The 72,089-nt window shown below is 32.9% G+C and overlaps 1 protein-coding gene and 1 long non-coding RNA gene across 7 annotated transcripts; one reads left to right on the plus strand and one right to left on the minus strand.

The window, feature by feature from the left end:
* The first annotated feature begins 20,448 nt into the window (after positions 1–20,448).
* On the plus strand, positions 20,449–50,576 carry LOC148597137 (NAD(P)H-hydrate epimerase-like). 5 transcript variants are annotated; one of them, XM_088563224.1, is made up of 6 exons: positions 20,449–20,562; positions 25,364–25,513; positions 40,179–40,287; positions 40,864–40,974; positions 46,674–46,935; positions 48,620–50,576. In XM_088563224.1, exons 2-6 carry the CDS (start codon positions 25,413–25,415, stop codon positions 48,844–48,846), a joined length of 810 nt encoding a protein of 269 aa, XP_088419350.1. In that variant the 5' UTR covers positions 20,449–20,562; positions 25,364–25,412; the 3' UTR covers positions 48,847–50,576. The 5 variants fall into 5 exon arrangements, with proteins under 5 accessions (XP_088419350.1, XP_088419351.1, XP_088419352.1 ...); XM_088563225.1 differs by lacking the exons at positions 20,449–20,562; positions 25,364–25,513 and adding an exon at positions 32,804–32,987; XM_088563226.1 differs by lacking the exons at positions 20,449–20,562; positions 25,364–25,513 and adding an exon at positions 35,617–35,663.
* Positions 34,807–37,293, minus strand: LOC148597138 (uncharacterized). 2 transcript variants are annotated; one of them, XR_015918984.1, is made up of 3 exons: positions 37,155–37,293; positions 35,481–35,710; positions 34,807–35,297 (listed from the first exon to the last, which is right to left on the minus strand). It is a non-coding gene; the product is annotated as an uncharacterized LOC148597138 (long non-coding RNA). The 2 variants fall into 2 exon arrangements; XR_015918985.1 differs by having other exon boundaries at positions 37,119–37,257.
* Positions 50,577–72,089: the final 21,513 nt, after the last annotated feature.

Consider the following 72,089-nt stretch of genomic DNA (forward strand, 5'->3'; position numbering starts at 1 on the left):
CTACAAAAATCCTTCAAAATATGCATTTTTTTAAGTTATAGGTCCAAATTATGGAAAATTAGTCTTTTTGGCTGATTTTTATGTCCTATCTTGTAAAAAGTGTAGAAAATTTAGTAAAAATATCAAATATTAAACTTTGAGGGCTATATTTACCTAAATATGGTAGTAATAAGCACTTGAAATCAAGTTTTGTGTAGATTTGAGCAAAAATTAGGTTAGAAATGAGGAAAAACTCACTTTCATTACTGCGGTTAAGGCCATATAAGCATTCCCCTATGGCAACATGGAAAATCCATTATTGAGCACTTTTTTTGCTTTAGGTGCCCTTTACTGGTCATGTTTTAATGTGAAAACACTGTATTTACAAACTTAAAGCCAAATATATCACCTTTTGTGAAAATTTAAAGATTTAGGATTTTTGACATGTGATCAAGAAAAAGGGGGAGGCATGTCAGAAATAAATTTTAAAAAATAGACCAATTTCTCAGAAAATGATTACTTTTAAAACTATTTATTCATTAATATTGTTAAAAAACAAGTTGTGATTGATATTTTTTATTTGAAAAGTCAGAAAAAGTTCTTTGCAAATATTTAATGCATTTCAGTATGGTAGAATATTTTCACTTTTTTGCTGGCACAACTTGGTTACCCTATATTTAAAAATCAAATATTTAAAAAAGTGCTTGTCACATTTCACTGAAACTTTGCAAATGCATTCAGTATGTTTGTAGGAAGATACCTGTATAGTTATTTATTTTTTCTAAGACAAAAAGTGACTGTTTAGGTTACAGACCACCAATTCAAACAATGAGCATTTGGAACGTACGCAAAAATAGTCCTACGCAGAAATTACCCCTGTTCCTCATAGTGCTGTGAAAAAAGTTCTCATTTCATTTAAAAAATTTAAACAGTTTCTGAAAGGAAAAACATTTCTGTACATTTTATAGGTGCATTTTGCTTCTTGTGATGTGAAGCCTAATCTCCATAATGATTTTTAAATGTACCCCTATCTTGTGAAAACACTGGGATTTCCCATGCTATTTATAGACCCTTCACTTCCGGTGACCAGTACTGCACTGCAAGTCTGCTAACCCCACATGCCATTCTGAGGATTGTGAGCTGACATATGTAGAATCATGCTGATATATAGTCATCTGCAGGTTAAAGTTAAGGTAAAGTCCAGAGAAGCCATTGAATATTGTGAAATTAGCATAGAAGCCTATGGGAAGTGGAATTAGTGGTTTTTAGCCTTAAGTTGAAGCCATGGCAAAATGAAAAGTTTCTTGAAATAGCTTTAAACTACTTGAAGATCTTGTTAACTTTGCCATGAGAGGAATACACTACAAAAATCCTTCAAAATATGCATTTTTTTAAGTTATAGGTCCAAATTATGGAAAATTAGTCTTTTTGGCTGATTTTTATGTCCTATCTTGTAAAAAGTGTAGAAAATTTAGTAAAAATATCAAATATTAAACTTTGAGGGCTATATTTACCTAAATATGGTAGTAATAAGCACTTGAAATCAAGTTTTGTGTAGATTTGAGCAAAAATTAGGTTAGAAATGAGGAAAAACTCACTTTCATTACTGCGGTTAAGGCCATATAAGCATTCCCCTATGGCAACATGGAAAATCCATTATTGAGCACTTTTTTTGCTTTAGGTGCCCTTTACTGGTCATGTTTTAATGTGAAAACACTGTATTTACAAACTTAAAGCCAAATATATCACCTTTTGTGAAAATTTAAAGATTTAGGATTTTTGACATGTGATCAAGAAAAAGGGGGAGGCATGTCAGAAATAAATTTTAAAAAATAGACCAATTTCTCAGAAAATGATTACTTTTAAAACTATTTATTCATTAATATTGTTAAAAAACAAGTTGTGATTGATATTTTTTATTTGAAAAGTCAGAAAAAGTTCTTTGCAAATATTTAATGCATTTCAGTATGGTAGAATATTTTCACTTTTTTGCTGGCACAACTTGGTTACCCTATATTTAAAAATCAAATATTTAAAAAAGTGCTTGTCACATTTCACTGAAACTTTGCAAATGCATTCAGTATGTTTGTAGGAAGATACCTGTATAGTTATTTATTTTTTCTAAGACAAAAAGTGACTGTTTAGGTTACAGACCACCAATTCAAACAATGAGCATTTGGAACGTACGCAAAAATAGTCCTACGCAGAAATTACCCCTGTTCCTCATAGTGCTGTGAAAAAAGTTCTCATTTCATTTAAAAAATTTAAACAGTTTCTGAAAGGAAAAACATTTCTGTACATTTTATAGGTGCATTTTGCTTCTTGTGATGTGAAGCCTAATCTCCATAATGATTTTTAAATGTACCCCTATCTTGTGAAAACACTGGGATTTCCCATGCTATTTATAGACCCTTCACTTCCGGTGACCAGTACTGCACTGCAAGTCTGCTAACCCCACATGCCATTCTGAGGATTGTGAGCTGACATATGTAGAATCATGCTGATATATAGTCATCTGCAGGTTAAAGTTAAGGTAAAGTCCAGAGAAGCCATTGAATATTGTGAAATTAGCATAGAAGCCTATGGGAAGTGGAATTAGTGGTTTTTAGCCTTAAGTTGAAGCCATGGCAAAATGAAAAGTTTCTTGAAATAGCTTTAAACTACTTGAAGATCTTGTTAACTTTGCCATGAGAGGAATACACTACAAAAATCCTTCAAAATATGCATTTTTTTAAGTTATAGGTCCAAATTATGGAAAATTAGTCTTTTTGGCTGATTTTTATGTCCTATCTTGTAAAAAGTGTAGAAAATTTAGTAAAAATATCAAATATTAAACTTTGAGGGCTATATTTACCTAAATATGGTAGTAATAAGCACTTGAAATCAAGTTTTGTGTAGATTTGAGCAAAAATTAGGTTAGAAATGAGGAAAAACTCACTTTCATTACTGCGGTTAAGGCCATATAAGCATTCCCCTATGGCAACATGGAAAATCCATTATTGAGCACTTTTTTTGCTTTAGGTGCCCTTTACTGGTCATGTTTTAATGTGAAAACACTGTATTTACAAACTTAAAGCCAAATATATCACCTTTTGTGAAAATTTAAAGATTTAGGATTTTTGACATGTGATCAAGAAAAAGGGGGAGGCATGTCAGAAATAAATTTTAAAAAATAGACCAATTTCTCAGAAAATGATTACTTTTAAAACTATTTATTCATTAATATTGTTAAAAAACAAGTTGTGATTGATATTTTTTATTTGAAAAGTCAGAAAAAGTTCTTTGCAAATATTTAATGCATTTCAGTATGGTAGAATATTTTCACTTTTTTGCTGGCACAACTTGGTTACCCTATATTTAAAAATCAAATATTTAAAAAAGTGCTTGTCACATTTCACTGAAACTTTGCAAATGCATTCAGTATGTTTGTAGGAAGATACCTGTATAGTTATTTATTTTTTCTAAGACAAAAAGTGACTGTTTAGGTTACAGACCACCAATTCAAACAATGAGCATTTGGAACGTACGCAAAAATAGTCCTACGCAGAAATTACCCCTGTTCCTCATAGTGCTGTGAAAAAAGTTCTCATTTCATTTAAAAAATTTAAACAGTTTCTGAAAGGAAAAACATTTCTGTACATTTTATAGGTGCATTTTGCTTCTTGTGATGTGAAGCCTAATCTCCATAATGATTTTTAAATGTACCCCTATCTTGTGAAAACACTGGGATTTCCCATGCTATTTATAGACCCTTCACTTCCGGTGACCAGTACTGCACTGCAAGTCTGCTAACCCCACATGCCATTCTGAGGATTGTGAGCTGACATATGTAGAATCATGCTGATATATAGTCATCTGCAGGTTAAAGTTAAGGTAAAGTCCAGAGAAGCCATTGAATATTGTGAAATTAGCATAGAAGCCTATGGGAAGTGGAATTAGTGGTTTTTAGCCTTAAGTTGAAGCCATGGCAAAATGAAAAGTTTCTTGAAATAGCTTTAAACTACTTGAAGATCTTGTTAACTTTGCCATGAGAGGAATACACTACAAAAATCCTTCAAAATATGCATTTTTTTAAGTTATAGGTCCAAATTATGGAAAATTAGTCTTTTTGGCTGATTTTTATGTCCTATCTTGTAAAAAGTGTAGAAAATTTAGTAAAAATATCAAATATTAAACTTTGAGGGCTATATTTACCTAAATATGGTAGTAATAAGCACTTGAAATCAAGTTTTGTGTAGATTTGAGCAAAAATTAGGTTAGAAATGAGGAAAAACTCACTTTCATTACTGCGGTTAAGGCCATATAAGCATTCCCCTATGGCAACATGGAAAATCCATTATTGAGCACTTTTTTTGCTTTAGGTGCCCTTTACTGGTCATGTTTTAATGTGAAAACACTGTATTTACAAACTTAAAGCCAAATATATCACCTTTTGTGAAAATTTAAAGATTTAGGATTTTTGACATGTGATCAAGAAAAAGGGGGAGGCATGTCAGAAATAAATTTTAAAAAATAGACCAATTTCTCAGAAAATGATTACTTTTAAAACTATTTATTCATTAATATTGTTAAAAAACAAGTTGTGATTGATATTTTTTATTTGAAAAGTCAGAAAAAGTTCTTTGCAAATATTTAATGCATTTCAGTATGGTAGAATATTTTCACTTTTTTGCTGGCACAACTTGGTTACCCTATATTTAAAAATCAAATATTTAAAAAAGTGCTTGTCACATTTCACTGAAACTTTGCAAATGCATTCAGTATGTTTGTAGGAAGATACCTGTATAGTTATTTATTTTTTCTAAGACAAAAAGTGACTGTTTAGTTGAAGCCATGGCAAAATGAAAAGTTTCTTGAAATAGCTTTAAACTACTTGAAGATCTTGTTAACTTTGCCATGAGAGGAATACACTACAAAAATCCTTCAAAATATGCATTTTTTTAAGTTATAGGTCCAAATTATGGAAAATTAGTCTTTTTGGCTGATTTTTATGTCCTATCTTGTAAAAAGTGTAGAAAATTTAGTAAAAATATCAAATATTAAACTTTGAGGGCTATATTTACCTAAATATGGTAGTAATAAGCACTTGAAATCAAGTTTTGTGTAGATTTGAGCAAAAATTAGGTTAGAAATGAGGAAAAACTCACTTTCATTACTGCGGTTAAGGCCATATAAGCATTCCCCTATGGCAACATGGAAAATCCATTATTGAGCACTTTTTTTGCTTTAGGTGCCCTTTACTGGTCATGTTTTAATGTGAAAACACTGTATTTACAAACTTAAAGCCAAATATATCACCTTTTGTGAAAATTTAAAGATTTAGGATTTTTGACATGTGATCAAGAAAAAGGGGGAGGCATGTCAGAAATAAATTTTAAAAAATAGACCAATTTCTCAGAAAATGATTACTTTTAAAACTATTTATTCATTAATATTGTTAAAAAACAAGTTGTGATTGATATTTTTTATTTGAAAAGTCAGAAAAAGTTCTTTGCAAATATTTAATGCATTTCAGTATGGTAGAATATTTTCACTTTTTTGCTGGCACAACTTGGTTACCCTATATTTAAAAATCAAATATTTAAAAAAGTGCTTGTCACATTTCACTGAAACTTTGCAAATGCATTCAGTATGTTTGTAGGAAGATACCTGTATAGTTATTTATTTTTTCTAAGACAAAAAGTGACTGTTTAGGTTACAGACCACCAATTCAAACAATGAGCATTTGGAACGTACGCAAAAATAGTCCTACGCAGAAATTACCCCTGTTCCTCATAGTGCTGTGAAAAAAGTTCTCATTTCATTTAAAAAATTTAAACAGTTTCTGAAAGGAAAAACATTTCTGTACATTTTATAGGTGCATTTTGCTTCTTGTGATGTGAAGCCTAATCTCCATAATGATTTTTAAATGTACCCCTATCTTGTGAAAACACTGGGATTTCCCATGCTATTTATAGACCCTTCACTTCCGGTGACCAGTACTGCACTGCAAGTCTGCTAACCCCACATGCCATTCTGAGGATTGTGAGCTGACATATGTAGAATCATGCTGATATATAGTCATCTGCAGGTTAAAGTTAAGGTAAAGTCCAGAGAAGCCATTGAATATTGTGAAATTAGCATAGAAGCCTATGGGAAGTGGAATTAGTGGTTTTTAGCCTTAAGTTGAAGCCATGGCAAAATGAAAAGTTTCTTGAAATAGCTTTAAACTACTTGAAGATCTTGTTAACTTTGCCATGAGAGGAATACACTACAAAAATCCTTCAAAATATGCATTTTTTTAAGTTATAGGTCCAAATTATGGAAAATTAGTCTTTTTGGCTGATTTTTATGTCCTATCTTGTAAAAAGTGTAGAAAATTTAGTAAAAATATCAAATATTAAACTTTGAGGGCTATATTTACCTAAATATGGTAGTAATAAGCACTTGAAATCAAGTTTTGTGTAGATTTGAGCAAAAATTAGGTTAGAAATGAGGAAAAACTCACTTTCATTACTGCGGTTAAGGCCATATAAGCATTCCCCTATGGCAACATGGAAAATCCATTATTGAGCACTTTTTTTGCTTTAGGTGCCCTTTACTGGTCATGTTTTAATGTGAAAACACTGTATTTACAAACTTAAAGCCAAATATATCACCTTTTGTGAAAATTTAAAGATTTAGGATTTTTGACATGTGATCAAGAAAAAGGGGGAGGCATGTCAGAAATAAATTTTAAAAAATAGACCAATTTCTCAGAAAATGATTACTTTTAAAACTATTTATTCATTAATATTGTTAAAAAACAAGTTGTGATTGATATTTTTTATTTGAAAAGTCAGAAAAAGTTCTTTGCAAATATTTAATGCATTTCAGTATGGTAGAATATTTTCACTTTTTTGCTGGCACAACTTGGTTACCCTATATTTAAAAATCAAATATTTAAAAAAGTGCTTGTCACATTTCACTGAAACTTTGCAAATGCATTCAGTATGTTTGTAGGAAGATACCTGTATAGTTATTTATTTTTTCTAAGACAAAAAGTGACTGTTTAGGTTACAGACCACCAATTCAAACAATGAGCATTTGGAACGTACGCAAAAATAGTCCTACGCAGAAATTACCCCTGTTCCTCATAGTGCTGTGAAAAAAGTTCTCATTTCATTTAAAAAATTTAAACAGTTTCTGAAAGGAAAAACATTTCTGTACATTTTATAGGTGCATTTTGCTTCTTGTGATGTGAAGCCTAATCTCCATAATGATTTTTAAATGTACCCCTATCTTGTGAAAACACTGGGATTTCCCATGCTATTTATAGACCCTTCACTTCCGGTGACCAGTACTGCACTGCAAGTCTGCTAACCCCACATGCCATTCTGAGGATTGTGAGCTGACATATGTAGAATCATGCTGATATATAGTCATCTGCAGGTTAAAGTTAAGGTAAAGTCCAGAGAAGCCATTGAATATTGTGAAATTAGCATAGAAGCCTATGGGAAGTGGAATTAGTGGTTTTTAGCCTTAAGTTGAAGCCATGGCAAAATGAAAAGTTTCTTGAAATAGCTTTAAACTACTTGAAGATCTTGTTAACTTTGCCATGAGAGGAATACACTACAAAAATCCTTCAAAATATGCATTTTTTTAAGTTATAGGTCCAAATTATGGAAAATTAGTCTTTTTGGCTGATTTTTATGTCCTATCTTGTAAAAAGTGTAGAAAATTTAGTAAAAATATCAAATATTAAACTTTGAGGGCTATATTTACCTAAATATGGTAGTAATAAGCACTTGAAATCAAGTTTTGTGTAGATTTGAGCAAAAATTAGGTTAGAAATGAGGAAAAACTCACTTTCATTACTGCGGTTAAGGCCATATAAGCATTCCCCTATGGCAACATGGAAAATCCATTATTGAGCACTTTTTTTGCTTTAGGTGCCCTTTACTGGTCATGTTTTAATGTGAAAACACTGTATTTACAAACTTAAAGCCAAATATATCACCTTTTGTGAAAATTTAAAGATTTAGGATTTTTGACATGTGATCAAGAAAAAGGGGGAGGCATGTCAGAAATAAATTTTAAAAAATAGACCAATTTCTCAGAAAATGATTACTTTTAAAACTATTTATTCATTAATATTGTTAAAAAACAAGTTGTGATTGATATTTTTTATTTGAAAAGTCAGAAAAAGTTCTTTGCAAATATTTAATGCATTTCAGTATGGTAGAATATTTTCACTTTTTTGCTGGCACAACTTGGTTACCCTATATTTAAAAATCAAATATTTAAAAAAGTGCTTGTCACATTTCACTGAAACTTTGCAAATGCATTCAGTATGTTTGTAGGAAGATACCTGTATAGTTATTTATTTTTTCTAAGACAAAAAGTGACTGTTTAGTTGAAGCCATGGCAAAATGAAAAGTTTCTTGAAATAGCTTTAAACTACTTGAAGATCTTGTTAACTTTGCCATGAGAGGAATACACTACAAAAATCCTTCAAAATATGCATTTTTTTAAGTTATAGGTCCAAATTATGGAAAATTAGTCTTTTTGGCTGATTTTTATGTCCTATCTTGTAAAAAGTGTAGAAAATTTAGTAAAAATATCAAATATTAAACTTTGAGGGCTATATTTACCTAAATATGGTAGTAATAAGCACTTGAAATCAAGTTTTGTGTAGATTTGAGCAAAAATTAGGTTAGAAATGAGGAAAAACTCACTTTCATTACTGCGGTTAAGGCCATATAAGCATTCCCCTATGGCAACATGGAAAATCCATTATTGAGCACTTTTTTTGCTTTAGGTGCCCTTTACTGGTCATGTTTTAATGTGAAAACACTGTATTTACAAACTTAAAGCCAAATATATCACCTTTTGTGAAAATTTAAAGATTTAGGATTTTTGACATGTGATCAAGAAAAAGGGGGAGGCATGTCAGAAATAAATTTTAAAAAATAGACCAATTTCTCAGAAAATGATTACTTTTAAAACTATTTATTCATTAATATTGTTAAAAAACAAGTTGTGATTGATATTTTTTATTTGAAAAGTCAGAAAAAGTTCTTTGCAAATATTTAATGCATTTCAGTATGGTAGAATATTTTCACTTTTTTGCTGGCACAACTTGGTTACCCTATATTTAAAAATCAAATATTTAAAAAAGTGCTTGTCACATTTCACTGAAACTTTGCAAATGCATTCAGTATGTTTGTAGGAAGATACCTGTATAGTTATTTATTTTTTCTAAGACAAAAAGTGACTGTTTAGGTTACAGACCACCAATTCAAACAATGAGCATTTGGAACGTACGCAAAAATAGTCCTACGCAGAAATTACCCCTGTTCCTCATAGTGCTGTGAAAAAAGTTCTCATTTCATTTAAAAAATTTAAACAGTTTCTGAAAGGAAAAACATTTCTGTACATTTTATAGGTGCATTTTGCTTCTTGTGATGTGAAGCCTAATCTCCATAATGATTTTTAAATGTACCCCTATCTTGTGAAAACACTGGGATTTCCCATGCTATTTATAGACCCTTCACTTCCGGTGACCAGTACTGCACTGCAAGTCTGCTAACCCCACATGCCATTCTGAGGATTGTGAGCTGACATATGTAGAATCATGCTGATATATAGTCATCTGCAGGTTAAAGTTAAGGTAAAGTCCAGAGAAGCCATTGAATATTGTGAAATTAGCATAGAAGCCTATGGGAAGTGGAATTAGTGGTTTTTAGCCTTAAGTTGAAGCCATGGCAAAATGAAAAGTTTCTTGAAATAGCTTTAAACTACTTGAAGATCTTGTTAACTTTGCCATGAGAGGAATACACTACAAAAATCCTTCAAAATATGCATTTTTTTAAGTTATAGGTCCAAATTATGGAAAATTAGTCTTTTTGGCTGATTTTTATGTCCTATCTTGTAAAAAGTGTAGAAAATTTAGTAAAAATATCAAATATTAAACTTTGAGGGCTATATTTACCTAAATATGGTAGTAATAAGCACTTGAAATCAAGTTTTGTGTAGATTTGAGCAAAAATTAGGTTAGAAATGAGGAAAAACTCACTTTCATTACTGCGGTTAAGGCCATATAAGCATTCCCCTATGGCAACATGGAAAATCCATTATTGAGCACTTTTTTTGCTTTAGGTGCCCTTTACTGGTCATGTTTTAATGTGAAAACACTGTATTTACAAACTTAAAGCCAAATATATCACCTTTTGTGAAAATTTAAAGATTTAGGATTTTTGACATGTGATCAAGAAAAAGGGGGAGGCATGTCAGAAATAAATTTTAAAAAATAGACCAATTTCTCAGAAAATGATTACTTTTAAAACTATTTATTCATTAATATTGTTAAAAAACAAGTTGTGATTGATATTTTTTATTTGAAAAGTCAGAAAAAGTTCTTTGCAAATATTTAATGCATTTCAGTATGGTAGAATATTTTCACTTTTTTGCTGGCACAACTTGGTTACCCTATATTTAAAAATCAAATATTTAAAAAAGTGCTTGTCACATTTCACTGAAACTTTGCAAATGCATTCAGTATGTTTGTAGGAAGATACCTGTATAGTTATTTATTTTTTCTAAGACAAAAAGTGACTGTTTAGGTTACAGACCACCAATTCAAACAATGAGCATTTGGAACGTACGCAAAAATAGTCCTACGCAGAAATTACCCCTGTTCCTCATAGTGCTGTGAAAAAAGTTCTCATTTCATTTAAAAAATTTAAACAGTTTCTGAAAGGAAAAACATTTCTGTACATTTTATAGGTGCATTTTGCTTCTTGTGATGTGAAGCCTAATCTCCATAATGATTTTTAAATGTACCCCTATCTTGTGAAAACACTGGGATTTCCCATGCTATTTATAGACCCTTCACTTCCGGTGACCAGTACTGCACTGCAAGTCTGCTAACCCCACATGCCATTCTGAGGATTGTGAGCTGACATATGTAGAATCATGCTGATATATAGTCATCTGCAGGTTAAAGTTAAGGTAAAGTCCAGAGAAGCCATTGAATATTGTGAAATTAGCATAGAAGCCTATGGGAAGTGGAATTAGTGGTTTTTAGCCTTAAGTTGAAGCCATGGCAAAATGAAAAGTTTCTTGAAATAGCTTTAAACTACTTGAAGATCTTGTTAACTTTGCCATGAGAGGAATACACTACAAAAATCCTTCAAAATATGCATTTTTTTAAGTTATAGGTCCAAATTATGGAAAATTAGTCTTTTTGGCTGATTTTTATGTCCTATCTTGTAAAAAGTGTAGAAAATTTAGTAAAAATATCAAATATTAAACTTTGAGGGCTATATTTACCTAAATATGGTAGTAATAAGCACTTGAAATCAAGTTTTGTGTAGATTTGAGCAAAAATTAGGTTAGAAATGAGGAAAAACTCACTTTCATTACTGCGGTTAAGGCCATATAAGCATTCCCCTATGGCAACATGGAAAATCCATTATTGAGCACTTTTTTTGCTTTAGGTGCCCTTTACTGGTCATGTTTTAATGTGAAAACACTGTATTTACAAACTTAAAGCCAAATATATCACCTTTTGTGAAAATTTAAAGATTTAGGATTTTTGACATGTGATCAAGAAAAAGGGGGAGGCATGTCAGAAATAAATTTTAAAAAATAGACCAATTTCTCAGAAAATGATTACTTTTAAAACTATTTATTCATTAATATTGTTAAAAAACAAGTTGTGATTGATATTTTTCATTTGAAAAGTCAGAAAAAGTTCTTTGCAAATATTTAATGCATTTCAGTATGGTAGAATATTTTCACTTTTTTGCTGGCACAACTTGGTTACCCTATATTTAAAAATCAAATATTTAAAAAAGTGCTTGTCACATTTCACTGAAACTTTGCAAATGCATTCAGTATGTTTGTAGGAAGATACCTGTATAGTTATTTATTTTTTCTAAGACAAAAAGTGACTGTTTAGGTTACAGACCACCAATTCAAACAATGAGCATTTGGAACGTACGCAAAAATAGTCCTACGCAGAAATTACCCCTGTTCCTCATAGTGCTGTGAAAAAAGTTCTCATTTCATTTAAAAAATTTAAACAGTTTCTGAAAGGAAAAACATTTCTGTACATTTTATAGGTGCATTTTGCTTCTTGTGATGTGAAGCCTAATCTCCATAATGATTTTTAAATGTACCCCTATCTTGTGAAAACACTGGGATTTCCCATGCTATTTATAGACCCTTCACTTCCGGTGACCAGTACTGCACTGCAAGTCTGCTAACCCCACATGCCATTCTGAGGATTGTGAGCTGACATATGTAGAATCATGCTGATATATAGTCATCTGCAGGTTAAAGTTAAGGTAAAGTCCAGAGAAGCCATTGAATATTGTGAAATTAGCATAGAAGCCTATGGGAAGTGGAATTAGTGGTTTTTAGCCTTAAGTTGAAGCCATGGCAAAATGAAAAGTTTCTTGAAATAGCTTTAAACTACTTGAAGATCTTGTTAACTTTGCCATGAGAGGAATACACTACAAAAATCCTTCAAAATATGCATTTTTTTAAGTTATAGGTCCAAATTATGGAAAATTAGTCTTTTTGGCTGATTTTTATGTCCTATCTTGTAAAAAGTGTAGAAAATTTAGTAAAAATATCAAATATTAAACTTTGAGGGCTATATTTACCTAAATATGGTAGTAATAAGCACTTGAAATCAAGTTTTGTGTAGATTTGAGCAAAAATTAGGTTAGAAATGAGGAAAAACTCACTTTCATTACTGCGGTTAAGGCCATATAAGCATTCCCCTATGGCAACATGGAAAATCCATTATTGAGCACTTTTTTTGCTTTAGGTGCCCTTTACTGGTCATGTTTTAATGTGAAAACACTGTATTTACAAACTTAAAGCCAAATATATCACCTTTTGTGAAAATTTAAAGATTTAGGATTTTTGACATGTGATCAAGAAAAAGGGGGAGGCATGTCAGAAATAAATTTTAAAAAATAGACCAATTTCTCAGAAAATGATTACTTTTAAAACTATTTATTCATTAATATTGTTAAAAAACAAGTTGTGATTGATATTTTTTATTTGAAAAGTCAGAAAAAGTTCTTTGCAAATATTTAATGCATTTCAGTATGGTAGAATATTTTCACTTTTTTGCTGGCACAACTTGGTTACCCTATATTTAAAAATCAAATATTTAAAAAAGTGCTTGTCACATTTCACTGAAACTTTGCAAATGCATTCAGTATGTTTGTAGGAAGATACCTGTATAGTTATTTATTTTTTCTAAGACAAAAAGTGACTGTTTAGTTGAAGCCATGGCAAAATGAAAAGTTTCTTGAAATAGCTTTAAACTACTTGAAGATCTTGTTAACTTTGCCATGAGAGGAATACACTACAAAAATCCTTCAAAATATGCATTTTTTTAAGTTATAGGTCCAAATTATGGAAAATTAGTCTTTTTGGCTGATTTTTATGTCCTATCTTGTAAAAAGTGTAGGAAATTTAGTAAAAATATCAAATATTAAACTTTGAGGGCTATATTTACCTAAATATGGTAGTAATAAGCACTTGAAATCAAGTTTTGTGTAGATTTGAGCAAAAATTAGGTTAGAAATGAGGAAAAACTCACTTTCATTACTGCGGTTAAGGCCATATAAGCATTCCCCTATGGCAACATGGAAAATCCATTATTGAGCACTTTTTTTGCTTTAGGTGCCCTTTACTGGTCATGTTTTAATGTGAAAACACTGTATTTACAAACTTAAAGCCAAATATATCACCTTTTGTGAAAATTTAAAGATTTAGGATTTTTGACATGTGATCAAGAAAAAGGGGGAGGCATGTCAGAAATAAATTTTAAAAAATAGACCAATTTCTCAGAAAATGATTACTTTTAAAACTATTTATTCATTAATATTGTTAAAAAACAAGTTGTGATTGATATTTTGTATTTGAAAAGTCAGAAAAAGTTCTTTGCAAATATTTAATGCATTTCAGTATGGTAGAATATTTTCACTTTTTTGCTGGCACAACTTGGTTACCCTATATTTAAAAATCAAATATTTAAAAAAGTGCTTGTCACATTTCACTGAAACTTTGCAAATGCATTCAGTATGTTTGTAGGAAGATACCTGTATAGTTATATATTTTTTCTAAGACAAAAAGTGACTGTTTAGGTTACAGACCACCAATTCAAACAATGAGCATTTGGAACGTACGCAAAAATAGTCCTACGCAGAAATTACCCCTGTTCCTCATAGTGCTGTGAAAAAAGTTCTCATTTCATTTAAAAAATTTAAACAGTTTCTGAAAGGAAAAACATTTCTGTACATTTTATAGGTGCATTTTGCTTCTTGTGATGTGAAGCCTAATCTCCATAATGATTTTTAAATGTACCCCTATCTTGTGAAAACACTGGGATTTCCCATGCTATTTATAGACCCTTCACTTCCGGTGACCAGTACTGCACTGCAAGTCTGCTAACCCCACATGCCATTCTGAGGATTGTGAGCTGACATATGTAGAATCATGCTGATATATAGTCATCTGCAGGTTAAAGTTAAGGTAAAGTCCAGAGAAGCCATTGAATATTGTGAAATTAGCATAGAAGCCTATGGGAAGTGGAATTAGTGGTTTTTAGCCTTAAGTTGAAGCCATGGCAAAATGAAAAGTTTCTTGAAATAGCTTTAAACTACTTGAAGATCTTGTTAACTTTGCCATGAGAGGAATACACTACAAAAATCCTTCAAAATATGCATTTTTTTAAGTTATAGGTCCAAATTATGGAAAATTAGTCTTTTTGGCTGATTTTTATGTCCTATCTTGTAAAAAGTGTAGAAAATTTAGTAAAAATATCAAATATTAAACTTTGAGGGCTATATTTACCTAAATATGGTAGTAATAAGCACTTGAAATCAAGTTTTGTGTAGATTTGAGCAAAAATTAGGTTAGAAATGAGGAAAAACTCACTTTCATTACTGCGGTTAAGGCCATATAAGCATTCCCCTATGGCAACATGGAAAATCCATTATTGAGCACTTTTTTTGCTTTAGGTGCCCTTTACTGGTCATGTTTTAATGTGAAAACACTGTATTTACAAACTTAAAGCCAAATATATCACCTTTTGTGAAAATTTAAAGATTTAGGATTTTTGACATGTGATCAAGAAAAAGGGGGAGGCATGTCAGAAATAAATTTTAAAAAATAGACCAATTTCTCAGAAAATGATTACTTTTAAAACTATTTATTCATTAATATTGTTAAAAAACAAGTTGTGATTGATATTTTTTATTTGAAAAGTCAGAAAAAGTTCTTTGCAAATATTTAATGCATTTCAGTATGGTAGAATATTTTCACTTTTTTGCTGGCACAACTTGGTTACCCTATATTTAAAAATCAAATATTTAAAAAAGTGCTTGTCACATTTCACTGAAACTTTGCAAATGCATTCAGTATGTTTGTAGGAAGATACCTGTATAGTTATTTATTTTTTCTAAGACAAAAAGTGACTGTTTAGTTGAAGCCATGGCAAAATGAAAAGTTTCTTGAAATAGCTTTAAACTACTTGAAGATCTTGTTAACTTTGCCATGAGAGGAATACACTACAAAAATCCTTCAAAATATGCATTTTTTTAAGTTATAGGTCCAAATTATGGAAAATTAGTCTTTTTGGCTGATTTTTATGTCCTATCTTGTAAAAAGTGTAGAAAATTTAGTAAAAATATCAAATATTAAACTTTGAGGGCTATATTTACCTAAATATGGTAGTAATAAGCACTTGAAATCAAGTTTTGTGTAGATTTGAGCAAAAATTAGGTTAGAAATGAGGAAAAACTCACTTTCATTACTGCGGTTAAGGCCATATAAGCATTCCCCTATGGCAACATGGAAAATCCATTATTGAGCACTTTTTTTGCTTTAGGTGCCCTTTACTGGTCATGTTTTAATGTGAAAACACTGTATTTACAAACTTAAAGCCAAATATATCACCTTTTGTGAAAATTTAAAGATTTAGGATTTTTGACATGTGATCAAGAAAAAGGGGGAGGCATGTCAGAAATAAATTTTAAAAAATAGACCAATTTCTCAGAAAATGATTACTTTTAAAACTATTTATTCATTAATATTGTTAAAAAACAAGTTGTGATTGATATTTTTCATTTGAAAAGTCAGAAAAAGTTCTTTGCAAATATTTAATGCATTTCAGTATGGTAGAATATTTTCACTTTTTTGCTGGCACAACTTGGTTACCCTATATTTAAAAATCAAATATTTAAAAAAGTGCTTGTCACATTTCACTGAAACTTTGCAAATGCATTCAGTATGTTTGTAGGAAGATACCTGTATAGTTATTTATTTTTTCTAAGACAAAAAGTGACTGTTTAGGTTACAGACCACCAATTCAAACAATGAGCATTTGGAACGTACGCAAAAATAGTCCTACGCAGAAATTACCCCTGTTCCTCATAGTGCTGTGAAAAAAGTTCTCATTTCATTTAAAAAATTTAAACAGTTTCTGAAAGGAAAAACATTTCTGTACATTTTATAGGTGCATTTTGCTTCTTGTGATGTGAAGCCTAATCTCCATAATGATTTTTAAATGTACCCCTATCTTGTGAAAACACTGGGATTTCCCATGCTATTTATAGACCCTTCACTTCCGGTGACCAGTACTGCACTGCAAGTCTGCTAACCCCACATGCCATTCTGAGGATTGTGAGCTGACATATGTAGAATCATGCTGATATATAGTCATCTGCAGGTTAAAGTTAAGGTAAAGTCCAGAGAAGCCATTGAATATTGTGAAATTAGCATAGAAGCCTATGGGAAGTGGAATTAGTGGTTTTTAGCCTTAAGTTGAAGCCATGGCAAAATGAAAAGTTTCTTGAAATAGCTTTAAACTACTTGAAGATCTTGTTAACTTTGCCATGAGAGGAATACACTACAAAAATCCTTCAAAATATGCATTTTTTTAAGTTATAGGTCCAAATTATGGAAAATTAGTCTTTTTGGCTGATTTTTATGTCCTATCTTGTAAAAAGTGTAGAAAATTTAGTAAAAATATCAAATATTAAACTTTGAGGGCTATATTTACCTAAATATGGTAGTAATAAGCACTTGAAATCAAGTTTTGTGTAGATTTGAGCAAAAATTAGGTTAGAAATGAGGAAAAACTCACTTTCATTACTGCGGTTAAGGCCATATAAGCATTCCCCTATGGCAACATGGAAAATCCATTATTGAGCACTTTTTTTGCTTTAGGTGCCCTTTACTGGTCATGTTTTAATGTGAAAACACTGTATTTACAAACTTAAAGCCAAATATATCACCTTTTGTGAAAATTTAAAGATTTAGGATTTTTGACATGTGATCAAGAAAAAGGGGGAGGCATGTCAGAAATAAATTTTAAAAAATAGACCAATTTCTCAGAAAATGATTACTTTTAAAACTATTTATTCATTAATATTGTTAAAAAACAAGTTGTGATTGATATTTTTTATTTGAAAAGTCAGAAAAAGTTCTTTGCAAATATTTAATGCATTTCAGTATGGTAGAATATTTTCACTTTTTTGCTGGCACAACTTGGTTACCCTATATTTAAAAATCAAATATTTAAAAAAGTGCTTGTCACATTTCACTGAAACTTTGCAAATGCATTCAGTATGTTTGTAGGAAGATACCTGTATAGTTATTTATTTTTTCTAAGACAAAAAGTGACTGTTTAGTTGAAGCCATGGCAAAATGAAAAGTTTCTTGAAATAGCTTTAAACTACTTGAAGATCTTGTTAACTTTGCCATGAGAGGAATACACTACAAAAATCCTTCAAAATATGCATTTTTTTAAGTTATAGGTCCAAATTATGGAAAATTAGTCTTTTTGGCTGATTTTTATGTCCTATCTTGTAAAAAGTGTAGGAAATTTAGTAAAAATATCAAATATTAAACTTTGAGGGCTATATTTACCTAAATATGGTAGTAATAAGCACTTGAAATCAAGTTTTGTGTAGATTTGAGCAAAAATTAGGTTAGAAATGAGGAAAAACTCACTTTCATTACTGCGGTTAAGGCCATATAAGCATTCCCCTATGGCAACATGGAAAATCCATTATTGAGCACTTTTTTTGCTTTAGGTGCCCTTTACTGGTCATGTTTTAATGTGAAAACACTGTATTTACAAACTTAAAGCCAAATATATCACCTTTTGTGAAAATTTAAAGATTTAGGATTTTTGACATGTGATCAAGAAAAAGGGGGAGGCATGTCAGAAATAAATTTTAAAAAATAGACCAATTTCTCAGAAAATGATTACTTTTAAAACTATTTATTCATTAATATTGTTAAAAAACAAGTTGTGATTGATATTTTTTATTTGAAAAGTCAGAAAAAGTTCTTTGCAAATATTTAATGCATTTCAGTATGGTAGAATATTTTCACTTTTTTGCTGGCACAACTTGGTTACCCTATATTTAAAAATCAAATATTTAAAAAAGTGCTTGTCACATTTCACTGAAACTTTGCAAATGCATTCAGTATGTTTGTAGGAAGATACCTGTATAGTTATTTATTTTTTCTAAGACAAAAAGTGACTGTTTAGGTTACAGACCACCAATTCAAACAATGAGCATTTGGAACGTACGCAAAAATAGTCCTACGCAGAAATTACCCCTGTTCCTCATAGTGCTGTGAAAAAAGTTCTCATTTCATTTAAAAAATTTAAACAGTTTCTGAAAGGAAAAACATTTCTGTACATTTTATAGGTGCATTTTGCTTCTTGTGATGTGAAGCCTAATCTCCATAATGATTTTTAAATGTACCCCTATCTTGTGAAAACACTGGGATTTCCCATGCTATTTATAGACCCTTCACTTCCGGTGACCAGTACTGCACTGCAAGTCTGCTAACCCCACATGCCATTCTGAGGATTGTGAGCTGACATATGTAGAATCATGCTGATATATAGTCATCTGCAGGTTAAAGTTAAGGTAAAGTCCAGAGAAGCCATTGAATATTGTGAAATTAGCATAGAAGCCTATGGGAAGTGGAATTAGTGGTTTTTAGCCTTAAGTTGAAGCCATGGCAAAATGAAAAGTTTCTTGAAATAGCTTTAAACTACTTGAAGATCTTGTTAACTTTGCCATGAGAGGAATACACTACAAAAATCCTTCAAAATATGCATTTTTTTAAGTTATAGGTCCAAATTATGGAAAATTAGTCTTTTTGGCTGATTTTTATGTCCTATCTTGTAAAAAGTGTAGAAAATTTAGTAAAAATATCAAATATTAAACTTTGAGGGCTATATTTACCTAAATATGGTAGTAATAAGCACTTGAAATCAAGTTTTGTGTAGATTTGAGCAAAAATTAGGTTAGAAATGAGGAAAAACTCACTTTCATTACTGCGGTTAAGGCCATATAAGCATTCCCCTATGGCAACATGGAAAATCCATTATTGAGCACTTTTTTTGCTTTAGGTGCCCTTTACTGGTCATGTTTTAATGTGAAAACACTGTATTTACAAACTTAAAGCCAAATATATCACCTTTTGTGAAAATTTAAAGATTTAGGATTTTTGACATGTGATCAAGAAAAAGGGGGAGGCATGTCAGAAATAAATTTTAAAAAATAGACCAATTTCTCAGAAAATGATTACTTTTAAAACTATTTATTCATTAATATTGTTAAAAAACAAGTTGTGATTGATATTTTTTATTTGAAAAGTCAGAAAAAGTTCTTTGCAAATATTTAATGCATTTCAGTATGGTAGAATATTTTCACTTTTTTGCTGGCACAACTTGGTTACCCTATATTTAAAAATCAAATATTTAAAAAAGTGCTTGTCACATTTCACTGAAACTTTGCAAATGCATTCAGTATGTTTGTAGGAAGATACCTGTATAGTTATTTATTTTTTCTAAGACAAAAAGTGACTGTTTAGGTTACAGACCACCAATTCAAACAATGAGCATTTGGAACGTACACAAAAATAGTCCTACGCAGAAATTACCCCTGTTCCTCATAGTGCTGTGAAAAAAGTTCTCATTTCATTTAAAAAATTTAAACAGTTTCTGAAAGGAAAAACATTTCTGTACATTTTATAGGTGCATTTTGCTTCTTGTGATGTGAAGCCTAATCTCCATAATGATTTTTAAATGTACCCCTATCTTGTGAAAACACTGGGATTTCCCATGCTATTTATAGACCCTTCACTTCCGGTGACCAGTACTGCACTGCAAGTCTGCTAACCCCACATGCCATTCTGAGGATTGTGAGCTGACATATGTAGAATCATGCTGATATATAGTCATCTGCAGGTTAAAGTTAAGGTAAAGTCCAGAGAAGCCATTGAATATTGTGAAAATAGCATAGAAGCCTATGGGAAGTGGAATTAGTGGTTTTTAGCCTAAACGAAACAAAAAAAAAAAAAAACAACAACTCAATGTGTGCAAATTCTGACAATCGATGTAAATACTCAGTGCATGAGTGCTTTCATTCTTTAAGATCGACCCGTACAAACAATCGTAGTTCGTCCGAAATTGAACTGCATTTATCATCGCCTTTCTTCAAAACAAAAAAATCGAGAAGGTGGCATTCTTCTCAGAAAAGCCGGTCGTTTCTAATGACAACATAGGTATTTAAATTATACCTCCATAAATATTTGGAGATTTTTAGCTATTTATTCACGTACTTTAACATTTCTGGAGTGGCAAGATAATATGACAACACAAAAACTGAAAAAGGCAGTGTTAATAACACGCTGATCTATCATCTTGCAGTCTTGTAAATCATAATTCTAAAGGCAGTAGGAGAATTCGGTATTTGATTTTACATGTACACACCCCAAAGATGGCAGAGGCTCGAAGGCATCATATTATACAATGTAGATCTAGTGGTGATACTGATATACATGATTTATAAAGTATTTGATATAGGGAAAACAGTGTAAGAGTTTGACAATCACTTCTAATGCACTTACAAAAATAGTATGTTTTAATTTATAACTATATGGTACAGTGGAACTTCACTTGCTTGAACTCGGATGGTTCGAACACCCTGGATTTCTCTAATACAATTCAAAGTACAATAATTTTCCCCTATATAATCATTATAAATACAAATGTAACCTTGTATTTCTTGAACTTCGATTTCTGGAACACTGTAACGGACTAGTTGGTCCATTTGGTTATAAATCTTAGATAATTGCCCTCACTAATTCGAACTCGTATGCAATTTTGGCAGCTTGGGTAATAAAAGGTGTGAAAAACTGAAACCCAATCATTAATCAATGTCATTTTAGTAAATTACAGGTAAAATTTATGTCATCACTAATTAGATAGTTTTGATCTTAACTAGTACTGATTGAAGTTCGAGAATGTTATGAAGTTGGCATGATGAAAGCATCAAAGAAAATCCAATGAAAACAAATTATTGACTAAGGAACTTGAACTCTGAACAATTTGATAAGCAAACACAGCATTTTTAAAGTCCACAAGTCAACATAATCTTCCGAAATCGAATGAAAACAAAACTTCGTAGGAAGTAAGCAAGTTATATAACGATAAAGTCAAACTTGGACCACCAACCAAAAAAAATCTGGAATTCTAAGAACTTAAATTTCTTGAACTTCCAATAACTTGAACACTTTTCAGTGATCCCTTGGAGTTTGAGCTACTGAGGTTTGACTCTTACAAATCATTGGAGTGTTTGTATTCACCATTTTACATTAATGTCATATAAGCATCAAAGTATCTTGGATTGATATTCTGTTTCAAATGAAAGCTTGATAGGCTTTTGTGAAATGGAATATGATACAAACACCGATTTCAAGAGTTATGTCCCTTGCCCTAGGTTCACCTCCTTAATATGTGTCATAAAAATTTCATATGTATTGAGTTACAGATTACACAAAGTTTGTGCAGTCTTAACATCATAAAGTTCAATTTCAAATAAATTTATTTCCATTCAAAGAAATTGCAATAATTGTGAATTGGCAAAACTAAGCACACCCACCGACAAAACTTAATGTGGGAAAAAGAAATGGAAATGTGTATTATATACCAAAAAAAAACATACTTTATTTATTTTGGAACACACAGCTATTATTCAATGTGCTGTAATTCTTAGCACTGTTATTTGAAACTTATGTTTAGTTAGAATGCTAAATTTAAGCAAAAAAGATCAAATAATAGCTTGGGTTTTTTTTTATGAAGCAAGGCCTAGGACCACCTTTTTTCTGTAACCCTTTTTCTAAAATCTGTGAATTTACAACTAGAAAAAATCCTTCTCAAAGTTATCATGTTAAAGTTCACAAAAAGGCCTACTGATGGTTCAAATGTGGTCAAGGTATCATGAGAAGAAATGAGGAAAGGTTGTGAGATAAAAAAAAAAAAAAATTTTCATTGTAATATACATACATTAATATTGTATATACAAACATTTACAGTCAGAGCAAACTAAATTTCTAAACCCTGATCTGAGATTTTAGTGTTTTAAAACACCTGTCCTCTGTAAAAAGGAAAATATATTTTATTTTGGGGAAAGATAAGAAATTGGAATTGCATTTATAACGGTTAATCAGTGTAGTTTTGAGCAGAAAATATTGCATAGTTCGTATAGAAAAATGGATAAATGTATGTTATTGAATACATTAAAATTTTCTGTATACAGTCGAAAGCCCTTTAAATATCTTTTATTGTTCTTTGGGAAACTATTGATCTTTTTAGCAAACTTAAGGAAACTTTCATAACAGGCAACAGTCTGATTTTCAACTTTATTTTAGACAAAAAAAATGATTTTGAGTTTTATGTATCAAAAAATGGCTGATTTTACTCTCTTAAATATTGTAAAGTTGGAGTAACTTGAGTTGTCTCTCTTTGGATGTCAAAAAATGTATTAATGTAGCAGGCTCGAACAAGTGCCCTTTTAGGAGATACATACATTTTGTTATAGATAAATAATGTTGCAGTGTAACTGCATAGGTGGATCCATATTGAGCGGAGGGCCCAGCCTCCTTATCAATATTCACAATTTATGAAAATAAGCATTTTTTTTGTGTGTAGTGCATGCTTTATAATGTGTTTTTCAGGAATTTTTTTGAGTATAGCATTAGTGAGCATTGCATAATTCTATAGACTGATTTTCAATGGTCCTTTGCCTTGTTGTTTTTGGTCAGGCTCTTTATCTTTTACATGGCAGAGTCCATCTAAGGGCTGTACATGTCCAGTTGTACATACATGAGGTAAGGTGTACATCACAGTTATTAGAAACCTGTCTGAAGTAATCCTTTTGGGAAAAAATTGTTAAGTTGACAGGAAGGTACAAAATTAAAATCAAGGGTCCATGATTGCAGGTGTGGTTGGGGGGTGGGGGGGGGGTTAAATAGTATTAAAGGCAAGGTGAGAACAGGGAGGCAAAAAAAATTGAGGGACTTTGTAGAATTTTTAGAGTGGGGGCATATACCCTGCTCACCTTTCCTACATTTTGTAAATGGATCTGTACCTAAAAACATTGAACTGATATGGTTTCATTGATGTTTCTGAAAATGTGTAAGAAGTAGCACTCCAGAACTATCAGAATCATATGATTCATGGCTGGAAAGCCTACATATTTTTATTTTTGATAATTTGTTTAAAATGATATAGTAAACAGAAATTATCATCTGGTTTTCCATATAACCCTTGTTCTTAGAAGATAAAAAATTGTTTAGAATATATTATAGAATTCAAAATTAAGGGGGTAACTCTGTAAATGACACAAAAATACAATAGAATCTATTGAATTTTCGATGTGAATAATCTCCTGAGAGCAGAAAGATTGGATTGAATATTTATACATTCCATCAATAGACTTGTTAAGCAACTTAATAACAAAAAGATTGCCTTTTTTTAAGGTTTATCACATTTTATAGAATTTGCATGATTCTTACAAAGACTGATACTTAATTCTGTGGAGGAACTATTCCAATTACATTGTACATATACTGCTGTAAATTATCAAAATCTACGAATCTATAAAATTCTGGATTTTGTACAAAAACAAGAGTACCCCCTTTTGTATGCATAAAGTTCTTTTTGGTAGGGTGAAGGTTATCAAAGTGTGAACTTACTAACAAACAGACAACAGTATACCATATTAAATATTACCTAAATGTAAATTGAATGAAAACTGCATTTGATTGATAAAATCCAGAAAAGTAGATTTCAAAGATTAAACAAAATTTGACACACCATGAAAACTGATTTCCACAAAAGCCATACAGTTGCAGTTTTGAAAGTTTTTGTTTTTTTTAGAGTTCAGATTGGTTTCTATATGCACATTGTCTATGCAATTCAACATTGGAATACAATTAGACCATCAAAAGTACTTTATCTAATAGTTACAGGTTTAAATTCTTCTCTGTCTAAGAATCAGACCAAATTGAGAAAAATGATGTGCCATCTATTGCCTAATTATTACACAGAATGGTACTTATATAATTTTTTTCGGTTTTGATAGAAAGGTGTTAGATTAAAATAGGCTCAAATTTTATTTTATTAAGACAGTTAGGTGCTGGAAATAATATTATTTAACTAATATAAAGTGTCTACTTTAAGTGTTTGGTGTAGACAATATTCTGGTTTATTCAGTGTTCTGTTTAGACAGGGATCACTTTATGCAAATGGACATTAAACAACAATCAATCAATCTATAAATTGCTGCATCGACTTAACTCTGATTGATCATTTCTAATAGGGATGTTATAGTTAGGTGATCAATCAATCAGGATTGATGGTAAAAATAAGATGAAGATTATTTCAGATATTGAGAATGCAAATTTTTGTCGTCCCATGTTATTGGTGGTTTGCAAGACTTCCACAAAAAAATAAGCATGTAGGTTAATACCAGTTCCTGGATCAATCATTTTTTTTTATTTGGGACTTAAAAGCTTACTTTTAAACTTGTTGTACTCCTTGTTGAAAGCTAGAGAATGCAAATTTCTTAATTTTTATTGATACATGTACATGTATATGACTTATGTGTGGTTGTCCTCTGGACAATTGCTCACATCTGTGCTTACATGTAGTTATTATCAAGCACAAATTCGGGGAATCTACCAGTGTAACTCATTGAAATCCTGACTCAACATGTTTGACTAAAATTTAAAGCAGGGTCTTTTCTATCAATTAACTCTCATCCTGATATGCATGATGTGTCTGCTATAGCATAATAGGAGGGACATGCAGTGCTCCCCTTTTGCCACTAGCTTGAAGCCCGATGCTAGTAAAAATTGATTCGGACTAGTGAAATGATGTATACATTTCTTGTTTTGGGGTAGTTCTATATTGTCCTCTATTATTCAGGCTAGTCATTGAGAATTTTGAAGGAAAAGGCTGTCTATGTAACACCAGGAATAATCTACCAGTCTTAGTATTTTCACAATATTTTATTTTCAGTTTCAGGGACTGGATGAAAGTAGAAGCATAAAAGTTGTATTAAACCTGAATGAGAGGATCCATCACATTATTAAAACGCAGCGTGACTGTGTTGAAACGTATTGTGTATAGAACCATGTCAACACAAATAGGCAATCTAAAATTCTTGGGGTAAGTTGTTAATTAGGCCAAAAAAATATTTGTCTGTTTCCTGCTACCCCACTTACTCTAGCTATTATGCTTACCCTAAACATTTTGGCTCAAACACTTTTAAAGTCTAGATTGTTTGTCCATTAACTTAAAGTGAAGTGTTTTGGCAAAAATAAAATAATTAACCTGCCTGTCTTCCTGATTTTTTTCCTTCTGGTATCAGGGAACAAGAATATAATTTTTTTCCCTTAATAGTCAGGCTAACACATTTTATCCAACTGATTTTTGCCCCCTCCCCATCTTAAATAGGAATAAGGGGAATTAAAGGGATCTTTATTGTGCTAGCTCTCAGAAGCAGCAACCCACAGGTATGCATGTCACCCCATTTATATTTTAGAGTCATATTTTTCTGACTCTGAGCCAACCAGTTGTCACTCTATCCCCTACACTGTGTGCTTTGTGGAGAAGCAGTCAGTACCAATTTTAAAGAAGCAGCTGAAGATCAAAACAATGACCCCCTGCTCTTGAGGCAAGAATGCTACCCTGAGATCACGGAGGTGGTAGGAATAAGGGGAAAATGTAAATACAGTTAAACCTGTCTAAACTGAACAGTGAATAATCCATCCAAATTTCATTATAAAGCACACACTTTTTAGAATTCCATTATATCAGTTGAAATGCACTACTGTCAACCAATTTTAATTTCTCCATTCTTCTCAGTTGAGTCACTCTTGTCATCCACTGTGACACCACCGAAGTAAAAACTAGGATAAATTTACTCCTTTTCTTGACTTTCTAATACTTTTTTCTTTCATAACTGAGAAATGTTCAAACTGCTAGAATGATTAAATATATACTTGGTATAAAGACAGGAGTAGTAAACTAGAATTTTGGACGCCACTCATAATATCTCCACTGTGAAGAGTGGAGGAATTAAGATTTCTGTTGACAGTAGTTTTTGTGTTTTGAACCTTGTTATACAAACCACCTGCCTAAACCAAACCATCTTTAAAAGTTCAGAACAGGTTCTGTTTAGACAAGTTACACAATATAGGAAACTATGATACAAAGGGAGATAATTTAATTTCACCATGAATAGGATTTTATGTTAACAATTTTTTTTAAAAATAAAGGCCCACTGTCAGGAAAAATGCAGGCACTCTACATAATCAATCCGTCTGTCCATTGCTACGTCTGTCTATCAATTTATCTTTAACATAGCTTGTCTAGGCTCTTATGGTATAGGCTTGGCATAAGGGGAGATAAGCTCAAGATAATGTGTGTCACATACCATGGTAAGCGATATTTGATCTTGAAGTTTGACCTCAAGGTCAAATTAATGATTATGCATGACAGATTTATGTCTGGGTTATAACAATTGTGTATTAATTGGTAGGATTTTGATATTTGGAATGAGAGTAATTCAACTAAAGATAATATCTTGTGTACCATAGTTTGTGACTTTTTACCTTGAAGTTTGACTTCCATGTCAAATTTGTGATTTTATGTGTGGGTAATTTGCAACATTTTTACCTTAGGAGACCAACAAAGATCGATTCCATCTCAATGATATTTGGTTATTTTAGGTTATGTCCCAGAGAGGGACTAATATCATATAAAATAGTTTTATGCTGAAATTTAAAATTGTCCAAGCTGCAATTTGTAAAGTAGCACTCCAGCTAAGAATCATGCAAAATGTGATAAATGGTAGGAAAGACTAAATATTTTTATTTTTGGTATTTTGTTTAAAATATTGTAGTTAATAGAAATGAATCTGTGGCTTTTCATACATGTATAACCCCTGTTCTAGGAGATAACAATTATATAGAATGTACTGTAGAATTTATAATTAAGGGAGATAACTCCGTAAATAACACTAAAATACAAAAAAATATTGGATTTTCAATGTGAATAACTCTTAAGTAAGAGCAGACAGATTGGAATGAATAATTATGTATTTCATCATAAAGATCTATAAAGTAACTCTTTAACAAAAAGAAAAATGTGTAGCCTTTTTTGGGGTTTATCACATTTTTCAGAATTGCTTGATTCTCACAAAGATTGCTACATAATTCGTAATGCTTTGAATGTTATGAATTGTAGGATCTAATTATCTTCTCTTGTACTTCAAGGACTATTTATATATTTTTTATACAACCGAAGTTTATATATGAGAACTTAAGTAAAACTTATCTGATCTTTTTGAAAATTTAACACATTAATTCTATGGTGGAGGGCCCTATAGTTTTTTTTTAAGTTGTTGCCTCACCTCTTTTGGAAATAAGAGGCTAAAAGGAGGGAAATGGGTGTTATCATTAGAATCGATAAGAAAACCTTATTGATGATCTAATACTAAGCTCACCTGGCCACAGACCATGTGAGCTATTGTCATCACTTGGCCTCTATTGTCATCGTTAAAAATCTCCTCTGAAAATACAGGGCCAGAAAGAACCAAACTTGGTATGAATATTCCTTTGGGAATTCTGCCTAGAACTGATGGGGGGATTTTTGATCCATCGAAAAACATGGCCACCATATTTAAAAATAGAACATTAGGGTCAGGCAGAATTTGTTCGCATATATCTTCAAAACCATTAGGTTTAGCCAAATTTTGAAGAAGTAAAAATGTTGAGCATAATGAGATCTGTCTGTGATCAAATTTTCGCTTTGATCTATTAAGCCATGTAGGAGTTATTGCCCTTTTTCAACACTTTGCTGTTCTTAAAGTTATTTCTGTCTTTAAAAAAAATCTTATGCTCTGACACTACTAACCAATTAGAGCCAAACTTGTTATGAATGTTCCTTAAGGTATTCTGCAGAAAATTGATTTGTTGATTTTTTATCTGCCAGAAAACATGGCCTCTATTACCAAAAATGGAATGTGAGGTCAGACAGAAGTTTTTCTCATATATCTCCACAATTATTAGGTTTAGCCAAAGTGTTTCAATTGCTGAAATGATCTTTATGATAAGGCCTACTAAAGTGTACATTGAATCAAGGATAAACATGATATTATGAATTGACTGGCAGTATTGATTTTTTAGGCAACCATTTTCAAATGGCTAGATTTTGTGACCATTTTCAGCAGTTGTGCAAATTCCAATAATTTTTTGGTTTCTAAAGGAAAAATATGTTTTACCAAGTTGATTGGTGATGACAAAAGTTAGTTTCAAAATGGCTGCCATTTCCCACTTATTTTAGATTTGCTTTTGTTTCTACAATATTTAGTAAATATGGTCTCTTTGAGTTGAATGGTGATGATTACATTGTTGTACAGCCCTGATTTTACTTCATTTTATGTCCTTTTTCAGTAAATGTATATTGGACAAATGCCCCCTCAGACCAAGTGGAATAACAGGGTATGGGGAACCCTTCCCAATTTTTCCCTGAGGTTCCAAGAACACTGTGAAGGCATTTCCAACATTTTGCAGTGTCTTACATTCTCAATTAGACCATAGGAGCAAATTGCTGAATATTGCAAATACACATTTAACTTGGAAGGTGTAAAATATGGTTTTTGCAGTTTTCAGCCAATATCTTGAAAACTATAATAAATTGGAAAAAAACGTTTTATTGCTGAAAAGATCCTTACAATAAGGCCTACAAAAGTCGTCATTGTTCAGTTATCGGACAACTCTTTCTTAGATTTATTGCCCATGAAAGGTGAAAAATGACAGTATTTGCAGTTTTCAGCAAATATCTTTATTGAAAACACGTAAGGAAAGAACTTTTACTTGATGAAATGATCTTTATGATAAGGCCTACAAAAGTCCACTTTTTATGATAAGGTCTATACAAGTCTGTTTTGGGTCAAAATTGTTGAACTTGTTACATGTAGTGTTATTGCCCTTGAAAAGTGAACAAAATGACATTTTTTTGCAGTTTTCAATCAATATCTTGAAAAACTATAATAGATAGAAATAAAAAACAAACTTTAAATTGATGAAATGATCCTTATAAGGCCTACAAAAGTTTCCATTACATCAAAATTTTTTGACGACTTTTTGTTAGAGTTATAGCCCTTGAAAGGTGAAGAATTACAGTTTTACCATTTTTAGCCAATATCTTGAAAACTATAGTAGGTGAGACAAAAATACAATTGATGAAGTGATCCTTATGATAAGGCCTACACCAATATCCATTAGTCTAAGGCTGTCAGACAAAAATTAGTGCTTGATAGGGTCATTGCCCTAGAATGGTGAAAAATGATAGTTTTTGCAGTTTTCAGCTGATATCTGGAAAACTATAATAGATAGAAAAAAACTTTCACTTGATGATAAAGTCTACAAAATTTTGGTCGCAGTTGTCTCATGACATCTTGTTAGAATTATTTACCTTGAAATGTGAAAAATGGCAGTTTTTTGCCAATTCATGTATATTGGAAACTTCTATGATAAGGCATACTTAAATCCAATATGTCATCAAAGTTGTAGGATGATCCTTTCCTAGAGTATTGCCCTTGAAGTGCAGCCTTGAACCAGGTGAGCAATTCAGGCTTCTCTGAGCCTCTTGTTTACATTTATATAGCAGTATTTTATTTTTTAATAATTCAAAACAACATTGCCTTTTGTAGAGGGGCATACATGTATGTGGGAAGTAGTAATACTAACTATTGACTTTGTTTCTTATCAGATCTATATGATAATGAACATGTTTAATACAATTCAGAAAATAACAGAATGCTGTGTCATATTATACTTATCAAAATCCAAAATAAGAGATGTGTAACTGTCATTGTGTCAAATGGAATAATGTGTATTATGTGAAACACTTGAAAAACAGTGGAAATGCTATGCCTTGATATATCTTGAGGGATCTTTTTTAAACTGCATAGTTATTATCACCATATACAGATCAAATCCGGATTTCAGTTATATCTGATTATTTACACTATAGTTATGGCTGTTTTAATTTATTTTGTACCCCCTTTTTGTATTTAGTTTTGTATTTTGTTTTTGCAACGTGGCGGGGGTATCATTTAATGGCACATTAAATGAGATAACACTATGTTAACCTTCCAGAATACTGATTTTTTTTTTATTAACTTGCGCGCATTATATGACATGAAAAACGAAAGCGTAGTGGTGTGATGTGAAAACGGTTTACACTTATTTTGTAAAAACTACAAATTGCATATACATGTACACGGCGTAATGCGTGCATTACAATTATAAAGGGTCAAGAATCATAACCCGGCAACAATTACTGAAGATAATTCAGTAGACACGTTTGCAAAGTGAAGAGAAAGATTTAAAAAAATAAGTCGATACAAGTGCAGTTAATATATATATATATATATATAAATACAATAACCCATGATTCAATATACTAGAAAAAATACAAATTCATCAACGTTATACATGTACATGTATACAATGTACCCAGCTCTAAAGGAAAAACTGTTTAACTTATGTGCCCGTCCGTCCGTCCGTCCGTTTGTAAGTAAATTTCAGTGACCTTTACTATGCAGGTATAGACCACAGTTAATTGCTGTTTTAGTTACAGAGGTCTATACATGTATAGGTATTTAATATCTTGTAATAAGATTTTGAAATCTATCAACATAGGCATGAGTACTATATATCCCCTGCTCTGCTTGGAAAGTGGAAGATGTTAAGGAATCATGCTATCCGTCCGTCAGTCCAAACTCTAATTCACAAATTATTTGGAAAAGCTGAATGGAAATTTGTGACACTTGAATTCTGTAGCACATGATGCCATTGTACAGCTCATATTTTTGTTCTTTTTTTTCTTCGTCTGAATGACTTTTAAGCTCACCTGGCCGAAGGCCGTGTGAGCTATTGCCATCACTTGGTGTCCGTCGTCGTCCGTCCTCGTCGTCGTTATCAATTTTTCAAAACTCTTCTCCCTTGAAACTACTTGACCAATTGGAACCAAACCAATCGAAAAATCTGGCCGCCATTACTAAAAATAGGACATAAGGATCAGACAGTAGTTTTTTGCATATATCTCCTAAACGATTAGATTTAGCCCATTTTGAAAGGGGTAAAAGTGTTCAGATCTATCTGCGGTCAAATTTTCATTTTAATCTATTAAGCCATGTTTGAGTTATTGCCCTTTTTCAAAGTTTTTTTTGCTATTTTTAATGTTATTTCTTTAAAAAATCTTCTCCTCTGACACTATTTTACCAATTGAAACAAAACTCGGTATAAGTGTTCCTTGGGGTATACTGCATAGAATTGAAGTGTGGTTTTTGATCCGTTGAAAAACATGGCCACTGTTACTAAAAATAGAACATAGAGGTCATATATCTCCAAAACTGTTAGGTGTAGCCAAATTCTTTCAATTGCTGAAATGATCCTTATTTTTAGGACTACAAAAGTCTTCAGGCATAAAATTTGTCAGACACCTTCTTATAAGAGTTATTGCCCTTGACAGGGGAAAATAACAGGTTTTTTTTTAGTTTTCAGCCAATGTCTTGAAAACTATGATAGATTTAGACTTTCATTTACTGAAATGATCCTTATGATAAGTCCTATCAATGTTTTCTTGAGTCAGAATTGTTGGACAACTTCTTGTTTAATTATTGCCCTTGAAGGCAAAATTCAACCAGGTGAGCGATTCAGGCTCCCGGGAGCCTCTTGTTGGGTTTACTATCAATACAAAACATGGACTTTGTCATTTGTTCTTCTAATCCGCAACTCCTTTGAAACCGCTGAATGAAATAGATGAATTAAATTTTCACAAATTCTTTATCACATGATTTCACCATGTGACTTATGCTCAAAGTTTTCTACTTTTGGCGAGTTTCACTTAGTCTACCGACCATGGTTCACTGTACATTTGTGTATTTTGCTCCTATCAAATTAAACAACTGTAGTTAAAGTAATAATTACATGTATTGCGTTGATCATCTAAACGTTCTTTCATATTCTGACATGTAGAAATTATGTTCATGGTGTTGTCATGATAAAGTGACAGCCATTGACTAGCCATACCTGTACATTTAGCACATCAAAGCTAATGATGTTGATACATAAATCATGTCTAGAATAAAAGAAACCGTACAATTGATGACTTGCTAATGAAGCCCGTTTACAATTCTCTTTCAAATCACAGATCATTCGATAAAAAATTCATCAGCTGACGAGAAAGTTACTCTACAGGGAAATCAAAATTTTCAAACCTATCCAGTTCAGTAATGTACGCCCTGAAAATCTAGTTGTGTAAATAAAATCTTGACTATTATATAAGCCCGGATCTCTGGAGGCATTTTGAATTATAATTTTGTGAGAGACATGTGTGTTTAATACTGTAAAAGACAGTTTTTTTTTTCTATTATTGACAAGCTTATACAAGTAGAAGCACGAGTTTTATTTGCAAGAAGCTAAGCTTATTCAGATTTCTCGACTTGTGATTCAATAGTTACAAGCTCATCACACAAGCAGATGAAGAAAGTATTCGGGAGAAATAAGTACTCCTTGGAAAGAGAGGATACTAAAACATGTTCGCTGACTGTTGAACGGTATATAAGGTGGGTTCGGGGACATTTTCACTGTCTGATGTAAATTACAAGAGGTAAAAAATATTGGTTAAATATTTTTGCAAAGGGGTGATGTCAACACATGTTGGCGACCTAAGATTGGTATACATGTACATAGTATGTTGTAAGTTCTGTATTCATTTTCTGCTTGTGTAGCGGTATCTTAGGTACATGTAGGTTCTAAATTACCTAAGAAAGGATGATATAAAACATGTTCGTTGCTAAGGGAGCGGTATATAAAGTAGGTTCAAGATCATGTTTGCTGCCACTGTGGTCTCAGGCTAGATTGCTGTCACATCGAGTGTGGAAGATCGAGGGTTCGATCCCGGACCGAGTCCGAGTGTGGAAGGTCGTGGGTTCGATCCCGGACCGAGTCCGAGTGCGGAAGGCCGTGAGTTGGATCCCATACCGAGTCCCACAAGACACTGATTTTGGTAGTCACTGCTTCTCTCAAGCTCCGAACAGCGTGTGACGTTCGAAATTCACTCTAAACACTGCAGCCAATCCTTTAAGAAAATACAAGAACCTTGCAAAGTCTGAAAAATTAAATGATTTTACACGAAGTCATTCGATTGTCTATCGACGTTTGATTTGAATTACGCCCGAGAATTTTGAAAGGCCTGTCTGCAGCGGTTAGTAAGATAGGAAACGGACGTCTACGTGGAGCTATGCTTCTTCGTCAAGCGTGCGGCATTTCAGTTGTTGGAGTGACGACTGTTTGGCTCGGAGTCTGAATATTGTGTCCGAGTGAGTGGCTTGCCTATCTATGGACCGCTACTTTAGTGAGCGAGCAGAATACAAATCCGGCTCAGCGTTTAGGACTAGTACATTTGCAAAGCAGGGTCTGGTCTTCCTGAAATGTATGAAATATCTGCCTTAGAAATGATCTATGGATGTTTTCGGAACCTTGATGGTTTTATAACAGATTATTTTACCGTAGCTGAGTTGTGACGTGAATAGATGTCTACATGTATATTCCTTAAAATTGGATTTTAACGGGTGATTGTTCGATGAAGCGTGGAGATCGCTAAATGTATTAAAACATTCTAGAGGATTTTTTTTATCAAATCCATGTCATTTAATATTGTGTCTTGAATTATACAATACGGGGTTGCTTTTGTAGAGCTTGTATTCATAACAAATTGACTGCATTAAGGACAGTCGTTGATAATGCATAGAGCCGTAGGCACAAGCATTACCAGCTTTTCCAGAGTGCTGTCAGTTTATTGATACCGGTAATGTCCTTTGCGTAAACGCTTTACTGTATGATTATGCTCAGGCATTCATGTAGTATTTTAACTCTCATTAATGAAACCTAAGAACCACACTACCATGTTAATCAATAGGATTAGCTCTTTCTTTCCTACTATGAAATTATTTTAAATAAAAGTTGCTCAATTATATACGTCATACATGTAAGTCAATTCGTATATAGCTAAAACTAATGGGGAATCCTGAATGTCTGTATATACGTCATCAGGTTCAACGCAGTGGCAGTCGTTCATTTTCTCCCTTACCTACCGGTGCAGCCAGGCCTTTTGAAATTCATTGATTTTATTCAAATCAAACAACGTTTGACAATTGGATAAGGTCACGTAAATTCCTGACTTTGCAAGGTACTTTCATTTGCTAGTAAGGCTGGATGCAGCGTTTGAGTGAATTTGGACTGTCAAGCGCTGTTCGGAGCTTGATGCGGCGTAATCACCAAGACGTTAATATACATGTACATGTACCATTCAAGTTGACGCTAAAGTTTGTTGATAGGTATCATATACTACTCTCTCAAGAATAAAGAACTGCCAAAGCACTGTACACTTGCATTGTAAATTTAATTTAAAATCAATTCGAAACTCCATTAGAACCACAATTACATTAGGTAGGGACTGTCTGTTATATTTATTCGATTTCCTCAGCGATCACCTTTAATGTATCTTATGCTTCAGTGTGTTCTGATATGATGGCAGCTTCGTTTGCAATCCAATTAACATCTGATTGTCGCCCAGCGGTAACAGGCAGAGCGAAAGAAAGACACTTTCTGTTGCTGACACTTGTACTACAACAATAAACACCATTTAATATAGCCACGTCCTAATCAGGTATCTTTCTTTGGCAATTGATATTGTATAATGACAGTAGCGTGTCGAACTCTGAATGAAATGTGTCTTTGGTAATCAGCGAACATCGGGCATGTCCGTTCCAAATCGTTCATGAGCGTACGGAATCGGCGAACATCGGGTGAGGTCGTTCCAAATCGTTCATGATAGTACGGAATCGACCGACGTAGTTTGATGCGGGTGTAACCTGTAAGAGGACGTAAAATTGAATATATTGATTTTTATCATGGAATTATTATTACATCAACTAGGATTTTTTCATACTTAAATAATTTAGCCAATTAAAATTTTATTAAACATTTAAACTGAACTAAACAGTTTATTTAAAGATACGAAACCACGTGTAGTAAATCGTCGTAATCCATATTACCTGGTGTATTTATACTTTGTCATCTGTTAACTTCCTGCCATACTGAATTAGGGTTTTCAGGGCTTCTAAGGTAATTTGCATTGATTACCATAACATATATGAGTACTTTCCTGGATAAAAGGTTTAAATAGCATTGACCGTCCTCTGTTGTATGTACTTGTACGGGTCTTACTTCTTCGCCAGGTTTGTTTTACTTTTTGTTTATGATTTGAGGCTTTTGTACGTGTAACCTGTAAGAGGAAGAAGTTAAAATAAGTATAGATATATTAAATAAAAACAACCTTTGTCTCTATTTTCCACTCTTAGTAGTCACCGTTATGGGCGATAATTAGTGAGACCGGTATTACTGAGCGTTCGTACTTCCAAATTAAATTCTAGCACTACTCTTACGAAAAACGTTTGAATTCTGCAATTAAATAATTTTTGAAGGTCATATAATAAATCTTTTATAGTGAAGAAAATACGCAAAATACTGATCTCAGAAATACAGGTTCTCAGTGCTCCCAAGCTATGACTAATTTCGTATTACGGAGGTAGACATAGGGTTAGGGACATAACTCTTGAAATCAGTGATATATTTGTACATGTATCACTCAATTTCACCATAGCCTTTCAAGCTTTTCTTTGAAACCGAACAAAATCAGTCCAAATAACTTTGATTCTTACATGAGATTGATGTAAAATGGTGAATTCAAACGTTCCAGTGATTTGTAAGAGTTGTGTCCCTTAACCTAAGTCTACCTCCTTAAATACCGTTATTTGGACTTCGTCTTCTATTAAAGAAAACAGCTTAGGTTATTTTGGTACAGTTGCAGGCTGAAATTCTTAAAATGAACTGCGCATGCGGACATACCAAAAGTTATATTTATTTGTGTCTGTGCCAAGCAAATTATGTTCGTTTTGATTGGGTGTTAAGTTCAGATTAATGGTGGACTTTTGAAAGTGTGCAGACGGAATATTAAAAACTTTCTCGTTTCAAATATCGTACGTGTACATGTAACACAGACGCTGAGTGCAGTGACATGTACATGTATTAGCAATTGCATTACGTTTAATTTTATAGAGAATTCAATTTTAGATGGGAAAATTTATCCCGTAATTTAGATTCTAGAACACTTTTATTTACACAAAATTATGAATGTAGACTGTCAATGTAAGGGGCGGATCTAGACACAAAAAAGATGCCAGCCGGGATCCCTCAGAAAAAAGCGGGTGTCAGGACATTATTTGCCATTTTTTTGTCAATTTTACCCATGAAAATGACAGGGTGCCCCCTTTTGGATCCGCCACTGAATTATTAATGAACTCTTTAATTTGCGCACTCGGTGATCTCCTTTCATTTATTATTTTGAGGAAAATTCGGAAACCGTTGTAACACACCTTACTGCATATAAAATTTGAATTAATAACAACCAATATCAAGCAGTAGGAAACTTGAAAAGGGAATCCATGCAGCTATAATATTTCACTGTCCAATCATATTTATTGTTATACATTTTTGTAAGCCGTACGCTAGTGGAAAACCAGAATAGTCGGACAATAAATTTTGTAACAGATAAGGACTTTTAGGGCTGAATGATACACATAACATAGCATTCTCTTTGTGGCAATTACGCAAGACTGTGGCTAAATTAATACCAGAACTGTAAAATTAATGGCCAACACGCAAATTACAATGGTGAATTAAAAAGAAAGGCAACATTGTCCCACTAGGGAGTCAACATTGTGCGTCGGAACATCCAATCAAACCATTTGTTGCCCCGTATATAAGGATAGAAATTGCAATCCTATTGAATATTGTTGTATGTTTAGAGGCAATCGACTACAGCTTCCTGAATAGCAACACGGAAAGAGCTAGTTCTTCCGTTGTTTGATGAAAAGAGAGATTTGATTTGGTTTGATGAATGGAACGATTTTATTCAATTTGTTACCAGAATACAAGTTATGATAGACATAAAACTGATGAATTCGTTGGGCTCCAGGTGCAATAAAATGCGTCAGATTTTATATGTATAGAAGTGTTAATTCAGTACATTAGAGACGTATCAAATAAACTTTTTTGAAAAAATAGGATGTACATGTATAGATGAAATTGCACGTTCATGTAGTTGACATCGTCTCGTGAGTTTTTACGAGATTTAGGCAGAGAACGGAAGGATGAGATTGTTTTAACTTTATATTTATACGAATCAATTCCAGTAGGAAACTTGAAGACGCTCGAAGTCTCGAAAAAGCCAAGCTATAGAATTAATACACGTTTGAATCAATGTTTAAATGAAACACAATTATTTCCAGTTCGATTGTCGTTGACTTTAGAAAGAGATATTATTGCTTAAAGCTTGTGTGAAGTTGTTTATATTATGAAATGATCTTGATACTGTACTAGCGATGGATAGAATCAGTGTGAATAGATTCTCATTTCGTAGGAAAGGAAGTCACAAGAAAAAAGAAGAGACGAAGGAGGCGACGTTCGATTTTGATAAAATAACGTTTTTAAGGTAAAAAAAAAAACAACCTGTAAATAATACTTAAAACTTTATTTTGTTTTCGTGTATCTTGGACGTTTCTGTTTGGTTTCGGTTTCCATTTTTGAAATGGCTGCTAGTTTGGAAAATATCTTAGCTTAATTTGACAATAAGTGGATGTCAATCGGGGTTATTTTATTTTCAGAAACAATGCGCAAGTGCAATTATGGAAGCATTTTCTAAATTAAAGAGTCTCGGTACCCATGATCATAAGGTTGATCAGGATTTTTTTGAACCCCCATTACACATGATTAAATAGAATGATGGAAATGCATAAGTTAAGAAGGGGGACTCTTTCACCTTATAGAAGGGGGGATCTTTCATGTTGACTCCCTCCTTGTGGAATATTACACGGAGAGGCGTATTGGACACCCCTATATTTTAATTGTATGTGAGATTGGAAAAGACCTCGAAATAAAAGAAAGAATTGTATGCCTCTTATTTCCTTATTTGTTCTAAAAAATACTGCGTGTTCTATGATATAATTAGAATGTTATTAAATGGTACTCATACTCGACTAATTCAATATATGTAGTATATAATCATTGTTAATTATTATAATGACAACGTTCCTATCTCTCAATTACTCCTGTAATGGGCAGACGACCGTAATACGTGTAATTTGTGAACATGTTTAAAATGGCGAAAATACTGCAAAATTACTAAAATGACACTGTACTATATAGAAAGCTGTATGTACTGTTTTTGGTTTTCTCTAGTAAAAGATTGCTCTCATAATGAGCTGACGATCGTGATACTTGTAATTTCAGAGCATGTGTAAAAATGGCTATCAAAACGCGAAATGACTCAAGTGACACTTTATTATATAAATATAGTGTATTTAATCCCCAGCAAATATAATACTGTTAGTCCCATAGTGTATTATAAATGGACAAGCAATTTCGCCTTTCTGTGTCTCTAAATTCCTTTCGACGGAAGGCCACCAGCAAAGAGAGGAAAGTTAGTACAGTTGTCTGTGGATTAAAGTATATCGGGTAAACTCACGTATATTTGCAGTCATTTACAGGCATTTGATTATTTTTTGTTTCTTCAATCGGATGTGCGCTTACCATCCACTAATTCTACTACCGGTAACGCCAAAAACCTTAGTTTATTTGTTCATAACCACCTGTGTGCGAAAATATACGCAGTTGTGTTATTTCTGTACAGGTAGTTAAGGATTGTATGTACACGAAAATAATGGTGCAGTCAACATGAAGGCGATTACCGTCCCTGTAAACTTGTTGTACTCAGTTCTGTACAAAACGAAACATGCATTGACAAGTTCTGTATGAAACTAATTCTGCGTTGACAAAATCATATCGCTCAGTTCTGTATGAAATGAATTCTGCGTTGCCAAAGTGTGTACATTGTACATGTTTTATGTCTTCCAATGAAACGTGTTGACAAAGTTATCTTGCTCAGTTCTGTATGAAATAAAATCTCTCGATTTATAATGTATAAATTTCAGGCATCAACAAATTGTGAACAGTTCTAACGAGCTCAGCGTGTCATTTTGACTGATCTGATAATTGTAGAGTGCGATTTAAGTTAGAATGTAATTTATTTTATTTATTGCATTAGGAAGTGACGCAACCGGAGTTGAAATATTGGAATTTATATCAACTGGAAGTTTTTAATCAGAGAAATAACCATAGCTGTTTAAGTTCACTTTTTAAATTCTATTTCAAACGATTTGAACAGATACAATGTAGGAAGTGGATCTTTCATGATAACAATTCTATTCTTTATTTTTGTCAGTTAAATTTAGTAAAAAATGTTCAATCTCTGTTTTAAGATAATATTTGATGTCTTTACTATTGTACACATATGATTAAACTCACCATTTCGGAACTCTTGAGTAAAGTCATGGTCTTTTTTCGCGAACTCCCTCCACAAGTTGTTTTCCTTCAAAGCATTAGATATTAACTCTTAGTAACGTATGACATTTCGACTTTTGGAAGTTGACTTTAAGGAAATCAGTAATATGTTTGTATCATATTCAATTTCACCAAAGCTTATCAAACTTTCATCTGAAGCAGAATAAAATGAATCCAAGTTATGCTTACATAAGCTTGATGTAAAATGCTGAATACAAACGTTCCAATGATTTTTAAGAGTTGTGTCCCTTACTCTAGGTTTACCTCTTAACATATACGATTTTTGATTCTAGTCAAGAAGAAGCACAAAAGATTGATGAAGAATTATTTACAGAGTACGCTTTTAGTGTGGATCAGTTGATGGAACTGGCAGGATATAGCTGTGCAGTGGCAATAGCGAAGGTATGTAAGCTGTCCTAATATATTCAACGTCTAAAAACAAAATTTCCCTTTATCTCTTTTTTGTCATACCCTCTATGAAAGCGGAAGGTATATGTATATTGTAATCTTGGTGTCCTTCCGTTCATTCGTTTACACATTTTTTTCGATACGGTTTTCTTGTCAACTTTTTATATAAAAAAATAACACACCAGTGAATTATTGGTTTACCTGAATAGACACTTTTCAGCCACTTGTCTCGATTATGCATCTTGAATTGTAGCGGTTACCCCCTACAAGGGATTTTGTTTAACAATTTAGAGTTTGTACGAGCAGTTATCATCATGTCCGACCGTCTGTTATTTGCCCAACCGAAACAGTTTTGGTTTCCAGATGATAATGAAAGAATCACTCAACCAAATCTTTTAAAACTTTAACAAAATGCTTTGAGTCATAAAATGATGTAAAATATGATCGTGGTGTGTATCGGTATGTCCAGAAATTATTGCCCTTTGCTTTTTCGGAAAATTTTATTGCTTTAAACCCTGTTATTTCCCTGTCATGGAAATAACTACTACTATAGATTTGCTATAATTTCAGACATATCCATTGGATAAAATGACGAAAGATTCTGGTGCTTTATTGGTATGTTGCGGTCCTGGTAATAATGGAGGAGACGGATTGGTAGCGGCCAGACATCTTAAATTATTCGTACGTATATCGAAAGTAGATTATATACGGTGCAATACGGTGTATACGTATATATGTAACAAGGGTGTAAAGTTTCATTAAAAGCAGCCAATTCCCGTCGAAAGCCCTGGTATCGATGTTTTCTCTTCCTTTTTAAACGACAGAAAAATAGCAACTATAAAAATCAATATTAGCTGAAGGGGACAAAAACTATTTCTATGTTCGTTTGTCAATGATGTAAGAGGCAATGTAGAAAAGTGCATGGCGAAATTCAAGAGGTTGACATAATTTTCGTTTGCAATTGATACCTTTGGTTGTTCTTTTGTGTTGTATTGTTTTATTATGTTTTGTTTGTTTCTGTCTTGTGGTTTTCCTATTTTGTATTTTATATACATTTGAGCAACTTCGATCTACACGTACAGTAGTTAGCAGTGAAGCCTTTAATACTAAAAACTATTGGAAAAAAGATTTATCTCACGCAGTAACAGATGAAAGTGATGCTTCTTTTTTTTTTGGATTTTGTTTTGTCATAAATTACTATGTAAGGGTTTCAAATGTCAATTTACTACCGTTGCACACATGCTGCAATGTTAATGCAGATCCTGTGTTTCACCTGGCATGACTCTCCTTGTTTTTCATATTAATGGTCATATCACTGAATGACAGAACAGATCAAAGAAATAGTGAGAAAACTAATTTGATTGTCAGTCTCTGTAAGAATCGTGCAGTGGGTGACAGTAGTATTGTTTGCCTAAAGGAGGTAGACTTAGAGTAAGAGACACTACTCTTACAAATCATTTGAACGTTTGTATTCACTGCTTAAATCAATTTCATGTAAGCATCAAAATAATTTAGGCTGATTTCATTCTGATTGAAATGAAAGCTTGATAGGCTTTGGTTAAATTGAATATGATATAAACATATCACTGATTTCAAGAGTTATGTCCCTTACCCTCAGTCTACTTCCTTAAATTATCTCCGAAATAACAGTTTCCCCTGATGAATGTTTCCTAATTTGTCAAAATAATGGCTAAAATTATCTCAAATAAGATAAACTATTTTCCTGTTGGTAATAGTCGTTTTTCATATTTGCCGAATGCAAACCATTTTAGCAAGTTTTTTTAAAGGGACGTAACCCACCAACACCCGACAACCTGGTTGCCGGTCTCATTGGGCATTTTCTTTGAAACTTAAATGAATTGCACTTCAGTAAGTAGCTAAATGTAAATTATTTAAAAGTCTCAAACTACTTACTGCAGCTCCAGTGTGTTTATTATTTTAATTTGAAGTGTTCTGCCGTCCATTGCACCAATCGGACAGTAAACCGGTCTGTCAGGTTGGCGAGTTACTTCCCTTTGCACAAAATTTTATCGAAGGAAGTCAAAGTTTGTTATATAAAAAAGGTCTGATGAAGAGTAGAAAATGTGTTTGTTCGCAAAATTACACTATTGAAGTGTCGATGACTTGTCTTTTTACTAAAATTGCGATCGGTCATCGATCACCGATCAGTTTCAGATCAACCTTCGATCCGTCAAACCGGTCCATGAAACCGGTGATTGTATCACATCACAGAGCTGTCACTGTATTTTGCATTTTCAGTTGTTTTCTTTGTTAATTTTAGACATATTTACATAATGCAATAAATTTAAACACCAATTTATACTTTTATTTCACATTTCTTTTATTTTAAACAGATCATTCGTCATTTTACATAACAAAACTGCGATCAGATCGGTCACCGGTCATCGATTCGTCAGCGATCAATCAGTCAGCGGTCATCGATCCGTCACATCGTTGCGCGGATCGGTTCAAGGACTGTACGTACGAATCTAAAGTTTGTACGATTATTTCAAATTACCCAATTAAAAATATGCATTTTTTCTCCAATAAAAAGATGAGGTAGTTTAACAACGTCACTGAGTGAAACATGTATGAAATTACCCAGACACTAAATTGACGATATATTTAACGTTTTGTACCATTAGGATCATGGTAAAATTCTCCATATCATTTTGCCTAAAATGTATAGTAAATGCTCTGAAGATGGTCAATTCCGAAGCAGATAACTTTGGTAAAATCTTAATTGTTAAACATGCCAGTAAAGGAATCCATATTGAGTGATGCAAAGAACAAATTCTGGTCATTTAAAATAGTGAAGGCTTTAGAATGAAAGTGTATTGTCAGATCGGTCGACTTCAGCATGCATGTTTCTGAAGAGTCCCAATTTTGCCTGAATTTTATACATGCTTGTACTTAATCCATTAATGTAATGCTCTGAAGTTCCAACGTTACTACTGAAGCATGCCTGGGTCTTTTGACATTTTAAACTGATCTTTTGTTATTGGAATCTTTTATATGCAAATCAATTCTTCTGAGGCTTAGTTTCATGGTTTTAAATCCTACTTTGCGATGTTTCATGACTTTTATACAAAATACAAAAGAATTTTTTGTTCTCGATTCCTGAATAATTCAGCGTGAAATTTTATATATACTGGCTTTGTTTTATGAGTCAGTATTGATAGAATATAAGTGTATTATCTGATCAGCTGCTAGGAAATATGTTATTGATCTGTTTCATTTTACCAGAGTAATACACTACAGTCCAAATGTACGTGTCGCTTCCACTTGTCATGGTGAATATAGGCTGCTGTACATGTAGCAATAAGATTGAAAACGTTTTCTTATAACCTTAGTTAATGTAATTTTGCATCATGCATAGCATTTCTCCTCGGTTTACATATGAACATCCGGACATCTGTTTCTAGTGCTGAATTTCCCGGAGTGTAAAAAGATTTATATTTGTTTTGGTTGATATCTGCTAAAATGGAAATTTGAAATTAATTTTTGATTTAAAAGTGTCTGACAAGAGAGTAAGTCAATACATGTACCATTTTATCAGATTTGAAACATATGATTTCACATTTGTTTAATGTTGTACTACTTACCATAACGAATGGTCTAGAGCTGGTTATTTGGTCTTGTTTCAAACATTAAGCCGAAAAATTAAGCCTACATCCATATTTGAAGGGCTTCGCTAGAATAGATGTTTTGTTTTTAAAATCTGTCCTTAGTTGGCGAATGCAAAACTTTTTCACATACGCAAGCTGTCTTGACATTTTTCATCATTATGGACGCTTAGTACATAGGTAAATTTTCAAACATTGGGTCAATACACGCAACCCCACTTAGTTTCTTTTATAACATGGTTCATATCTTCGTTCCGAGTTATCATATAGACCCGTGCAGGTCCGGGTGTCAAAAGAATAGGCCTGCAGCAGCGCTAGGCTTGTCGTAAAAGGCAACTAAATAGTGCTCAAAACCTTAGCCAGGGGCTAGGGTGCTCTGCCTACAGAGCAACTGGGTTGTGTGCCCCAGGTGGTGGAATGGGATACCCCTGGTGTTTTACATGCTGGGGTTGTCAGGCTATATTACGGAAAACCTGACCGCAAACCATAGTGGTGCATCGTGTTGGGAAAGGTGCCACGTTCCTCGCACGTTACAAAACCCTACTGTGGTATTCTCCCGGAGTAGGAACTGTAAGGCTACGCCACAGGAGGCTAAATTGCCCGACCCTACCCATCTCTCCCCATTTCCAGTGGCAATCAAAATTTGTCGACCACATTATCCTTGTGTCCCATCCCATTTTTCATTTCATCATCATTTCATGTTCATTTTATCATCCACTTCATGTTCATCGCCTGAATATAGCTGAAGTATTGCTGCTCGGGCGTTAAACCCCAACAAACAAACAAACAAACCGTTATCATATCAGATAGCGAAATGATCCAGGTCCAGTTTTGGAATATTTATTTCATCTAACAGTTGCACGTACATTGCCTTATCTTATACTTCAGAATTCTTGCTTATGTGTTCCATACCTCATCACCTTCATACATATCGAAAAAATGTTCGTGATCTAGAGGACAAACTTTATTCTAAGATATTTACGGACTACCATTTAAAACATTCACATTCTAGAATACCCGATTTCTTCCAGTTTTTTAAGTTCGTGCCTTTCATTTTTGTACCTCACCAGACGTAGTAGCGTTTTTCAGAGGGATTAATGATTTTTATACGCCTGTTAAAGACGGGACGTATTATGGTATACCGTTGTCCGTCCGTCCGTTGTCCACACTTCGGACAATAACTCAAAAGCACTTTTACCAACTTTTATGAAACTTTGGTGAATTGTTCATATCTATTGACAAAAGTTCCCTTTCGATTTTGATTAATTTCAGATTTTTCGTTTCCGTGTTATGATTTTTTTTTACTTGAAAAAAGTTTTTTTTTCAAGTTTTCGGACAATAACTCAAAAACACTTTCACCAACTTAAATGAAACTTTGGTGAATTGTACATATCTATTGACGTAAACTCTTTCGATTTGTTTTAATGTCAAATTTTACGTTTCCGTGTCATTAAGTTTTACTCTTTAAAAAAGGCCGGAAACGGCCACGGAAATTTTATTCGTTGAAAAATCGTTTAAACAGACCATTTTTTATGATGATCGACTAACAAATATAAAAGGTACTTGGTAAACTTGTCAGAAAAGTGTGTTTTAAACAAGATAGAAATGTATGGGTGAAAAATCAAGACAACAAACTTAGTTAAAATTGAGATAGCCGTGATAGTGCCTATTTTTTGTGCCTTTTTTATTTACTTTTTTATTTTTTTTTTGGGGGGAAGGGTATTCACAGTATTTCTAGTTGATCATATAATTTTGTTAAAAGCATAAGGACAGATTAAAGGGGCAACGGGCGTATCGTGCGCTTAAAGCACAGCTGTTTATTTTTTTATAACTTTGCACAGTTGTTTAATACCATAAAATGCATGTCAAGTTCAATTTTGAGAACCAAAATGTAGTTTTCGAGATCATTTTAAGCATTGTGCCACCACTTTTTCACCATAACATGGCGGGTATCATTTCATGTTCCACTAAGTTTCTATTGTTTTGTGCGTGCTTTTTTTGTTTCTTTGTGTTGTACGTTTTGTTTAATGTAAATTTTTGTGTTCCCGTTTTTACCTCATTCAATGATTTCCCCCTTGTATCAGTTGTGTCTTTGGTATTATTACTAAACCGTTCTATGTGGTCAGGTGAAAAATGCAATATTCATAAAGGTTGTGCTGTAGAAATGCTAACTGGATATACACCCTATATTGATTGGATAAATCCGATAAAATGATTTATCGTACTGTCTTGTATCGTCCATGGGGTCAAAACCTTTATTCAGAGCCTATATAATGGCGATAAATATGGACAATCTATCTCCATAATCATTTTCGTTGCTTAATGAGTGGCACTTTCCATTGAACAATCATCCAGACTCAGTAAATTGTGCATAGTGGAAGATGTATAGTGATCTTACTGTCCGTTTGTATTTCCGTTCCCTGTTCAGTTTTAAAGAGTCGTCATGTTAAAATTGTTTTGAGGTCTTGATGATATTTATTGTGAGTTTATTTTAATTTTCCAAGTTAGGACTATTTTCGGTTTAAGGAGGGTTAGGTGCATTACTCTTGTAATCAGTGATATGTTTGTATCATAATTATTGAATTGCACCAAAGCCTTTCAAGCGTTCATTTGAAAAAAGAAATCAGTCCAAGTACCTTTGATGCTTACATCATATTGACGTAAAATGCTGTATACAAACGTTCCATTGATTTATGAGAGTTGTGTCTCTTACGTAAGGTATACCTCCTTAAGATTTGATATTATTTTTTCCAGGGTTACAAACCATCAATATTCTATCCCAAGCGCCCTAATAAACCACTGTTCAACAATCTTGTAAAACAATGCGAGGGTATGGATATGCCGTTTCTCTCATTCCTGCCATCGGAAGCTAGCTTGGTGAATGACTCCTACAACCTTGTCGTTGACGCGCTGTTTGGCTTTAGTTTTAAAGGTCCTCCTAGACCAGACTTCGCCACTATTCTAGAAACTTTGAAGAATGTTGAGGTGCCTCTAGCAAGTATCGATGTTCCTTCAGGTATGTTTGTAATGAGAAAAAAATAGTGGAAGGACGAATTAAAGGTAGAAAAAACACTACAATTTTATGTATGAAAGTTATAAAAGGCCATATAAAGGTATAATTTAATAGCCGTGCATGTCAGAAGTATATTCCAGCCTCTTTACTTTTATTAAAAATTCGACTCCGTCACAAATGTGCAACGACAATAATAAACACACATACAAGTCGTCGTAATGTTATACGAGTTGAGGCATAGCCTACAACCGAAAGGGGTGAAATATGAAACGTAAACGGTTGTCCATTTTTTAAAAATAATTCTGCGTACCGAATTTTGATACTATAAATAATTTTTTACTTTAAATTTGTTTTTGAATTGCTTATTTTGATTGAAATCAATTTAAAGGATACTTTCTCTCTAAATTCACTTCTCTAAACCATTACTGCGGGCCTGTGTGATACCTATTTCGGCTTGACAGAACGTCTATCGTTAGCGTCGCATGCGATGCTCGGTTTAAATAATGCGGGATGAACAAAACAAGGATTACAATACAAGTGCTGCAGAATGTTAGTGTCTCAGGATATTGGTTAGATAACAGAAAAAAATAAGATATTAGATTCGTATCAAGGTATTTTATTTAAACATTTGTTTTTTTTTTATAACTAGTATGAATTACGGCCATTATAAATGTATCTTTTTAAGACAATTAAAAGTCCAGGTCACTGTGGTACAAAATGTAATATTACAAGGATTGGAATCATCTTTGGTTTAATTTCTTTAAAAAAACCTTTATTTCTGTCTGTTTTTAAGGTCACCGATATAAAGTCAATGTTGCATTCAATATTTTTTTTCACAATCAGGGACATTGGAAAGTGCAAAGATAAATGTACCATTGTCTGTACTGTAGTGTAGGGGTCCTTTAACCCAGTTAATTATCCTTTAGCCCTAGGTTGTTCTTTTGGTTCGTTACATTAATTTCCTTATCATAGCTGAATAAAAGGAAAAACGTTATATTCTGTTAATAACACTGTCATCAGGCTTTTAGTTAACTCATTAAAATGAAGACTATGGAAGATTTATTATTCTATTGACTTTTTATGCAGTGAAGTATTATGAGACCCGTTATCGAAGCTTGCTCCAAAATCCCTTGAGAAACTTAATATAGTGTAAGAGTAATCAAGGGAACCAAGGTTATAGCGGTAATCAAAAGAATGTAATCCAGGGACAAAGACCAGACATGGGAAACAGACATACATAACAAAGAACATAAAGTAAATAAATCATACATACAAAGTAACAAAAGCAAATAAGCAACTTGGACTCCACTAAAAACTGGGAGCATGGACCAGATGCTCCGGTAGTTAACTTCCGTTCGAGTCAGAAGGACAACAATAACTTCCACGGGCATGATATTTTTTTTTAAAGTGTCAGATTTGATCAGAACTCCAGTATCGGTATTAACTACCTAGCCTAGAACCAAAATGTTCGGGAAATCATCACACGTTATCAAGTTGTCCTTTAACTCTTCGGAAATAAATTATTCCATGAAACCGTTGGCTTGTAAATTTCATATGAAATGTATTGACCTTTCTCTGTAAAATGAATGTTCGAGTTGCATCTGAACCATGTGGTTTTGGTAAAAAATCATGAACATCTGCACCTTTCGAAATACGTATCTTAATATAGATTTTGTTTTATTTTCAGGATGGGATGTAGAGAAAGGTTGCGAAGATGGGCTGAAACCCGAGTTACTTATTTCATTAACTGCACCAAAACAGTGTGCGAAACATTTCACTGGAAAGACTCATTATCTTGGAGGAAGATTTATACCAAAAACATTGGCTCAAAAATACGAGCTAAACCTACCCTCTTACCCCGGAACTGATTGTGTCGTGGAACTGAAACCTACATCTGACTCTAACGGAAGTTAACTACATGTACGCGATATGTTAATATTGTGTTATCTGTTTTTCCCTTTTATCATGCCCGTGGAAGTTATTTTTGTCCTTAGTTTTATTTTAATAAAGGGTTTTGGTCTGTTTGCACGTAAAATAAACATGTTAGCTCTCCAGTTAAGAATCATGCAAAATGTGGTACATGGTAAGAAAGCCTACATATTTTTATTTTTTGATATTTAATTTAAAATATATATTTAACAGAAATAAACATGTGTTTTTCATATAACCCATGCTCTTGGTTCCCTTGATTACTCTTGAGAGATAAAATTTATATAAAAATATACTGTAGAAATCAAAATTAAGAGAGATTACTCTGCAGATGACACTAAAATACAATAGAAACTGTTGGGTTTTCAATGTGGATTATCTTCTAAGAGCAGACATATTGGAATGAATAATTATACATTTCATCATATAGACCTAAAAAAGCAACTTAATAACAGAAATAAAAATGTGTAGCCTTTTTTGAGGTGTATCACATTTCATATAATTTGCATGATTCTTACAAAGACTTCTACTTAATATTTTTTAACCCAAGCTAGCAACCATGTTTCGATGTATAGTGGATTCGATCAAAGATTTGCATGATAAGAAATGAAAAAATTGAATAAATAAGATTTTTTGGCATAATATTATTAATTTCTTTTAAAATTTAAATTGACAATCATAAGACTTAATTTTTTGTAACTAAAATAAATTATGGTCTACATGTGGCTGGTACTTTTGGAAGGCATAAGATGCAGTTTCAAGTTACATGTTTTTGAAGGTGTCATACATGTACATATTTGTATCTCAAACATTACTAAAACTGTTAGTATATGTTCCTATCAAAAAATTGAGTAACATGTGCTTATTTAGTTTGGTACAATTTTTAATGTATGTAAACTGTTCGCTGAAAGACGTACCTGTAGTACATGTACATGGTTACTGTAAAGCTTTTCATTGCGGTACATGAAATCGGGGATTTCAGACGAGTTAAGTGGAGAAATCGGTTGTTAATATCCATGGAATCAAAATCTATTTAGAATAGTTTAGTACCATTCTGTGTAACCACCAGGCAGTGGATGGCACGTCATTTTCCCCAATGTAGTTATTTTTGCCCCAGATATATTCAGTACATCTAGAAAACATCTAAACAGCTATTTAAGTTTATCCCGAAGCAACTGTGACGTAGATTTTTTTGGACTGCTTATATAGGGAAAGAGTGCATGGAAATTTTGCCGACATTTTACCGTAGTACATTTTAACTAAATTTGACCTATCATTGTCTTAAACAAGCAACTTTTATAAACACTTTAATGGTTATTTCTGGTGGTTATCAAGTATAATTAAGTGGGTAATGCGATAAAATCTCGGTGTTTTTTCCTTCATGTGCCTCATCTTATACACTTTTTGTCCGATTCGTAGACGGAGTAGTACTTATATACAATAGATTAAAAGTTACAGAACAGTAATCCATAAAATACAATATGGATTCAATAGGGCATAGGAATGTAGAAATTGGGAATGTTACACATATGTGGTGTAAAGAGAGGTTTATATAATTCAAAGCATATTATATATTGTATGCACTAAAATGATTGGGTTTGCAAAGGTGTTTAATGCTGGAAAAGTAATAACCTACATATATATATTTTGCTACCTATATTTGTAAACCTTTTGCCTTGTGTCAAGTTTTTAACCAGTAAAATGTTCTTGCTTGCTTTCGTTTTTAATGTGATTGATTGAGCTAGAATTACTTCTTCAATGGTGCTTCTCGCGCGAAGTTCTAAGACAATTATTCTAGAGGAAAATAGTTTTCGGAACCTCTTGGACCTCTTCGATTACAGTGACACATACAATGAGTCAGTTTGTATTCCTCTTAATTTTTAACATGGCCTCGAATCAGAATAGATGATAGATCTTGCAAGCAGTTATGAGTTAACATTGGTGCTGTAATTTATGAACATGTTGAAAATATATAAGAATACAAGTGTGGAAGCCATCATACAAATGTATATTCGAAGACATTGCCATCTTCATAGTTCACTTACACAAAACCATGGAAACCTTTAATTTTTTTTGTTTTTATTTTTTGGTTTTCATTAACCCCCGCCCCCCCCCCCCAAAAAAAAAAAAATAGTTTGAAGGTATACACAGCCAAATGTGTTACATATGATAACCATATGGTATTCATAGGACTATCATATGATATTTAACATATGATAGTCCTATGAATACCATATGATTCTCATATGTTAATTTTGGCTTAAAAGTATGTGACAATCATATGTTCTTGAAAAAAAAACATGATTATCATATGATAATCATGCGATTATCCTATATTAACCGAAATATATGGTTATCATATGGTGCTCGATTTATATGATAATCATATGATGCAAACAACATGTTCTCATGTGTGGCACATTAGCCTTTGTATATGAATAACCCTGTCAGTCGTTTCGCCTATATAACACATTGAAGCTACAACAACATATCTTGTTAAACGATAGGCATTATACGTAAATGTTCATGGAGGACAAAAACTACAGTGAGAAATATTTGAGAGAAATACTCCGAATTGAGAATCTAAATTTGGGAGAAATTTCGCCTGAGAGGTTATCATTATTGCTACAGTTTTGGTTAAAATATTTGTATTTTCTTCATCGTCATTCACATACGTCAAAATCCAAAAACAGTGCTTGAACGCGGACACAGAAAACCATGACGATCTGCATTCACAATATACTGAAATGAATAAAAAGGTTATACATAAAAACTGTAGATAATGAGTGGAACTTTACTGATGGTGTTTCATAGCCTCTGAACATCTAATTGATTGACATAAGAACAATTGAATTGACTTGTTATATTACAACCATTTCTACATTAGTGGTTGACAACTCTTATCAACAGAGAATGTTACTACAGTATACATACTGTTGATAATAACCTGATACCAGATCTATATATATATATATTCCTTTTTCTGTCACTGAACTCATTGATTGATGATGTGTTCACAACTGATCGTTTTTGGTAAATTAATATAGCAATTAAGCTCCACAATAACGAAGCAATTTTATTAAGTTGGCAAAATATACATGATTAACCTTAAAGGTTATCCAAAAATGGACACAAAATTTAATCTTCATGCAATTCACAACTTCGATAGTAATTATATTAAAATTAAAATTAAAATTAAAATTAAAATTAAAATTGTCAAACATTTACAATTAAGCATAAAAATTTGTACAAAGTTGAATTAAATGTTTATATCTGACCTCTATTGAACCATAATTCTTAAAAGGTAGGGACCATAAAATTTTAATTAATTTAAACATTATTTTGTGGTAAAGAACAGACAACAATTTCTTAGAAATCCATTTACATTCACCCATTGAAGTAATTGTCCAAACAAACTGAAAAAAGCAGTTTTGGCCCGTTAGTAAGTTTTAGTAATAATCGGGCAAAATGGGAATAATCAGAAACATGGATATCAGAATCCCACCAATTTGACAAAATAATTTCAATCAGTGATGCTTTCTGTATTTGAAAAGACCATATTTGATCTCTGCATCACTGAATTTGCTCAGAAAATATTCAAAAGAATGTCAGAAAAGGAGGTTTCTGACAAGAGTTATCTGCCCTTATTGTTACTGCTGTTAATATTAGTGCATTTCAAAGAAATTACAACCAAAGGGATATACAAAGTCTTATCTTTTATCCTTGATCCTGATGGTGCAAATAGACAAATTAAACTTGTAAGTGGTTTTATTACTATGTTTCACCCACTGCCTGATTCTTACAGACTTACACTTAACATATTTTGACTCACTAATTTTGTCGTAGTTAAGGTACATGTAATCACCTCTATAAATGTTTATTCCTTACCTACTGTGGGATATGTAAACCTATGATAGAATATCATAGGGATATATACACAACTATTTAAGTTTTATAGTTGTCTGATAATGCTTACTTTTGATCCCCTGTTTACAATATATTTTTTAACTGACAAAAGGTTGGGTTGGGTAATAGAAAACGGGCATTTTTGTTTTAATTAAACTGATTGATTCAACGGGTCATAGTTTTCTTTTCCTCGTTTGTCTACCCCGGACTTAACTTTTTATGAGCAACTCGGTGGGTGTCTCTAGAAAAGCAGAGGACGCTTACCCTACCGGTGCACCTGGTCCATGCTCCTAGTTTTTAGCGGATTCCGAGTTGCTCATTTACTTTTGTTACTTTGTATGTATGATTTTAGTTATTTTATGTTCCTTGTTGTGTATGTCTGTTTTCCATGTCTGGTCTTTGTCCCTGGATTACATTCTTTTGATTACCGCTATAACCTTGGTTCCCTTGATTACTCTTTCCAACTGAGAATTCCAACATGTCTTAGCATACTGTTTTCCAATGAACTGTACGTCAGGTGTAAGGAACAAAACAGAACTATACCGTCTTTAGAATATAATGTTTCGATAAGTCTTCGTCTTGTTTTGTATTTCCTATTCCTTCTATAAAATTATATATCAATTATGTTTTACTTTAATCGTATAATTATATGTTTATCTCAATGTTTAGCAGATGGGTATACCTGTATGAATTAGAACTGTTTTTGTGTCTATGCAAGCATGTAAGCCATTATTTTGTAAGCTGTACTGGATTCTTAAATAAGGTTCATTAAGGAGGTAGACCTAGGGTAAGGGACACAACTTTTACAAATCATTGGAACATTTGTACCCAGCATTATACATCAATCTCATTTAAGCATCAAAATAACTTGGACTGATTTCATTCTGTTTCGAACAAAAGCTTGATAGGCTTTGGTTAAATTGAATATGATACAAACATAACACTGATTGCAAAAGTTATTACCCTTAACGTAGGTCTACCTCCTTAAATAAGATTGGTTAAATATCTGCAAAAACTATGTACATGTCCTTTTAGAGTAAACACTGTACTTTATATTTCAACATCCCATTAAAATGCTTAATTTAAATCAAAACTAACTTAGAAGTATACACAGATACATTGCAAATTTCGATATGCTGCACACGTGTTATATCATAGGTACTCAATGTGAGTTTATTTTTCTAGCCATGTTTGTCCTATACTACCGGCTAGCTTTATTCACACCTTATTGCTTTATATGACTAATCTGGAGATATAATATACTAACTAATTCACAAAGAATACGCACAATCATTCAAGCAAATTAGAACATTGTTTTCCCATTAAAAATAATGTTTTTGTCATTGAATTTGTAGGTTTATAATTCTCGTAATTCGACCCACATGAAATGAATTAAATTTGAAACATTATCTTACAATACAATCCTGACGCGTTTCAAAAAATCATTTGCTTATCTGTTAGAAGATACAATGTTATCTATGAAAAGTTAATGGTTGAAGTAAAAAGGAAGATAGATCTCATCTATGATAAATAAAAAAGCTTTTAGTAGCGGGCAACATTGTAGGTTTCCTGCAAGAGTCAGGAAGTGCTTACCCTACCGGATCAACTAAGTTCCGATGTTTAGAGTGATTCCTGTATCTAGTTTCTATACATACTTCTGCCTGTGATGTGTTCTTGTGAACCTTCGATATCCAACAATGTTTTAACTGTACACGTGTCTTCGTGGGAACTATACAACAGGTAAAGTCAGACTGTTACATAACCAATTAGACAGTATTGTTATATTCTTCTAAACCACGTAAATTGATACAGATACTAGTACTAGTTCTTGCGCAGTAACGTATTATGTGTTCAGTAAATTTATATATTTCTTAGTAAATTGTATTACTAAAAGGATATTACTAATCTTATTATAATGAAAATAGAGATGGTGAATACGTCAAAGAGACAATAATCCCGCCGGGAAGAACAATATCAGCTCAAGGTAACCAAAAGATCTTTAATGTTTTACGAGGAAACCCTCACAGTGCAGTTTGCAGCTGGCCAAAAATATAATACATTGATTCAGCGAAATAACTGCCCTTATAGACTATGCAACATAAAAGTAAACCGATATAGGTTACACAAATTCACAAACAAACGACTTTAAGCAGTCAACTGAAATGCCAACTGTAGACCAGCTTAAACCTACAAAACGTAATGTCCTCATCGTAAATCTTTCAATGCAGGGTTGAGCACTACAACAAATAATAAGTCATACGAAAACGACACAGCCAATATCATGCCGGAAACTGCTTTTAAATATTGCGAATTTATTTCTATGTAAAGACCATATGAGCGAATCAATAATAATACCTAAAAATACTATCTTTAACAATTTGAAAGATTTGTGAGTGTCTGTACGAGCTTGCGATAAGCTTTGAGTTTTTTTTTAAAAATTGTTATACACTTATTTTGCATAGTTCTTACAAAGTTATCAAAACTTAATGTGCATATCCGCACTCTATCAAAAAAAGGTTTATATTGGTTTCATCAGTGTAAGGTTTCTCAGATTGCATTAAAGAACATGCCTTGCTGGTTATGTTATATCTAGGAATTCATATAAACAAAACTATGAAAAATGAAATAAAGCCCAAACAGTCCCAACAATTTACCCATGTATAAATTTCAATAATCTCTAAATACAAAACAAAGAAACTTAGTTTAATTCCATGTAACAAATATATAATGTTTTCAAAATAGTATCTTATCGTGTATGTTATTCACTGTCCATATGAAAGGATTAAATTAATAGCAATCATCAATCTGATATATTTAGAACCATATAATATATTGTGCTTTTTCATAAATATCTAACAATAATATTTCTTTACAACATTGTACATCTAACCAAGTGCTATGTTTGTAAAGTTATTAAAGAAAAAAAAGGTTTGTCAGAAGAGGACATCGATCATCTAGGATAACATGTCAATCTATGCAGAAATCTGCAATAATTAGTGTGTACATGCTTCACTTCTACAACAAAATATTTTGCAAAACATATTTTACAAATAATTGTTTTGACATAACTTATATCCCCCTAATCACACCGGTAATCAGAAGATATCTAAACAGAAACAGCCTAAATCTTACCCTACGAATTTCCGAAAAGGTATGTTAGATACAAATACAAAAACAAACAATGATTTTCTTCATTAATAAAATGTCCATCATGTGCCACACAATTTAAACATTTTATGAAATGCCACAGGAGAACTCAAAGTCAACTATAATTTGCTCCAATACAATTAACACTTGTCATTATCAGTGCAACAGGAAACAAAACCATCTTTTGGCAAAGTTTTGCTTTTAGCTGTTTCATGAATAATTGTAATTTCATGAAAAGGAAAGCTGTGTCAAATGCGATTGAAACTCTTATTGAGATTAATAAAGTAATATCCGTTATTAAGATTTTTGCTAGCAGCCATTAATTTTTTAAGATAAAATATGAAACGACATTTGTTGCATAGGAAGAATACATATTATATTTATGTTAGTATCAGAGATACCAGAAGTAAGATTCACTGTGTCGTGCGATAAATGTCTTCATCATTACATGACCACCAGTACAAAATGGAACATCTTAACAATTGTAATAAACACAAAACAAAGAATGATTTTGCAAAATGCACTTATTTCACGATATGGCACTAATTGTTTTAAGAACTAATTTAAAAATATCCACAAATGTCATGTTCAAATCAGTTTGGGATTTATTGTCATTTATCCTAAATGAAGGAAAATATTTGTAAATGACTTAATGTTGAGATATTGCCAATCAAAAAATGTGCATGTTTGAAATTTAGGACACCAAAAACGCCATAAACTTTCTCTTTCACCGTGATCTTCTCTAAATCAGTAAATGTAAAAAGCTTTCAATTCAACGTGGCAGTTGTCAAATTTCCTTACAATATATGACCAGTTAAGCCCTCCCAGCTCACGGAGCGTTTGTTTTTTACCTCATACCATTCGCAAATATCGCAACCATGACACTATTTTTATTTTAAAGATACAGCAAAATGGATAACAAAATATCTACAAAGATTTGCTTCCCTAGATTATTGCCAATCCCTGAAATCATAATTATACATGTACATACAGTGTCCTTTTTTTGAGACGTCTGAAAGTATTTTTTATTTTGCATTTAAGTTATGCGCTGGTGCATTTGTTGCGTTTCCAATGGGGACAAATTGTGTTCTTCTACTTGCTGACCTATTCCTTCACTCTTAGGAGGTTGACTTTATAGTTGATCTGATCCAAAAGAAAGCGCATCGTTTAGCTCTATCCTTTATTCTCAATTTCCGCTATATAGATGACTTATTGTCGTTAAACAATCCCAGTTTCAGGAATTTAATACATCGCATCTACCCCAACTACAACCTGAGATAAAGGATACTACAGACACTGTGAAGTCAACGTCATATCATGACCTATATTTAGAGATCGATGTTTAAGGAAAACTATTGACCACCATTCAAACGTGATGACTTTTCCTTCAAAATTTTCAAATTTCCTTTCATCTGTGGCAACATCCCTTCAGCACCTGCGCATGGAGTATTCATATCACAACTCCTACGTTGTGCAAGAGCTTGCCATAACTTCTCAGACTTATCGCGCTAGACTTCTTGCAATTAGGCTTATGGAACAGGGTTATGTTGTTACAAGATTAAAGTCATCACTACCGAAGGTTTATGGTCGTCATCATGAACTCTTGGAACGTTACGATATATCCATCTGCACTATGAAAACTGATTTGTCCTACGTGTCATAGTTTTCCTTTCCTCTTTCATCTATCCCGGACTTGCATTTTTATGAGCAACTCGGCGGGTGTTTCTAGAAAATCAGAGGACGCTTACCCTTCCGGTGCACCTGGTCCATGTTCCAAGTTTTAATTGATTCTGAGTTACTCATTTACTTTTTTTTAATTTGTATGTATTATTTTAGTTACTTTATGCTCTTTGTTGTGTATGTTCCATGTCTGGTCTTTGTCCCTGGCCTACATTCTTTTGATTTCCGCTATAAGTTTGGTTCTCTTGATTACTCTGTCACCATACTGTTTGTCCTTTTGTATTTTTTATTCTGAATTTGAAAAAAAATTGCATAAGAAAAATAAAAGAAACAAATTTCATGAAAAAAAAACAAACAAACAAACCAAGCATACGAAACACAATAATAACAAAAAGAAATATACGTGAAGAAATTATTCCTTAATTAACAAATAATTGTTTCATTGTATTATTACGAGAGATTAAAACTCTTCATCCAGTCTTGAAATATTGACCGTATTCAGAACAGTCCTTTGTCTAGGGCTTCCTCATGGGGACCATTCGGTCTGCTTAAGGCGACGATACCCATTTCAGGCCTAATTTATTGACATCGATTTAGTTGGCATAAAGAAACAGCTGGGTTGTTGATTGAGAAAATCTGCTTTTTTCTATAGATGAAAATGAAAAGGGGGAATATGTGGCAGAAAAAAATAAACTCCCATCACACAGTCAAACAGTCAATGACAGGCAATAGGTCTTCAATTCACGGTGTTTCGTCTGTTTCAGAAGGGCTGAACCATAGTCACAGCCTACCTCTGATTTGGACTCTCGAATAATTTAATTTGAAAACTAATATTTCAAAATTTGATTTATGTCTACAATGAAACCTGTCTAAATCGAACCCAGAAAAATCTATATAACTATATAAACCAGACATTATGGAAAGTTCCTTTATATCGTTTAACGTTCACTAAACGCACGATAAACGAACGCTTCTATCGTGCGTTTAAACGAAGGCTGAAATAATAATAACAAAAATATAAAAATAACAATTGAATAAAGGAAATAATGAATGTACAAAAATAATTTAACGCTTTTATCGTGAGTTTAAATGAACACTTCTAATGTGCGTTTACACGAACGATTCTTTCGTGGGTTTATCGTTCGTTTTAAGAACGCGAAACGACGTGTAAAACGCACCGTAAACAATTCATTAACGCTGAAAAGGGAAACGTGAACGTTTCAAGGAGTGTACCTATGGGTCCTTTGACCGTATAATGAACTTATTCCCCCTTTTCAGGATATCAATTTTAATTTCTCTTCAATGTAATTTGGTGAGTAACACTCTAGATAACTTACATTCCATAATTTATGGACTTTTTACCGCTATATATATTTTCACGAGTTTTTTTTCTTGAGATATCCGAAAACAAATTGCTTGCGACAAAAGGTTGAATTATAGTTATTTAGTAACTATTTACTTTATCTGCAATGAACACTGAGAAAAATTAATAATTTACAATCTTCTACTCCATTATGTCTTATTCAGTTTAGCGTATAGTTTTATACAGATATTATATTATGATCACAATTCAATAAGATGAGATGAGTTATTTGACTGAAATAATTACGAGTAATCAAGGGAATTCTAGAGACATTCTACAGGAAATCAAACGAAAGTAATGCAAGGATATGCACAAGACAGGGAAAACAGACAGTGACAAGAAAGAACATAAAACAACCAAAATAATACACACAAAACAAAATAAATAAAGAATTCGAACGCCACTAATACAAACTTGGAGCATTAGCCGAGTTGCTCATAAATAGTCAAGTCCGGGGTAGGCAAAAGAGAACAGGAAAACTGTCACATTGCACACGTCGATTCTGGTGAAATTGACACACCGTAACGATCCACGAGATAATTATGACGACCATTAAACTTCTGTGGTGATGATTTCATCTTGAAACATAACTCTGATCCAGATCTCTAACTGTTAGAAGTCTATCCCGACACAGAACAATATGTGTAGCACTGGCATAACGTATGAGTTGTGATATGAAAAGTCCATACGCATCTATATAGCGGATACTAAGGTAAAATGATCTGGCTAAACAATGTTCCTTCCTTTGGATAAGATACTATGAAAGTACTATTGTTCGTGGGGTACCAATTTGCGGGGTTTTCATTGGTAGGCCAAACTACGAAATTTGATTCGCAACGAAATCGAGATTTACATGTATGTGTATACTGAAAACCATAAAACCACTAATTCAAGAATCCACAAACTTATGTTTCTTCCCTAATCCACGAAAGTTAGTATCCTTGAATTAAATAATTTTCACGGTAGATCAGCTATTAGGTAAGCCTCAAAAGGATGCAGAATGATTAACTCATAACTTTGTATCGATGAAGAGGAAAAAAGTGAATGAACAAGCCAAGCGAAGGATAAAACAAGCGGAAACAGGAAATCGTCAACTAGGTTTCTGAATTGATTCGTTTAATTTCAAACTTATATGGTGAATTAAACCAGGTTTCATTGGCCAGTTAACCTCTTGTTCCTAGAGTGAACATGATATGTAGGTATCAGAGGTATGTTTGTGTTGTGCATATGAGAGTAAAAAAGTAAAACTCACCACAATACAACAGATGGAATGGTGCAGGACGTTAAATAAACTACCGTGAACAGTAAAATTGTGGAATTCACAGGTAACAATTTTGAGATTTTCTGTGTGAATACATGTGATATTATGGTGTTTTAGGACTTATATAAAAGTTAATCTTAATCAATAAAAATAAATTTTGAACGTCAGAAGGCAAAAAAATAATGTGTTCCTTCATTTAACAATATGTTCGTAATTACAGAATTGTAAGATGAGGAATGCGCACGCAAATTCATATTGATCATTTAAATTTATTTCTTTGTTAAGATGTAAGTGTTATTTTAGCTGTTCTTTGTTGTGCATATCTATTTTCCTTGTTTAGTCTTTATCTTTGGAATATATTTCTTTGATTACTGCTCGAATTTTGGTTCTCTTGATTACTCATTCATTCAAAATAGAATCGGATCATTGAATCATCATAAGTGATGTTATTATGCTATGACACGATAATGTATCAAATTCGCGCATGTCTGTGCAGCCTTCCGGATGTGTCTATTTTCCAGAACTTTCAGTTACATGTTTTGAATTGGATTACATGTTATATACATACATGTATATGTATACATGTACCCTATGTATAATTAATTGCAATTCAAAATAGAATCTTAAAGAGAAATTTCTTTTATCAAACCATAGAAATTGAGCATCAAGCCATCAGACTACTTAAACTAGGTATTTTTAAAATAAATGTAATAATTATATACAAATATAAAAAAAACAAAACAATATAATTCTAATGTTACTCAAAACAAAGGCTGTGTTCAAAAGGAAACAATATTCAATACGACGGATACAGTGTTACATACACATATTTAAAAAAAAATAATTTCGTAAAAGCAGAAATGAAGCAGCCCATAATATGTCAATAACCTGTGATTATTTGCAAAATCATTTGTTATGAAACGTCAATTAACTTTACTTATGTATTTACAACTATTTGTTAACTAAAACATATTCACAGCAATAACCAGCAATAACTAGAAACTGTTAAAATGTAATTGATCCAAAACAAAACCAGTACGTTCTGTGCTAATACTGTGGCAGTATTTTATTCGTGGATACCAATTTTCGTGGATCAGGGAAAAAACACAGGTCTATGGAATCTTGAAATCGTGGTTTTGAAGTTTTCGGTATACACATCGAATGTGATTCTGCTTTTCCTTGTTTACCAGATTTTTGGTTGGATCTAAACCACAAAAATTTGTACCCCACGAACAACTGTAATTTTCACAGTATCAGATTATAGCCATATCTGACTAGGGGCGACCAAGAAAAACATACGAATCCTTCATAACTCTCTGGAATTTACCACCGACGAAAGGTGATATCCCGAAAATCTTCATTTTCTTCCGCAGAGCTATAACTTCTTCTTGAACACGGCATGAACACTACTCATTACAAATCCGAGAAGTTATTTAGTTGTACTGAACCGACTTTCATAAGCAGACCGACTAAAATACTGAATGTGGCAGGGGTTTAAATATGTTCTCTGAACAGAAAAGTGAACAATCATATGATTTGCCCTTGTACATATTCGGAAAAGGGGATATTTGATAATAAAACTTTACTGAACTAAAACAACGATATTCTGATGTAGTATCTATGGAATGAAAACTGTAACGAAGAATTAATATGAATGATCCAAATCATAACATTTATCTAATTGATAAATAGAATAGTATCTCTTGCTTCTAGACTAAGTTGATTGGAACTGCCGTAGGCTTTCAGTTACAGTTCCATATAAATGTCAAGAAAAAGATCCTGAATTTCTTTCCGGTGCAGTGCATTTAGAACTTTGTAAATTTTTATCAATATACACTTTTAAGTGCAAGGGTATTGAAGGAATATTTTGTTATTTTAAATAATTAGGAATGCAATATTTGTGTGTTTTTTTTTCATAATGTAGCAACGAATTATCTAATTATTCCAGGATAGTAAATTTCGATATTCAACATATAAACCACGTTATGTATCTTAAATCTCTCCCGTCAAAACGTCACAATCATTTTCTCGTCTGATTTTAATATTCTTTGACGTCCTATTGATGATTTAAAATATATCAGTCCGGTAATCGTAAAATTAAAATCAAAAAGAGACTTTTTATACAGTTTTAGAAAGGATTATCAATGGGCTATCAAGAATTATCTAAATATAATTACTGTGCTGGGAGCAGAACTCTTGCCCAGAACAATTTCCGCGAACTCGTGAAATCCTGGCGTCGATTTCACAAAAAGTTGTAAGTGTGAAATTATGACGTCACAATGCTATTTTAGATTTAGACGACATAACTTACGATTAACAATACACTACGACTTTTTGTGAATCGACTCCTGGCATTTTTCGGTACAGTCGGGTACTTTTGTTTTGCACTCTTTCAAATTCGTTATTCAATTACAAAACAAGCAAAGGATATATTTAATACTATTTGTTTTATTTTGAAGTGTTTTTTTAGATTTTTTAATTTCACCCGAAGTTTTGACAGATATCAAGGTACATAATGACCGACCTGACACTAAAAAAATCAATATTTAGTTCCACAAAGATATTCAAGTGCATATTTTCTATCCGCAATTATATTAAAAATTGAGGATAGGTGAATGTTTGTGCTTTAAAAAAAAATGATTCAGTTTACCGGATAAATATAATGTTAATATTTTTTTTTATTTGAATAGCTTTTTTGAATTTTAAATCAATTTAAAGGCTACTTTCACTTTGAATTTACTTCCCTGATCCATATCTGCCTGTGGGCCTGTCTGATACTTATTCCGGTTTAAGTGAACGTCTTTCGTTAGCCTCGCATACGATATGCTCGGTATAAATCTAAGTTCTGTAAAAAAATATATCCAGGTGTATTATTCCCTGCCTGATTCTAAAAGGGGCTTATTGTTGACTTATACATCTAAGTTATTACATCTAATATTATCTTGTCATACACTGTTACATAATATGATAAACGCTAAAAGCTCTTTAGTTAATCTGATTAAGTCTATCGGGAAACAATAATTTAATAATATCTGTGTTCAAAAGGATTTGGAAGATTTATTATTGCAGTTGAAGTTGAGAATAATCAGAAGAGAAACATTATTCTAGGAATTATAACGACCTGAATCTTTTAGCTGGTCATAATGATCCCTCTTATTCAACCTAATTTCTAAAATTAGAATGATATAATACACATGGTGATAGACATGATTTACTGTAATTCCCCCATATAACAAATAACTCTAATAATAATAATAATAATGAAAGCAACACATTTAACATGTATGCTAATCTCCACACACAAATAAAAATAAACATAAAAAACAATGTATGACTACCACTTACTGAATACATTGAACTGTAGGTAAAAGCAATGGATGAATACATTGAACTGTAGGTAAAAGCAAATGTACGAATACAATTAACAGTACGTAAAAAAAAACAATATATGAATAAAATTAACACTACATAAAAAACCGATGCATGAATACAAATGACAGTAAACTAATAGAAACAAAATATAAATACAATTAATGCAATTTAAAAACCAACACATGAATACAGTTAACAGTAAGTAAGTATACACATCTTCAAATATTATTTTATAAGTAGTATACTAGGAGTTGTAGCATTAGCATTTTTCAGGTGGAGCACCCCAATGCACATGCCCATGACGTCACATCCGGTGGTCACGAACCGGAAGTGATCAGTAGAGAGAGGAAGACCAGAAGTGGACCTTGGGTATGACCGGAAGTCATTTGCATGTCACGTACACCCAAACCTCCTTTGAACGTGTTATGAGACTCTTTCGGGTAAACCGATTTCTTTTTCATACTTCCAATGTTTACATGCCACGTGTACGAGATTTGACCCGTTATAGGGGTAAACCATAGAACTACGGAATTTTATTTTGCTCTCCATATTTGCATTCGTAGTTGTTTCCTACGCCCCCTTTTTTTGGTTGAAGTATTGTATGATGTGGTTTTTACAAGGAACTTTTTACTGCTATGTTTTCTAGTTACTTATATTTTGACCCGTGTTATGAGGCTCTGATAGTAAATATATTTGTTATCGCTAACGGTTTTAATAGGCTTTGAGCTACCCTGTTTTGTAAGGAGGTCTTTCTTCAGAATAGTTTCATCGCACAACAAGATTTGTTTTCTTTTCATGTATAATTTATTTACAATTCATATTCATTGTTCCATTCGTCGGAGTGTCGTCTATTTGTTCAAAACCGGGTCCTGCCCAATGGTCTCTTCCATGAAGTGTTCTTCCCCTTCAAATAACACTTTACGATCCGATCTTCTGATGATTTTGCTTTACTATAAGTAGTCTTGCCGTCCCCGTATCGTCTGCGTCAAGGCAGTTTTTTTCACTCTATTTAATCTTCTCTTCCTTTTATTCTTCGGTTTACATGGCTTCTGGTCTTTGAATTAGGTTTTCATTATACATCCCATGTAGCTCCTGCTACTTTTGATGAAACATCCTCTCATTGTATAATGTCCTGTTATCGTAGATCAATATGATTCATTTAGTTGAACTTTTGTAACTTTCTTAATTTATTAAGGTCATCGAGTCTTGTACAAGGATGCACGATACTCTGCTCTGGTTTCCACCTGTATTTGATATTCTGACGTTGTACGTTTTACGTTCTTAATACATCCGCACTATCTTTGTTCCGAAATCCTCTAGATACAGTTCCATTTATATGCGTCACATCTGTTTTCTGGTCGACATTTTTCTTTTTTCCAGCTGGTCTACCACGAGGTCTTTTTGGGGCCGCACTTTCTTTTGTCAGTTCATTCTTTGGTTTACAGTTGGCACATTCTTTTGTCCATTGCACGTGTACGGCATCACGACTGGTGACTTCTACTAAGTGAATGCCTATACAGGGAACTACTTTGTAAATCTTTATTGCTCCGGGTGCGTCCATCTCCTTTGCGGGTCATTCACGAAGTAAAGCACTATTATTTTCCAATATTTATAGTCTTCCGCATTCAGCGGTCGACTGTCGGGTACATAAGAATGATTTCATGTGGTGGGTTTTTGAATTGCGATTTTCATTCAGGACTAGGCTTTCGTGTTTGGAAAACATGAGTGCATTGGTTATATACGGGTCTTGGAGTAGTCCGTTCATCAAAGCATCTTGGTGTATTTCTGTCGTCAAAGCCTCTTGGTGTTGCACTGTCATCAAAGTATCATTGTCCGATAAACCAGGTTGCATGGGTCCTATCTACTTGTATCTGCTGGTGCTCGACTGTGCGAGTAATGTATCTGCTGCTACTGCTGCTCGAATAAGGGGATATTCCAGCTGCTGCTGCTCGTAATTGGGGGAAGGGGTATTTCTGCTGCTGCTGGTCGTATTCAGTTTCATTCTTCCTGCTGCTTCAATCTGCTGCTACTCGAGTATGGGCGTATTCTAGTTGTTGCTGGTTGTATTCGAGTCATTCTTTCTGCTGCATTCATCTGCTGCAAACAGTCAGTGTTCCTCGTTGGGTTCGTTTTTGTCGTGTTTTCTTTTCAAGTTTAAATCGGAAGGTCAAAATTTAGTTGTTTTAGTTTATTTCATGTTGTCTTCTCCTAAGTAACTTGACGTCTGTTACTTTAAGTGGGGTATTATCGATACCAAAGGCATGCACTTGGTTACTGTCTGTTATAGCTTGGTTTTTACCGCCCCATTACATTTAATTTTCTGATTTCCTTCTTAAATTACTGACTGTCTCTTATTGTATATATTTTTTGTTTCTGTTATTTTTTTTAAAGTTAGGAGAACATTGTTTTGATTGTGTGTGTGTTTGTACGTGTGTTGTATGTACGTGTGTGTTTGTACGTGTGTTGTATGTACGTGTCTGTTGTAGGTGTGTGTTTGTACGTGTCTTTTTGTACATGTGTACGATAATACCGATATTAACAATAACATTCATAACACAAAGGTCTAAAACCAAGCCTTAACCAATACAAAACCTGCGATAGACACAAGTAACCCTGTGCAATTCTGAAAATTCAACCCTAACCCTATACTTTACCATACACTTAACCCTAACCCTAACACAACCCTTATCACTAACCCTAACCCTAATTCGATCTTTACCATAACCCTAGACAAACATCAACATCTGACCTCAACCTTAAACATAACCCCAAGCCTAACCCAACACTTAACCATAAACTTAATCCTTGCCATAGACTTGAGTCTATAACTAACGGTTGACTCTAACAACTTTCTTGACACTAGACCTTATCTGAAACTCTAACCCTAAACCTAACCCTAAGCCAACCCCTACTGACTTTAACTCTACACATAGCACTAGGCGTAACCCTTACTGTAGACCTGATCCTTGATCTAACGGTTAACTCTAGCATCTTTCTTTCAACCCTAACCCTATACTTTACCATACACTTAACCCTAACCCTAACACAACCCTTATCACTAACCCTAACCCTAATTCGATCTTTACCATAACCCTAGACAAACATCAACATCTGACCTCAACCTTAAACATAACCCCAAGCCTAACCCAACACTTAACCATAAACTTAATCCTTGCCATAGACTTGAGTCTATAACTAACGGTTGACTCTAACAACTTTCTTGACACTAGACCTTATCTGAAACTCTAACCCTAAACCTAACCCTAAGCCAACCCCTACTGACTTTAACTCTACACATAGCACTAGGCGTAACCCTTACTGTAGACCTGATCCTTGATCTAACGGTTAACTCTAGCATCTTTCTTTCAACCCTAACCCTATACTTTACCATACACTTAACCCTAACCCTAACACAACCCTTATCACTAACCCTAACCCTAATTCGAACTTTACCATAACCCTAGACAAACATCAACATCTGACCTCAACCTTAAACATAACCCCAAGCCTAACCCAACACTTAACCATAAACTTAACCCTTGCCATAGACTTGAGTCTATAACTAACGGTTGACTCTAACAACTTTCTTGACACTAGACCTTATCTGAAACTCTAACCCTAAACCTAACCCTAAGCCAACCCCTACTGACTTTAACTCTACACATAGCACTAGGCGTAACCCTTACTGTAGACCTGATCCTTGATCTAACGGTTAACTCTAGCATCTTTCTTTTTACTAGACCGTATCAGAAATTCAGAGCTCTAACTTTATCATGACGGTATCTTTCACCTTAATACAAACTCTTTAAGTCTATTCCAAACACTTACCCTAAACATAACTCAGAACCAAAACAAGTACATGTATCTTACCCTTACCCCATAAGTAACTCTAGATATAACTTTAATCATCGGAAATACTATAGCAGTAAAAAATTCAAAATCCTTATAATAAGGGAGACAAACATTAAACGGTCTCAAACTGAAACAAAAAAGGGCGTAAGAAACAAACTACGAATGAAAATATGGAGAGAGAAAAAAAAATCCGCAAATCAATGGTTTACCCAAGATACGGGTCAAATCAAAGACACGCGACATGTAAACATTGAAAATATGAAAAAAAAGAATTTTATCCACTAGAGCCCCATAACACTGATAAAATCGATGAAAAGTTTGAGTGTACGCGACATGCAAATATCGAAAATATTATAGCAGTAAAAAGTTCAATCTCCTTATAATAACAAAAGAAAAACATTAAACGAGCACACAGGTCTCAAACAAAAAAAAAAGGCGTAGCAAACAAACTGCGAATGAAATTATGGAGAGAAAAAAAATCAACAAATCGATGGTTTACCCCTATAACGGGTCAAATCAAGTACACGCGACATGCACACATTGAAAGTATAAAAAAGAAATTCACCCACTAGAGCCCCATAACACGGATATAATCGATGAAAAGATTATGTGTGTCTGTCATAGGTGATGAATAAGTCGACTATACAAATCTGAAATGAAAGGCAATACACCATTCAAAAGCTTTTAACGTTCCAAATGTAAACATCAATTGTAAACCTTGCAGTTGTCAAGATAATCTGTAGCGGTTAGTCAAAATAGAAACATTAATTACTCAAACTGAATACAAAAAAAAATATTAAACATAATTAAACAAAAATAATCAAAACAATGATAAAAATTGATTTCCCTGTTGTAAACATTGCACAACACGTCCTTACGCCTATAATGTATTCATAAAACACAATAAAAACGGTTAAAAATCAATACACGGGCTATTGAAATCGCCAGTAAAATGGAAAGTTTAAAACATCTGTCTAATCCGTGAGACATCTATTAAAATTACTTAATTGAACACAAAGATAATCAAATCAAAATTTAAAATCTATTCAAAGTGCCCATTCAATTATTACACAAAGACAATGAAATTACAATTAATTTACAAAAATACATAGTTAAAAAAAACAATTAACAATAATGTAAAAATAAAAAAAGCAATATAAACAAAGAAAGATAACTATTGTCATAATACACCCCCTTTTTATACTTACCTGTTTATACTTTATAATGACACTAATTAGGACAATTAATGAGGATACCGATGGAAGTCGTTTACCCTTCCCAACCTTTAAGACCCCCCTTTCCTATATCAAAAGGTCCCCATGTTCCCAATATTGGTCCCCAATCTAAGTCCACTTCCGGTCACCCAATGTCCACTTCTAGTCATACCCAAGTTCCACTTCCGGCCCCATCCCTCTACCGGTCACTTCTGGTCTTGACCACCGGATGTGACGTCATGGACATGTGCATTGGGGTGCTCCACCTGGCTCCACTGAAAAATGCTAATGCTAGAACTTCTAGTATACTACTTATATATGCGAAAAAAATGAAGTACATGTATTTTATACGTACATGTAATTATCTGTTAAGAGTGTCTACCAAATATTATCTTGATCATTTTTTACTACGATGAAATAATTAATACATTTCTGAACTCCAATTTTCTTGAAACCATGATTTCATTTTGGAAAACTGTATTTTTCACATTAATACTCTAAGGTATTGAAAAAAATAAATATATTGAATATTCAGAATAAGGTCATAGTATTTTATGACAGCCAGGCGTGAAAAACCTGAGATAATAACTATAAAAGTCTGCGCATGTTCAAATTAGCTATCAAATCTTGTTCTACTCTTATCATGCATTGTAGAATTAAAATGGCTTACAATAATTATCTTTGTAAGAATATTCAACCAATCTTTGAACTTTATAGTGTCTGTCAATAAAAAGAAGACGAATAACATACTTTAATAAATACGTCTGTCTTTTCATATTGAAGTCAACATAATATGAAAAAAGTGATTTAATTAGTATTACAATGAGTAAACCTATGTACATGTATCATTTTGGCGTTTAGTGGCTAGACTATTTATCATATAAAATCAATTTGAAAGTGAAATAATAGACCCAATAATCCTTTCTGGTGTTAATTTGTCTGCACAAAATGCAAATATATAAAAAAGTTAATTGATTGACATGCATTTCACACATTTTCTAGTAACCAGTATATGAGACTGAACTTAGGCAAAATTAAAGCCAAAATAATTCAATGTTTTTCAGGAGTAACAAGAGAACCAAGGTTCTAACGGAAATTAAAAGAATGTAATCCAGGGACAAGGACAAGACTTGGAAAACAGACATACATAACAAAGAACATGAAATAACCAAATAACCAAAATAATACCCACAAAGCAACAAAGCAAATGAGCAACTCGGACTCCCCTAAAAACTGGGAGCATGGACCAGGTGCACCGGTAGGGTAAGCGTCCTCAGTTTTTCTAGAAACACCCACCGAGTTGCTCATAAAAAGTCAAGTCTGGGGTAGACGAAGGAGGAAAGTAAAACTATAAAATATATGATCAACTACGAATCCACTAAAAAATTGGGACTGTATCGGAGTGCTGCATGATATTGTAGGAGTCTCCTAATGTGAAAGTAATGTACTAAGACAGCAACATTCAACACAGTCAATTTATTTTACATGGCTTTATTTATTTTCAAATGATAAATGACTGACCAAAATGAAGCAATGCTTCATTTATAAAATAAAAGTACTTCAGGCATTAGAAATAATATAATGCCGGGATCCATACAATTCCAGATAAAGCTTGAATAAAATGACAATAACTAAGCCAAACAGTTCTTAAATCGTTTCGTTTCAGTTTTAATGTATTTTAAACCTTAATAAACCGAATACCTGTCTTAACAAAACAACAAAGTTTTGAAGTAAAAAAATGTTTGATTTAGATATAGGTTGCATTGAAGAAGAAGTATTCAATTTATTACTTTTGAAGCTTTCGTCAATATAAAATTCAGACATTTCTTATAGTAGATGCGATTGATGTTGTAGAAAACTACATAAAAAAAGACTGATTTTCCGATCTACTTTGTTTTCATGTTATCAAATTCCTTTCTGTATTCAAGATCTGTACTTTTTAGGACAAAATATATTCAAAAACAACAATTCCACGAAAATTAAACTCATCAAATCAGATCAAATAAAATAAACATAGCAAATTTCCAATTTTATATCATCCCCTTCCGTCTACCTTCTAAAACTGATGTATTCAACGGGTCATAGTTTTCCTTTCCTCGTTTGTCTACCCCGGACTTGACTTTTTATAAGCAACTCGGCGGGTGTTTCTAGAAAAGCAGAGGACACTTACCCTACCGGTGCACCTGGTCCATGCTCCCAGTTTTTAGTGGAGTCCGAGTTGCTCATTTACTTTTGTTACTTTGTATGTATGATTTTAGTTACTTTATGTTCTATGTTGTGTATGTCTGTTTCCATGTCTGGTCTTTGTCCCTGGATTACATTCTTTTGATTACCGCTATAACCTTGGTTCCCTTGATTATTCTCTCTTCGACGCGACTTTTTTTTAGCAACTTGGCGGGTGTTTCTAGAGAAGCAGAGGACGCTTATCCTACCGGAGCACCTGGTTTATGTACCCAGGTTTTAGTAGAGTCCGAGTTTCTCATTTTACTTTTGTCACTTTGTGTGTATTTTTTGGTACTTTAACGTTCTTTGCTGTGTGGGTCTGTTTTCCATGCCAGGTCTTTGTCCCGATATTACATTCTTTTGATTTCCACTACAATATTGGTTTCCTTGATCATTGCTATGCGCAATCTATATAATTTTAATCTCGATAGTACAACAATCATATGACAAATTTTAAGACTTTTCATGTGCTTTGTAACTGATACTGTATTGGAAATAAAAGTGAATTCTATGAGTTTTTGATATGCATGGATCACCTCCTGTCTGATAGTTCTAAAGACTGCTTCGTAAATTTTGATACTGTAATTTTCATTTTATGCATTTGTATTTGTATAATGAGATCCATTGCATCAAAATTAATACCATCTGTTTCAATTACGGTCAAATCCGGATTTGCTGTAGTTTCTTCTGGACGAAAAAACATTCTTCATTTATACATATATTTTTGGATTGTTTTTGATATAGAAAATTCTTATTAAAATAATATGAGGACACTTAATAATTATATTGCTTCTGCATTACTGAATTCAAATGAGTTTTAGCAAACCCATTGTATGTCTAATGAAAAGTATAGACCTCATTCCCATAAGGTCAATGTGTGACATTTCAATTTTGTTTGATGGATAACGTCTATATATGCAATTACTACTCTGTAAAATGAGAGTTACAAATGTCAAAAGGTGTCATTGTAACATTCTTCAAATTGTTATTTTACCACTATTATGTATTATGTAACCTATTATTATCCGGAAACGAAAAAGATGTGTGAGGTACGGCGAATCTGACCTAATATATTTTCCATGTTCTTTTTGGCGGTTGTTTCTAGAAGTGAAGATGACGCTTACCTTACCGGTACACCTGGTCCATGCTTCCAGTTTTTAGTGGTTCGGGTTGCTCATTTGCTTTATTGCTTTGTGTGAATTATTTTGGA

Source organism: Perna viridis, chromosome 15, assembly GCF_037379345.1.
Source record: "Perna viridis isolate PV_CMFRI_1.1 ecotype Kerala chromosome 15, ASM3737934v1, whole genome shotgun sequence".
NCBI lineage: Eukaryota > Metazoa > Mollusca > Bivalvia > Mytilida > Mytilidae > Perna > Perna viridis.

Coding starts and splice junctions, on each gene's coding strand:
- LOC148597137 (XM_088563222.1), top strand. CDS start 37,869: ATGGATAGAATCAGTGTGAATAGATTCTCATTTCGTAGGAAAGGAAGT. Junction 40,975..46,673: donor CCAGACATCTTAAATTATTC/GTACGTATATCG, acceptor TATTTTTTCCAG/GGTTACAAACCATCAATATT. Junction 46,936..48,619: donor AAGTATCGATGTTCCTTCAG/GTATGTTTGTAA, acceptor TTTTATTTTCAG/GATGGGATGTAGAGAAAGGT.